The sequence below is a fragment of the Gymnoscopelus braueri genome (genome assembly GCF_963280865.1).
Source record: "Gymnoscopelus braueri genome assembly, chromosome: 20".
NCBI classification, from domain to species: domain Eukaryota; kingdom Metazoa; phylum Chordata; class Actinopteri; order Myctophiformes; family Myctophidae; genus Gymnoscopelus; species Gymnoscopelus braueri.
The window spans coordinates 15,123,948-15,196,036 of record NC_137622.1 but is presented as its reverse complement, the minus strand read 5'-3'; the positions used below and the strand labels follow the sequence as shown (position 1 = coordinate 15,196,036).

General features: G+C 42.0%; 2 protein-coding genes across 4 annotated transcripts; both read right to left on the bottom strand.

Moving 5' to 3' along the window:
- Positions 1-22,635: 22,635 nt before the first annotated feature.
- On the bottom strand, positions 22,636-40,899 carry reep2 (receptor accessory protein 2). The gene is made up of 8 exons (XM_080416754.1): positions 40,716-40,899; positions 37,135-37,207; positions 34,990-35,066; positions 34,775-34,895; positions 31,475-31,588; positions 28,733-28,910; positions 26,634-26,809; positions 22,636-22,839 (listed from the first exon to the last, which is right to left on the bottom strand). The coding sequence occupies exons 1-8, from the start codon at positions 40,745-40,747 to the stop codon at positions 22,774-22,776; spliced, it is 837 nt and encodes a 278-aa protein (XP_080272880.1). The 5' UTR covers positions 40,748-40,899; the 3' UTR covers positions 22,636-22,773.
- Positions 40,900-41,925: 1,026 nt separating this feature from the next.
- On the bottom strand, positions 41,926-71,222 carry kdm3b (lysine (K)-specific demethylase 3B). 3 transcript variants are annotated; one of them, XM_080416689.1, is made up of 26 exons: positions 70,879-71,222; positions 70,515-70,789; positions 64,028-64,183; positions 60,339-60,452; positions 60,140-60,245; positions 59,855-59,982; positions 59,703-59,762; positions 58,928-59,611; positions 56,956-58,138; positions 56,367-56,577; positions 55,989-56,203; positions 55,311-55,463; positions 55,064-55,171; positions 54,639-54,766; positions 54,240-54,534; positions 53,803-54,050; positions 52,437-52,709; positions 51,973-52,144; positions 51,791-51,881; positions 50,080-50,210; positions 49,821-49,940; positions 49,424-49,447; positions 46,155-46,294; positions 44,554-44,730; positions 43,221-43,355; positions 41,926-43,085 (listed from the first exon to the last, which is right to left on the bottom strand). In XM_080416689.1, exons 2-26 carry the CDS (start codon positions 70,758-70,760, stop codon positions 43,011-43,013), a joined length of 5,373 nt encoding a protein of 1,790 aa, XP_080272815.1. In that variant the 5' UTR covers positions 70,761-70,789; positions 70,879-71,222; the 3' UTR covers positions 41,926-43,010. The 3 variants fall into 3 exon arrangements, with proteins under 3 accessions (XP_080272815.1, XP_080272814.1, XP_080272816.1); XM_080416688.1 differs by having other exon boundaries at positions 70,515-71,222; XM_080416690.1 differs by having other exon boundaries at positions 54,240-54,531; positions 70,515-71,222.
- Between the last annotated feature and the right edge of the window lie 867 nt (positions 71,223-72,089).

The window sequence follows — 72,089 nt, the reverse complement described above, 5'->3', positions numbered from 1 at the left end:
GGATCTAAACTCTGCATGCTGCGTCGTGCACATTAACAAGGCAGTTCTGAATCAAGTTTCTGCCTATTTTCAGAAACATATTTTAGTGTACTGTTTAACTTTAAAAACTCTGACAGGCTCGCACATGGAGGTAGTTCATGATGTTGGATGCATGATGCGCGTGTGTGTTATGGGCTCAGACCCGGAAGGAGGGTGACGTCATATCGGCATATGTGCTGGGTGAAAAGGTTTCTTTCAAATGAATGGGCACAGATTTTTTACGCCTTCTCCAGTTCTCTTATATATCTCCATGGGCAGTACCCTCTGCAGAATCCGTTATCAGAGTACTTGGAGGCCAGTCTGGAGCCGTGTGAAACTCCATACTTGGGATGGCTTACCCCAGGTGACGACATCAATGTGACGTAGTTATCTCTATATTTGCCATCCCAGTGGGCAAAAGAGCAGCAGAGTACTGATGCAATATGGTATTCACGAGGCACCCAAAGACTGAGGATGATAATGATGAGATTGATTATACAAGGAGCGAATATCTCTGTGAATACACTGACGAGTTTTACTGCGACTATGACTCAACTTGGGAGATGTCGAGACGCCATCCCCAGTGGGCTATTCGTCCAAGGACATTTAATCCTCACAAAATAAATGCTCTTAATGCATTTAAGAATGCATCAAGAGACATGCAGAAATACCGGCGCGATTACCCTGGAAAGGTCAGGGAGTGGCAGTGGAAAATAAAAATGCCTAGTTTGGATTTCTACCTTGGAAAGAAGCCTTCCCCAGACGGCATCTACATACATGAGTATCACTGTAAATGGTTTCAGGACTATTACAAATTGGAGAGTGGAGATTCTTTTATACGGTGGTTGTTCCCAATCCAAGAGCCAGGAGTTAGGGAAAGCTGTGAAGACAGGGAACTGACAAAAGAAGAAATTGAGGCTTTCCTTGAAGATAATTGTGTAAAGGCCAAACTACTGGAGTCTTATAAGCTCATGTTGGATTTCTATGGTATTGAGCTAGCCAATGTGGAAACAGGAGAGGTCCAGAGATCACCCAACTGGAAGGAAAGATTTGCTTACGTTAGTAGAAACGGTCAAAATGACCAGCACATCACCCGCATCCTGAAGTGCCTGGGAACCCTGGGGTTCAGCCACTACCAAGCCCCCCTGGTACGCTTCCTCCTGAAGGAGACTCTTGTCAATGAAGAACTTAAATCTATCAAGGACAGTGTGCTCAACTACTTCATATTCACGGTGCTTGATAAGCGAAGACGCAGGAATCTCATCAAATATGCCTATCATAACTATCAGCCTAGAGGACTATTTGTGTGGTGCCCAAGGAAAATCCAGACGGCATGGAATGTATTATTTACCCTATGGAACAATGGTTAACTAAACATTGGGTTTAAAAGCACTGGGTTGCTTGGATCTTGTTACGCCACACACTCTCCTACCCACTCTCGTGGGACTTCATACCAAGGTAGAATCTCCCATCAAAATGTTAGTAAATCTCCCTTCTTTTTTAGGAAATTGCCGAAGAGATTGTTGACAAAACGCATACCCACATAGCATACTAACATGAATCAGTGCACACTGGTAGTAGTTTAACTTGAGCAAACAAAGTGTGCAGCATGCCCTATTTTAAGAGCCATATCAACGAACAGCGAGAACCCTTTTGAAGATACCCGGTTAGTACCAATACCTAAGATGTCAGGTAAGAAAATGAAACATGTGCAGGTTTCAGTACTTTCAGTACCTGAAGTTTCAAAATGAAACACAGGTATAACTCATAATCATAGGAAAGTGCAACACATTTCTTTTACTCTTTTATTTGGTAAATCACAGATAAGTGAAATAACTTTTCGTTTTTTGTAGGTGTTCATGGGCCCCTGAAGGCGATTCTCCATTCCAAGGAAGGAGTGAAATATGGCTTCAGACATCCTGCCAAATTCTGGATGGGGGGGTAAGACTGCCACCATCAACTCCCAGAAGAATAACACTTTTAATAGCACAATGGGAACTTTTGATTTATTTTATGCAACTGCGGATTGTGTCCTAGGTATATTATTTTTTCTCTTTTTATGTTTTCCTACAGTTGAGTTGACTTTAATTAGATTTTATTGTAATCTATATTGGCCTATTATACTTCATGTCACTGCTGTGTAATATTTTCTGTTTCATTCAAATTGTTTATGTAGGCTGTGGTAGCCTCCCTCTAAAATTATTATTATTAGGCTATTATATAAATGTAGATCTGGCTTAACTGGCATACACCATACGCTGGTATCTGATTGTGAGCTCATTATTCATCCCTTTTTTGCAGCCAATAGTTGTTTTTATTTTATGCTTAGGCTATCCATTGTATTGGGTCTGCCTCTTTGCTGTTTTCATTTGATCTAGATTGTATAATGACTGATGGTAGTTGAATTTTTTGTTCATCATATTGTGGCCTAAACGTATAATTTATAAGCTGTTTAGTTTTAGGATTTTTTTCTCCCTCCCAGCCTTAGTGCCATAACTATACAATAATTTAAGAATAATGGCTGGCGTCAGTTGCCTCTTTCTGTTATATTGTGGCTTGGATTTGAATGGCCACAATGAGGTCTTACCTGGGATATTTGTTATAGAACATGTGTAGGTTATCTGCTTTTCTTAGTTTATTGCCACAATATATATATATTTTTTGAATTAACACTGTATAATGGCTGATGGCCTTTGCTTTTTCAGTTTTTTCTGTAGCCTAGACTTGTACATCTGCATGGCCACAACAAGTGGTCGCTGTTTACCAACTTTTGGGCATCTTTACCCATTTCACTTGGATGCTGCACTTATCCTCAGAAGGAAATTAATGCTGAGGTTGTTACGGTTGAAATAGTTTATTTGACTAGTGAAGCTAGTAGACCTAGACTTTTTAGCTTCAATGTTTGTTTATTTACTTATTTGTTTGTTTGTTTAGTCATTTATTTTGGGGGTATGTGTTTTGATATTATTGTGGGTGGGAAGTACCTGAGAGACAGATACAGAGATCTACATACATGTATATGGGCACAAATGGGTTGTTCGATTCATCCCAAAAATGAATGTGTCCCCTGGGTGCCTCTGATACGCCCGTGTGACTCTAGTTCTAATACAGGTGCAAGCACTGCATGACGTTATGGTGACATCATCATGAAGTCACCACAACAACATTAAGAGATATATAATCAGATTCATGTCTGCAGATAAGTGACAACGGCGCCTGCTCTTTTCCGTTTTCAATCAATACTGCCATTTATGATGTTTGATAGGATGTCCACATTGGTTGGTTACCTCCATTATCTTTACACAGTGTTCGTAGAACTTGTATCCGAACTTATGGGTTGGTTTGGGTTGAACCCGCAGGAGCTGTCAGGAGAAAGCAATGATAACATTGATAACATTGTTAAAAGCAATGATAACATTGTTAAAGTCTCATCCAAAGTGACCGAGGAAGATACCAGTGTGATTCAATGTAATGCCACCCCACAAACAACGGAGGAAGATGAAGGACAAAGAGACAATGACAATAACTTTGTTACAGTCTCTTCTGAACTGACTACTGAGGTTACAGTCTCTTCTGAACTGACTACTGAGGGAGAAACCAGTGTAATCACTCGTGTTGTCACCCCAGTGGGTAAAAGAGCAGAAGATCTTTCTCAAGATATGGAATCCATGAAGCGGCCAGGACCTGAGGATGTTGAAAGCAGCGAATATCTTGTTGAATACAATGATGAGTTTTACTGCGAGTATGACTCAACCTGGGAGATGTCAAAAAGCCATTCCCAGAGGACTGATAATTCGAGGTCATTTAATCACAAATTTGGTAGATTTAAGAATGCAGCAAGAGACATGCAGAACTACCGACATAATTACCCTGAAAAAGCAAGGTACAAGCAGCGTAAACAAGGCGTGGACCACATGCCTAATTTGGATTTCTACCTTGGAATGAAGCCTTCTTCTCCCGATGGCATCTACATAGATGAGTATCACAGTGAATGGTTTCAGGACTATTACAAATTGGAGAGTGTGCATACATTTATTCAGTGGTTGTTCCCACTCCAAGAGCCAGGACTCAACCATGAAGCCAAGGAACTGACGAAAAAAGAAATTGAGACTTTCCTTGAAGATGGTGCTGCAAAGGCTAACCTGTTGAAGTCCTACAAGCTCATGTTGGACTTCTATGGTATTGAGCTGGCCAATGCAGACACAGGAGTGGTCCAGAGATCACCCAACTGGGAGAAAAGATTTGCTAACCTTAACAGAAACTCTCACAACAACCAGCGCATCACCCGCATCCTGAAGTGCCTGGGAACCCTGGGGTTCAGCCACTACCAAGCCCCCCTGGTACACTTTTTCCTGCAGGAGACTCTTGTAAATGGAGAACTTTCATCTGTCAAGGAGAGTGTGCTTAATTACTGCATATTTGCTGTGCTTGATAAGAAAAGACGCAGGAGTCTGATCAAATTTGCCTATCAGAACTATAAGCCTAGAGGAGAATTTGTGTGGTGCCCGAGGAAGATACAGACGGTATGGTCAAGGGACGCACATTTCCCACATTCCTGACACACCTGCTGTCTGTGTTGACGAGACGATGAAAAAAGAAACAGATAAGATCCTGACCACAAAGATTCAATTTCACTTCGTACCACGAAGAGGCCCCTGATTCATTCAATTTGACTTCGTATATCTTTGTTCCTTCCTCCAAAGTTCCTCCAGATCATCAAAGAATTCCTGCTCATTTCCCCACTGCGATAGTAGATTAAGCAAGATTTTGGGTAACAAGCAGTGTTTCCTATCCAGAGAACCTCTGGAAAGAAATGCCAATATGAAGAAAGAACCTACCAGCCGATCACCCGCTGAGTGCAGCCTGCCAGGCCAAGACGTCATGCCTGCTGAATTGAATGAACCAGAGAATATGCCAATGCAAGTTTGGCCAGACAAAGTTGAACCTATAAAGGAAATGGTACTACTACATATTGTGTCATGTTTTCATGACCAGAGCTACATTTCCCATTAACCTGACAGAAGCAATGTTCAGATGGAGGAGACATGGCCAAACAATGGTGCAGAGGCCATGGAAATCTCCAACAAGTTAATGCTGAAGAGGTATGAAGTAGTAAAGAGGGTGACAGTGACGATACTTGACACAGAATGAGAACCCAGCCACTCCACCTCCGGAGCCACTGCAGCCCCAGATAACAGACTGACATACAGACAGGACGGACAGACAGACAGGAGAACTTAAGGTGGCATAGTAGTAGCACTGCGGTAGGCATAAAAAAAGATAAACAGTAAGATGTAAAGATTTTTTTTAAATGTCAGCCATCTACACTTAGACCGACTGAGTTAGCATAATGTATGCTATCACTAATAAAGTACAATGTACAAACTATCACCATTAATATGAACATAGTTATCGTTAAAGAATGGATATGTCTTTCTGTGAAAAAAGAAAAAGTAAATAAAAAGTTATTACAAAAACAAACAAAAAAATGGATATGTACAGAGACTATCAACAGTGATTATGAGACTGATTTACAGTATGTTGGCAGTGACAGCCAGCCTACACAGTCGGTATCCCTATGGATAATATTAGGCTATATACTGTCAGAGTATACAGTTGTGAGTATAGTGTCAAAGATGTAAAAAATACGTTTTCCCATCTGCTTCCAAACAAAGATTGTCTAGGATAAGACCTGAGTTTTTTTTTCTTCTAAATTCTTATAACATTACAGTGATAGAAAACATGTGTTTTGCTTGTAATAGCTTAAAATTCCATATCCTACATTAGTTTATGCCGTGGATTCTTTTGTGTGGCTCTGTGGGAGGGGAGCCGTCTGGAAGACGGTCTGTGTGTGTGTGTGTGTGTGTGTGTGTGTGTGTGTGTGTGTGTGTGTGTGTGTGTGTGTGTGTGTGTGTGTGTCTGTCTGTGGCAAATCTCGCACACTGTTGGAGCAATCTGCGCCAAATTTGTTGTGCATGCATGCTTTTCCCCAACGCAAATGTTTTATATATATTACAAATATTTAACTTTGAATTTATAATGGAGTCATAAGTCCTATGTCATAGATCAGTGATTCTCAACCTGTGGGCCAGGGCCCAGTGATGGTGGGCCGTGAGGATAATTAATTTAAGGCTCCCTCTGCCAGCCTAGGCTCTCCTAGGCTGGCAGAGGGAGAGTAGCGCCCATGATTACATAGGCAAATGGCACTGGGTGAAAAAAAATGGGTTACAAAATCGTGTGATAAAAATTATGAATGAAAAAGATTGATTGATCATTAACATACTCTGAAAATGCACGTGGCCCACCCATCTGACCACTTAACAAAACCTCTAATCTTTCACTGAATAGCATGCCAGAATGAGAATATAGACAAAACACATTCAATTGTGGTTGATTTTTTGATTGAAAATGAAAGCTTTTGGATGTCTTTCTGACGTCCATGCGGTGTTGTGTTGTGGATGTGTTAGAGTTTTTTAAACACAAAGTTTGTGGTTCACTGTTGGGAACATTTACACTGTATCTAAATTCCAAAAAGTTAAGTAGGCTATTTCCAATTCTTACACTTCTATGCCAGAGTGGTGTAAGCAAAATGTCAGGGATTCATAAACAGAAGGTTCTAGATTCAACACTCAAGCGACTCAGAAAATAAAAATAAAACAACCTTCAAATCAGACTCAAATACCTCCATACAAAACTAAAACAGTCATCAAACTAATGAAATGAATTAAAAAGAACACAATTAAAAATCTAATTCCACAACAAGAATATGAACTTAAAGATGTGAAGCATTAATTAATGAATAAGACTACAAATATATATATTTTTTAAATTACTTTGTATAATATGTAAACATTAAATAAATAATTGGTGGCTTTAGGGTTTTCAACTATTTTCTGTAACAGTGTGGTATTATGACCACAGCGTCTCTTTGATTAGCTATTAAAATCTTTAGAAAGAATAAAGCTCACAACCCGTCGCATCGTGACATATCACTCTCTTATGTCGACAAAAGATTTAAGGACTCATACAAAAAATATTGTAGATTTTTTTATTGAAAGTGCATGATTTAGGGTGCTCTTAGTTCACCTCGTAGAGTACATACAATGTCAAGGTTTTTTTTTCTGCAGCCGGCCGGGGTTTGAATCCGACCCGAGGCCCTTTGCTGCATGACAGCAAGACTCATTCCCAAACTCTCTCCTAGTCCTACCATTCCTTTCTCTACTCACTGTAACTGTCAGATAAAGCAGAAAATGCCCCAAGAAAAATATTTTAAAAAATCGAATGAATCTTTTCCGACGTTGTCCCTCATCCTTAAATCAAAAGCATGTAAGACGAGTGGTCTCCCAGTGGTAAAATATGTGCATCTTACAGCAGAGGTTGAGTTCAAAACCTTAGCCTTGCACATTTTGACAAAGTTTGCACCGGCTCTAATACTTCACTGAAGAGCATGTGATGAAGGACTTTATTATATTATATATATTTGTATACTTGGGTGTTATGTTTATTATGTCACTTAATTGATCATTTGAGTTAATCCAATCAGAGATGGACTGCCAGCTGATTAGGGCCTGTGTGTTAGATTTAGTCTAGAGCTATTCTTAGTTTGATGTGCTATTTTCTTTGTGTTTTATAATTGAAGCCACATTGTACTTTTTTTTGGTAAGTATTAATAGTAGGCTAAGTTGTGTACCAGTTTTTGTAAATAAACACCATGGAAGAGAAGACCCTCACTGCATTCTTACCGAATGATGCACCACAGTGGTCAGTCCTTTACATCCAGTTAAACCTAAGTTAAGTTACTTTAGTTAACCCATTAATACCGGGAAAGAATCTGTGTCTTTTTTAGATTTCTTTGGCTAATCAAAAATAGCAGATATACAAGCTCATAGCGTGGCACTCGGTGCTGCGCTATGAGCTTGTATATCTGCTATTTTTGAATAGCCCAAAGAAATCTTAAAATGACACAGATGGGTTCTCGGTCTGAAAAGGTTAAGTTAAAGCATATAAGACTAAATAACTTCCACAAAATACAGTAGTGGTGCAGTGGTAAAACATGTGCTTCTTCAAGCAGAGGTTCAGGGTTCAAAACTCAACTCCACATGTTTCGTCTAAGTTTGCACTGGCTCTAATACTTCATGGAAGAGCGTGCCAGAATAAAAATGGTTGATTTTTGATTGAAAATTAAAGCTTTTAGATGTCTTCTTCCGATGCCCAAGCGATGTGGTGGATACAGTTCCTCTGTAAGTTGCAACTACAGACCAAATCAATCAATCACAATCATCACCATCCAACATTTTCATAACTATAATATATCCCACCAGGTCGAGTATTGAATTGTCACTGATAGTTTCAATACCTCTGTAGCACACGGGATGTAGGCCACTGTTGGGAACATTTGCACTCACTCACTCTCTATCTAAACTCTAAAAGGTCAAGTATATCCTGCTCACTTCCATCTTGTATGCCAGCATGGCTCAAGAGAAAAAATCATGGGTGTAATAGCAGAAGGTTGTAGGTTCAAACCTCTGAAAGGACACTTGTAAAATACTTATACATGGTCAAAAGATCAAACTTGCAGCACAGAGATTCCAAGTTCAAATCCCAGTCCTATTGTAGTGAGTGGCTGAGAGATGGTGTGGTGGTCTAAAGGTTGGACTCTCAGCACAGTATGTCCATGATCGAATCCCAGTCGTCCCATGCTTCAGAGTTGTAGTACTTTGACATTTTCAAGGCCAAAATACAAAAAAGCAAGTCAAAATCACAAAGAGACATATGAAGGGAGTGGCTGAGAGATGGTGTGATGGTCTGAAGGTCGGACTCTTAGCACAGAGGTTCCATGTTCAAATCCCAGTCGTCCCATACTTCAGAGTTGTAGTACTTTGAAATTTTCAAGGCCAAAATACAAAAAAGCAAGTCAAAAACTCAAAGAGACATGTGAAGGGAGTGGCTGAGAGATAGTGTGGTGGTCTAAAGGTCTGACTCTCAGCACATAGGTTCAATGTTCAAATCCCAGTCGTCCCATACCTCAAAGTTGTAGTACTTTGACATTTTCAAGGCCAAAATACAAAAAAGCAAGTCAAAACCACGAAGAGACACCTGCTGAGGGCCCAAAGGTGCATTGGCGCAGTGGTGTGGTGCGCTTGATCGGTTGCCTCTGCTACAGACAGTTCGCAGGTTCAAGTCCCATGCCATCAATGTACTCGGAGGACCATCGGTGGGACTGCGTCCCTCCCCTGTTTCCTGATAGTTAAAGGTGGGGGGTTATGTCTGAAAGAACAGAGCTAAGCTTTTACAGAGAGACAGTTCAAGTTTTGTGAACCATCCACTACCCTGGCATCTGGACATCACACACGCCTCTTTTTCGAGTGTTTCCACATGGAATAGAATATTACTCATAGAAATACTGCGATCGTCCATTCCATATATATGGGCAGCTGAATGAGGAGTGGTTCTCCCACACAACAGCAGAGAGCAGAGAAAAGGGTGTTTTCTTAACGGGAAGTCAATGTGGTGTCTTTTTTTGTGATCATGTGGTTCCAGTGCCTCCGAGGGACTCGGATGGTGGTTGCTGGTTTGCAAACAGCACATCTGGTGGGACACATAAGATGTAGATGCTGAATGAGTTGAGGTGTCTCTCTGTAAAAGCTTAGCTGGGCAGAGTTCTTTCAGCCATAACCCCCCACCTTTAACTATCAGGAAACAGGGGAGGGACACAGTCCCACCGATGGTCCTCCAGTACGTTGATGGCATGGGACTTGAACCTGCGAACTGTCTGTAGCAGAGGCAACCGATCAAGCGCACCACACCACTGCGCCAACGCACCTTTGGGCCCTCAGCAGGTATCTCTTTGTGGTTTTGACTTGCTTTTTTGTATTTTGGCCTTGAAAATGTCAAAGTACTACAACTTTGAAGTATGGGACGACTGGGATTTGAACATGGAACCTCGGTGCTGAGAGTCAGACCTTTAGACCATCACACCATCTCTCAGCCACTCCCTTCACATGTCTCTTAGTGTTTTTGACTTTCCTTTTTGTATTTTGGCCTTGAAAATGTCAAAGTACTACAACTCTGAAGCATGGGACGACTGGGATTTGAACATGAAACCTCTGTGCTTAGAGTCCTACCTTTAGACCACCACACCATCTCTCAGCCACTCCCTTCGTATGTCTCTTTGTACTCTTGAAGCGTTATTTTGTGTTAGCCTTCAGTTAGTAAAGTTGAAAAGTAATGATCAATAGGACTGGGACTTGAACATGGAATGTCTGTGCTGGGAGTCTGATCAATAGACCACTACACCATCACTCAGTCACTCTCAGCAGATGTCTCTTAGTACTGTTGAAGCGTTCTTTTGTATATTAGCCTTCAGTTAGGTAAAGTTGAAAAGCAATGAACTATAGGAGAACTGGGATTTGAACTTGTAATGTCTGTGCTCGGAGTCTGATCAATAGACCTAAAGCATCACTCACTCACTCTCAACCGAAGTCTCTTAGTACTGTTGAAGCGTTCTTTTGTATATTAGCCTTCAGTTAGGTAAAGTTGAATGTTCCATGTTCAAATCCCAGTCCCAGTTCTATGTTGTAGTACTTAGAAATTTTGAAGGCCAAAATACAAAAAAGCAAGTCAAAAACACAAAGAGACATATGAAGGGAGTGGCAGAGAGATGGTGTGGCGGTCTAAAGGTCGGACTCTCAGCACAGAGGTTCCACGTTCAAATCCCAGTCGTCCCATACTTCAAAGTTGTAGTACTTTGACATTTTCAAGGCCAAAATACAAAAAAGCAAGTCAAAACCACAAAGAGACACGTGACGGGAGTGGCTGAGAGATGGTGTGGTGGTCTAAAGGTCGTACTCTCAGCACAGATGTTCCATGTTCAAATCCCGGTCGTCCCATACTTCAGAGTCGTAGTACTTTGACATTTTCAAGGCCAAAATAAAGAAAAAGAAAGACAAAAACACAAAGAGACATTTGAAGGGAGTGGCTGAGAGCTGTTGTGGTGGTCTAAAGGTCGGACTCTTAGCACAGAGGTTCCATGTTGAAATCCCAGTCGTCCCATACTTCAAAGTTGTAGTACTTTAAACTTTTCAAGGCCAAAATGCAAAAAAGCGAGTCAAAAACACGAAGAGCCATGTGAAGGGAGTGGCTGAGAGATGGTGTGATGGTCTAAAGGTCTGACTCAGCACAGAGGTTCCGTGTTCAAATCCCAGTCGTCCCATACTTCGAAGTTGTAGTACTTTGAAATTTTCAAGGCCAAAATACAAAAAAGCAAGTCAAAACCACAAAGTGACACCTGCTGAGGGCCCAAAGGTGCATTGGCGCAGTGGTGTGGTGCGCTTGATCGGTTGCCTCTGCTACAGACAGTTCGCAGGTTCAAGTCCCATGCCATCAATGTACTCGGAGGACCATCGGTGGGACTGCGTCCCTCCCCTGTTTCCTGATAGTTAAAGGTGGGGGGTTATGTCTGAAAGAACTCTGCCCAGCTAAGCTTTTACAGAGAGACAGTTCAAGTTTTGTGAACCATCCACTACCCTGGCATCTGGACATCACACACGCCTCTTTTTCGAGTGTTTCCACATGGAATAGAATATTATTCATAGAAATACCGCGATCGTCCATTCCATATATATGGGCAGCTGAATGAGGAGTGGTTCTCCCACACGACAGCAGAGAGCAGAGAAAAGGGTGTTTTCTTAACGGGAAGTCAATGTGGTGTCTTTTTTGTGATCGTGTGGTTCTGCCCCCGTGCTTCTGCTCGAATGGTGGTTGCTGGTTTGCAAAGCACCATCTGGGGGACACATAAGACACGTAGATGGCGCTGAATGAGTAGAGGTGTCTCTCTGTAAAAGCTTAGCTGGCTAGAGTTCTTTCAGACATAACCCCCCACCTTTAACTATCAGGAAACAGGGGAGGGACGCAGTCCCACCGATGGTCCTCCAGTACGTTGATGGCATGGGACTTGAACCTGCGAACTGTCTGTAGCAGAGGCAACCGATCAAGCGCACCACACCACTGCGCCAACGCACCTTTGGGCCCTCAGCAGGTGTCTCTTCGTGGTTTTGACTTGCTTTTTTGTATTTTGGCCTTGAAAATGTCAAAGTACTACAACTCCGAAGTATGGGACAACTGAGATTTGAACATGGAACCTCTGTGCTGAGAGTCCTACCTTTAGACCACCACACCATCTCTCAGCCACTCCCATGCTATGTCTCTTTGTACTCTTGAAGCGTTATTTTGTGTTAGCCTTCAGTTAGTAAAGTTGAAAAGTAATGAACAATAGGACTGGGATTTGAACATGGATCCTCTCTGCTGAGAGTCTGAGCTTTAGACCACCACACCATCTCTCAGCCACTCCCTTCACATGGCTCTTCGTACTGTTAAAGCGTTAGTTTGTGTTAGGCTTCAGTTAGTAAAGTTGAAAAGTAATGATCAATAGGACTAGGACTTGAACATGGAATGTCTGTGCTGGGAGTCTGATCAATAGACCACTACACCATCACTCAGTCACTCTCAGCAGATGTCTCTTAGTACTGTTGAAGCGTTCTTTTGTATATAATTATTAGCCTTCAGTTAGGTAAAGTTGAATGTTCCATGTTCAAATCCCAGTCCCAGTTCTATGATGTAGTACTTAGAAATTTTGAAGGCCAAAATACAAAAAAACATTTCACAAAGAGACATGTGAAGGGAGTGGCAGAGAGATGGTGTGGCGGTCTAAAGGTCGGACTCTCAGCACAGAGGTTCCACGTTCAAATCCCAGTCGTCCCATACTTCAAAGTTGTAATACTTTGACATTTTCAAGGTCAAAATACAAAAGAGCAAGTCAAAACCACGAAGAGACACATGCTGAGGGCCCAAAACAGCGTTGGCAGTGCGCTTGATCGGTTGCCTCTGCTACAGACAGTTCGCAGGTTGAAAAGTAATGAACAATAGGACTGGGATTTGAACATGGAATCTCTGTGCCTGTGCTGAGAGTCTGATCAATAGACCACTACACCGTCACTCTCAGCAGATGTCTCTTTTGTTGAAGCGTTCTTTTGTATATTATCCTTCAGTTAGGTAAAGTTGAAAAGCAAGACCTCGGAGCACAGGTCTCCGCCAGGTTAGGTAGGTTATTGTGGCCTCCTGGTAGCGCTATAATAGGCCAATGTGAAAAGGGTGCCATTTCTTCCTGGCCTTTCACGGCAATCGGACCTTGCATTCATGATTTGAGGCATTTTGTTCCAAAAGTGTCCAAATGTGTTTTGCTAAATTATACCTGCTGGTGGCACTATAACAGGCCAATGTGAAAAGGGTGGCATTTCTTCCTCGGCCTAGTGGGAATGTGCGTGTGAAATTGCACGGAAAGCGCAAGCTGCATTCATGATTTGAGGTATTTTGTTCAAAACAGACCAATCCTGCAAATTTTGGAAGCCAACCTTAGCCAATGAGGATGGAATATGGAAAATCGGACAGATCTGCGTTGATCACATGACTATAGAGATACTGACGTTTGGATAAAATCTGTAGGAGTAAATGGGTTTTGCACAAATAGGCCTCCTGGTGGCGCTATAACAGGCCCATGTGAAAAATATGGGGCAGAGGTTCTGAATTGGCATCCAGGGAGTGTGTGTGGCTGTGTGTGCACAGTTTCGCAGCGACCGGGCCAACAGTGCCTGAGATTAGCTGCTCACAGACAGATGGACGGACGGACACACGGACACACACACGGACAGACGGACAGGGGGTAAAACATACAGTACTCTCTCGCCATGCCTTTCAGCCTGGCGGAGACAATGAACTATAGGAAAACTGGGATTTGAACTTGTAATTTATGTGCTTGGAGTCTGATCAATAGACCACTAAAGCATCACTCAGTCACTCTCAACCAAAGTCTCTTAGTACTGTTGAAGCGTTCTTTTGTATATTAGCCTTCAGTTAGGTAAAGTTGAACGTTCCATTCCAGAAATTTTGAAGGCCAAAATACAAAAGCACTAGAAGACACCTGCTGAGGGCCCAAAGGTGCTTTGGCGCATTGGTGTGGTGTGCTTGGTGAGCCTCTGCTACAGACAGTTCGCAGGTTCAAGTCACATGCCATCAATGTGCACGGACAGTGTTGGGCAAGTTATATATTAATATAGTAATATATTACTATTACTTATTACCTTCCTTTTAAAGTAATACATTTCGTTACATATTACTGTCTGAGCAACAGTAATATATTAATATTACATATTACTTTTTAGTTACTTTAAAAAAAAAGTTAAAATTGAACAATTAAATAATCTAGATTTTGTATTATTATTATTAGCCCACAAATTATTTTTGGGACACAGAGATGGGCAAACATTTAAATTATAAAATAGGATTATAAATTACATTAATGAATCAATTTATTTACTTAAATTAATCAATTCATAAATACATATACCTTCTATAATGTAGCCTATAATGACATGACAAGACACAAGCCTCTTTCTATACCTTTTTTTGTATTAAAGTCCACAGAACAAGGACTGCATGCTGCATGAGCAGCATAGAATGCAAATGAAAGTGCTTGTAGATCTGCTATTTTCAAATGGCTGAAATGTAGGGCTAAAGTGGTTAATGTATGTTCTGTTATAATAATCCAAATTTACAAACTAACTTGTAACCAGGCCTGGAATTTCGTCATTTTAGGAGCAAGGCCACTTGGCCTTTGGTGTTGCCATTTTTTTAGTGCACAAAGGCCAAATGCCAGGGCAGGAAGTAGGGTTTAACATTTTCCGGGAAATAGCTAATTTTAATTCCCGGGAATTTTCAGACCTTTTCCCGGGCTTCCCGGGAATTCCCGTTAAAGGGTAAAAAAATAAAAAAGTACCCACTAAAATGCATTTATATGTAGATACTTAAATAGCCAATTTTATATTGAGGTGCCCAAATGTCCCTATTGTGTCCACCTATGAACTTGCACTAATAATGACTTAAGTTGATTTTTTTAATCATATAAATATAATATAAAATATAATATAGTGCCCTGGCGGAGATCTGCCCATGTTGCGCAGCAGCGGGTGAAGACAATTAACTTAAACGAGGAGCTGCGCTGTGCACCCAACAGCACTCAAACAATGTCAAACTCTAGCTGCTGAAATAAACGTTCCATTTGTATCATTATTGACAAGAGAATTTGCAAAAGGATTATTTATTTATTGTCCATCAGAGCGCCGGTGAGGTCACAGCTTATCTCTACTTTTGTAGGATATTGATTTGATAGCCTAAACTTGTAATTTGTTTGCAGTTATTAATTTATATTAGGCTACTTGCTGGATATTAAGACTCCATTTTGGGATGTTGGCTGTATGTTGTCAAATGTATCAATCTATATTTTGTTGTTGATCAAATGTCGGGTTTTGTAGTGTGATTTTGATGTGCACGATGCGCTGCCACTGACAATCAATGAGACAGACAGCTGTTGTGCAGTTCACTTGTTCTACTGGGTAGTTCTAGTATGGTAGTTTGAACGTTCTAAAATGCAAGTGTAGGTAGGGTAGGCTACATTAATGATGATAAAAAAATCGGACCACCGACCACATCGGTCTAATTCTCTCTCTCTCGCACGGGCTCTCTCTTGCTCTCTCTCTCTCTCTCCAGTCTCTCCTCTCTCTCTATCAAAAGCATTGCTTGGCTTGCGCGCATTTTAAGCTGGAATATAGGCTCGAAATCAAACCTACCCACTGTTTATGCAGCGTTTCACTTGATGTTGAATCTCAACTAGTCAACTGGTGTCTACTGTTTGACAGCAGAGGAAATCAGCGTGCGCAGGGCAGGCAGGGGGGCATCACGGCCACTTCGGTCCCATATTGGTTCTCACAAAGGGACGATGGGACCCTGCCCTGGTCGGCAACGCGGCAAGTAACTTGGCTAATTATAATAGTAATTCCTCCGCGCTGTAGATAGGCCTTTCTACTAATTAGTATTCATTTCTAACAAGAAAAAAAAAAAAACGGGATCCCGGGAACCGAAGTCAGTTCCCGGGACGGTAAATAACCTCGGGATTCCCGGGATTCCCGCATCCCGGGATTCCCGGTGTTAAACCCTAGCAGGAAGGCCATAAAAAAAATTAAGTCCACGGAAAGAATTGAACTTGAAGGTTAAGGATGATTTTATTTTAATATAGTACAAGAATAACTATCTGTGAAATATAACCCATTTATTTCACAAAATAATGTGTTGGCAAATTACCAATATTTGTACAAAGTTATACTGGTCTCAATATATGTCACTTTCAGCCCTGGTCTTCACTGACTGAAGTAGGGTCACATGAATCACATTAGATTCACAGATCAGATTAGAGATTTTATGTATTTTCCCCACAAGTTATTTTCATTCAAATGAAATGTGATTGAACTTGCACTAATAATGACTTTAGTTGATTTTTCACTATTTAAAATATAATATTTCTTAATTATTAATAATTATAGTTTGCAGATTGGCTATTTTCACAATTTTAAATTGTTTTAAAATAATAATAATAAAAAGAACATACAAGGTTTCCATCCGACAGCGACAATTTATAGCCTGTATAAGGTTCTGTATCAGTATATGAGTCAGTTTTAGCAGATTTCATTCTAATTGGCTAATATGACTGCCTATGAATTTCATGGCCTGGGTAGGTAAACCTGGCCTGCCGAGATATGCCCTGTTGCGCACAGTAGAACAAAGGGTGAAAGCAATGAACTTAAACAAGGACTGGCCTGCGCAGCAAAAACGGCTCAAACTATGTCAAACTGTTACATTCTAGCTGCTGAAATAAACTTTCCATTTAGATCATTGTTGACAAACGAACAGAACATGGATGTTGTTTGCAAAAGGATTATTTCTTGTCCATTTGTTTGTGAGGTGAGTGAGATCACAGCTTCTCTCTACTTTTGTGTGATATTGATAGCATATAACTTTGAATTTGTTTGCAGTTAGCCTCGATCTCCAGGCTTTTATTGTTTAGTGTTGCTAAAAAATAAAAGCCTGGCCCAGCCCGTCGGTGTACTCGGTATGAGGAAGTGTTTCACTTCCCAACCAACCAGAGTGCAGTGGGCGTCGCTCGTAATGTTGTGTTAACGGGGCGGGGGTTGACGGACAGATCGGTGAACCAATGGGATCAGCCGCAATCTCTCGCCGGCTCTTTACACCCGCCCCTCTATACACGAAATCAGGAGCGTTGGGGCAGTCTAGTTTGCAGTTAATTTCTATTGCTTACTGTACTGGATATTAAGAATTTGGGGATTTCGCTGTATTTTGTCAAATGTATTGCTGTTGATCAAGACAAAATAAGCGTCGGGTTTTTGCGATTAGATGTGCACACTGTGCTGCCAGCCACTGACAATCAATTTAATACCTTACTAGGCTAGACTGCAGCTTTGTGGGTGGATAAAAAAAACACCTTCACTTTGGTGGGTAACGCTTACGTAGTATTAACGTAGTGTCATTTTAATAATATATTACAGCTTCTCCTTGTAGTATTGCATTTTATTACCCATTACCGCAATTCGGTAATATATTATGTAATGGCGTTATGTTACTTACGCACGTTACCCAACACTGTACACGGAGGACCATCGGGGGTCCCTGCGTCCCTCTCCTGTTTCCTGATAGTTAAAGGTGGGGGATTATGTCTGAAAGAACTCTGCCCAGCTAACATTTTACAGAAAGACACCTCAACTCATTCAGTGGCATTGACGTGTCTTATGTGTCCCACCAGATGGTGCTGTTTGCAAACCAGCAATCAGCACCATCATTCATCGTTCATTCATTCTTAATCCAGCCTAGACCAGCAAAATCATCATAAATACCAGCTACCAGCTTAAACCAGCTACCAGCTTAAACCAGCCTAGACCATAAAAACCTACCAGCATAAGCTGGTCACCAGCTAAGACCAGCTAAAACAGCTGGTCTAAGCCGTTTTTTTCAGCAGGGCTATTCTATGCTGGATTTGTCTTTTAGTGTGGTGTAGTACTCCAGCAATAAACTATAGGAGGACTGGGACTTGAACATGGACTCTGTGTTGAGAGTCAGACCATTAGACCACCACACCATCACTCAGTTGACTATTCTCAACATGTGTCCGTTAGCACTGTTGAAATGTTCCTTTGCACGTTAGCATTGTTTGTAAAGTTGAAATACTTCAGCATTTAAAGCTTCATTATGTAACTTTCCTGTTCAACCCCGGATTTGTCTTTTAGTGCTTTTGAGTTATTCTTTTGTAGTTTAGCTGGCAAAACTTTAAAGTACTCTAGCATTTGGTTCAACTACGGACGGCCTGGGACTTAACAATGGAAACTCTCTGCTGAAAGACTGAGGGCCCAGTCTTGCATGGCAACTTATCCCTTACGCCTAATCTTATCAGGCATTTTTTTAAATGGTAGCCAATCTACATCTACTCGTTATGAGCTTGTAGATCGGCTATTTTTACTATTTTTAAATGTTTTTAAAAATACAAAAGAAATCCTAATAAGATTAGGCATAAGGGATAAGGCGCCGCGCAAGATAGGGCCCTGAGCATACTACACCAGTTATTCCCTTAGTCTTAGGCCCGTATGGACGAGTAAGGGCCATGGATGTCAGGCCCTGTCACATCAGGGATGTCAGGCGCCGTCACAGTGAGTCACTCTCTCACAATTTCTTATGTTTTCATCTTGATTAATTGTTGTCAGGTGGAATTAAATAAAACACCAAGTTAATTTGACCTCATGCTTTATTTTTGTCTCACTTTCTTCAGCAACAAGTAGAATCTGACTGTAGAAGCAACAAGTTTCAAGTGGTAAATTCTGGTTACACACAACTTGTGTCAATTGGTAACCGGTGTTATTCATAAGATTAGGATAATATACAGGAAAGCTGTGGAATAATGAAATGTTGAATACAAAAATTATAAAACAATCCTTTTTTTTTCATTGTTTACATAATTGTCTGTCTTGAACATGAGCTCCTAAATGTAGTATGCATGCTAGCTAGTATGTAGTATTACTTGTATGTAGTATCATGCATACTACATTCAGGTAATTAAGATGGTCTGAATGTAGTATGCATACTATAATATAGTAAGCATACTACGTTCAGGCAATTGAAATGACATGAATGTAGTACTAGTATGTAATATGCATCTCACATACTATTTAGCTACTAACCTTTCGGACATACTAAAAAGTTATTTGGCATACTAAATAGTACGTTAGCAACCATCCTCTGAATGGGCGTTGCCATAGAGGGAGTCTTTGGCGATTGGTTCATCCCCTAACCAATCACAATTATATCATGGTCAGTATCATGTAAGTATTATGTCAATATCATGGTTAGTCATGGTCAGTCGTCATCATCGTCAATATTTAATAACAATCCATGGCCTCTTCTCCATTTTAATTTTAAAATACTTTATTTAAAAATGTCACAATGGGAGGCAAATTACTGTTTTATTTGTCTTTATTAATATTAAGTATTTGTCACTGGTACATGACCATGTTAGATGTCATTATCCCAGCACACAAACATTGTATTATTTATTACAGTGGAGTATAGACAATTGGCACAAACAATATAATGTTGAATAATCTCACATGAAAGTCCCCTGTACACAATAATACTGACTCTAAAACATAGAAAATAAACAATAAATATGCTCAAGGGAAATTAATATAAATCAATTGGTGTCAGAACAGCAAAATAGCAGATTCAAGTTCCACACCAGTTGTACCAAGTTTTCCTTTCTCAGTGCAACATTTGGCAAAATATAACATGTCTGGAAAAGTTCCTTTGATTCTTCATAGAATGTACAACCAACCTTGGTTAACCAGGAAAAACTAAAAAGTCAAAGCCAGGCTGAACTTGAGTTTAACCCATTGACTGTTTTAGAGACAGGGTTTAACCTCAACCAAGTATTCTCCAGCTCTTACTTGAATGTTTGTCATACATGAAAACTGTTTAAGTTTGAGGTGAAGAGAGGCAATTTAAAATATAGACATGAGGTGATTCAATTAAAAGCAAATACAGCTTCTCACATCTGAAGTCCCCAGCTTCCTCCCATTTGAGATGAAAGTGGTTTGTCAAGAATTTCAGATAAGAGTCAAAACAAATACGAACAAAAGTTAAATGTAAGTCTTCCAAGTGTGTGACTAAGGCAAGTAAGCTCATTTATACAGTCATGTTTACTATTTACATACCGTCTACATTTGGTGAGTAACTTTGCAAACAGTTGTGGGGTATGTCTCCCCCTACTGGTTAAAACTACCGTTGCACAGCAGTAACAGTGCTGTAGTGTCATTCTTCCAAACACCACACTCAAAAGAAACCCTGTCGAATAAAATAGCATGGCCCCAAGAGAACCAAACCGCCACCAAAAGAAGATTCAATCTGTTCTGAAATCCACTCATCCTAGCCAAACTCCTAAAATCACTTCAACAGAATGGTATATGCAAATGTCTGCTTTAAGTATCCTGACACACGCTTTGGTCAAGCCATTTCCATATTGTTTGCTTTAAGCCTATCCCGACTTCCAAGATCTGTGTGTAAGGAGGCATTGTATTAAAGCAGTAGTTCTTAAATTGGGATCCCCAGCTGTCCCTGAGGGAGTCCCCAACTAAATTCTTGATATTCAGGCTTTGACTCTGAGGGTTATGGGAGCCCATGACCGTAATGCATACCTAACTGGGGGTCCTAGAAATGTAAGTTTGAGAACCACTGTACAGTGTTTTCCAAGTCATTACAGAGCATTGGATACATTGTCCAACATGTCTCTACTGTGACACAAACTACACACCATTAATGTAGTGAGAGGATTGACAGGATATTGCTCGCTGTCAGGCAGAACACTTCATATTTCATCTTGTTTCCATAAATGAAATGAATATAAAATCAAATGATTTCTTTTGTAATACTTTGACATAATGACAATGTTGTGCAATGGTAGTGAAAATAGCCAATTGTGAGCTTGTAGATGTGTTTTCACAATTTTTGAAAGATTTTGAACATGTTTTGAAACCCATAATGATAAGCTCAGAATATGGACACCAGGTTGATAGGGGTTGGGCTGTCTGTTGGTTCTATAAATATTTAAATCAATGAAAAGGATCCATTGGAACACAGGCTCCTTTTTCCATTTCCTGAAAAGTAACGCTTTTGGACATACAAGGTTTCAACCTGACAGCGAGGATACGATGATATGCTACTGTGACGCAATCATTTTCATCATTTATAGGCTATGTGACATAATCTGATCAGCTCGAGAATTGAGTTCAAACAGTGGAACTTAAACACGGATATTGCAACCTATGACAGCTGTCTAGAGGACGGATAGCTAAACTCCCATTGTACTGTGACTTGATAGGAAAAAGGTCTGTCAGAGAGAGATCACCTAAAGATGAGATTTGATCCGAGAAGCCAGGGTCTTCAGAGGTTCTTAAAGCCTAGTTCACACCAAAGATTTGCGGCGAGAGGAAAACCGCTTTAAGCCGGACGGCGTAGCGTGCTGAAAATAGCAGACCCGCAACGCATCGCGAACACGTCATGAGCTTGTAGGTCTGCTATTTTCAGCGCGTGACACTGTTGTATGACAGAGCATCAGGACGTAGCAGAGAAAAGTCTGAATTACCCTTAAAACAAGACTCTATGCTAGCATCCCTCCAACATGACAGGGAAACAGTAGACCAACATTACTGAACCGCTGTCCATGTCCAGTGTCAGTCAGTTTAAAAGTAAAGCACTGAAAACAAGTGATTCGACCATTAGGCCGATATATACACGACAGTGTAAGACCCAGTGGTTGCTGATCGTGGTAGGAGTTGAGTGTGCGCACAGTCACGCGCACACAAACACACACACACACACACACACACACACACACACACAAACGCATGCCTGTGCAGTACTGTTGTAAGGGCGTGGGCTTGGAGAGGAAACAAACAGGTCTCTGTCAGCTCGTGACTAAATGTTTGAGTCTGCAGCCCACCTCTAGTCCAGGAATAGAGAATTCACCATAATACACTTCTAGCTAATTGCCTTGGTAATGACATTACAGATGAACATCTCCAGATGTCCATAGCTCCACTGCTCTTCAGAGAACCTAGATGAGGAGTTGCCAACCTCTGCTACCTGCTCAGTACGAAGAAGAAAGAGGCTTCTCTTCCCCCTTTCAGTTTAAATTTGGTTAAAATAGTCTGCCAAGGATTAAAGTAAAAACAAATCTTTGAAAGACTGGGAAGGTTAGCCAAGGTGATTTTTTTTAACAAAGCCCACAGATGATTACTGACGTGTGTTTTCTATTTAAGAACGCAAATAAATAAATTCCCTACCATGATAGCACTAGCATCAGTGGATTGTGAGCTAATGAACGGGAGGCTGCATGATCCACTGAGCAGAACGTCATCGATGGTCTACAGAAAACATCAGCATGTCAGACTGAAGAGCTGAGCTATCAAAGAATCAGCTGATTCAATCACTGTCGTTGTCTTAAAGTAAAATAAAAAGTAAGAGAAAAATAAAATAACTGTTGATGCCATGAGGCCATACCTGCCTCCTCTCCGCACACAAAAAAGTGACAATCTCGACATGTGCTTAGTGTGTGTGCATGTCTATGTGTACGTTATTTGTTATTTTCTGTGGGCAACTTGGATAACCTTGTGTGTGTGTGTGTGTGTGTGTGTGTGTGTGTGTGTGTGTGTGTGTGTGTGTGTGTGTGTGTGTGTGTGTGTGTGTGTGTGTGTGTGTGTGTGTGTGTGTGTGTGTGTGTGTGTGTGATGAAGACAGTGTAGACCAGAGGATTCAAGGCGTCTCTGCGCTAGCTGTAGGTTTCTTCTTTGTCTGTTTCTTCACCGTCTTGGTTTGAGTCTGCAGGAGGAGAGAGGAAGAACAGGGTGATTGAGAGAGAGAAAAAAAGAAGAAAAAATCATCAGGACGCAGAATATTATTCTTAAGTATCTCTCAACAACATCCCCTATTTTCACTACTTTTGAATGACACACTTTTACAACAAGGCAGGGCATACTTTTTTGTTTAAACATTACAAGTTGAAATACGGGGATACCAAGGTTTCTGCCAAACGGTGACGACATGCAGTATGTTGCAGTTGTCCTTGAACAAGACGCTCAAACCTCTAACTGTGCCTTGCATGGTTCCCTCCGCCGTCAGTGTGTATATGGGTGAATGCACATTGCAAAGTGCACTGGAGAACAGCACTATAGAAAAGCACTATTGAAAAGCACCATTTGCCATATAGTGCAGCGGCTAAAAGCAATATTTTGGGAGAATCGTTCACTTGGTGATACAAGCGTGAAACTTGGTACAGATCATCTTTAGAGGTCATTTATCGATTTTTTTAATCGAGCCACTTGAAAATCAAAGATGGCGGCCATTTTTCAAGATGGCCGACATCTTAGTGGGCAGTTAAGTGATATGATGGTTTACTTGGTGATACAAGCATGAAAATTGGCATGAGCAGTCTCTGTGGGTCACTTGACAATAGGCCACCCACAGCTGCTTGAAATTTCAAGATGGCGGCCATTTTTCAAGATGGCCAACACTTTAGTGGAGCAATTAAGTTATATAATGGTTTATTTGGTGATACAAGCATGAACATTGGCATGAGCAGTCTCTGTGGGTCACTTGACAATAGGCCACCCACAGCTACTTGAAATTTCAAGATGGCGGCCATTTTTCAAGATGGCCAACACTTTAGTGGAGCAATTAAGTTATATAATGGTTTATTTGGTGATACAAGCATTAAATTTGGCATGAGCAGTCTCTAAGGCTTGCTTGACAAGAAAACACTCCCAGCCACTTTACATTTCTATTTTCAAGATGGCCGCCCCCTGGATCCTCAAAAGATACATTTTCTCATAGAAATGTATGTTTTTTTTTCATTAAGTACGATTATACGATTATTATTATTATGCTAAAGAACAACTTTTAACACATCACAATATAGTTGTGTTGATTTGTTGATCATAGATAGATTAGATAAGAGTGAATATCTGCACTACCAGGGCACACTGGTGATATATCACTGCTGTTAAACTCAGAGTGGGGTTCAATGTCAGCTAATTGAAAGTTGGTATCCCAAATGCTGTCTAATTTACCCCAAAACAGTTAGATAGCCGCACCTGAATTGACAGGTTGTGCCAGCACGGGAGAGCCGAGCCAAGGTTAATGGGGTTTTAGTTAACCGGATGGTGTACAGATCGCTCAGGATTTAAATGGCATTGGATGAACGATCGAACTAAGTGTAGGGTTAAGGCACGAACTTAGTTGTATCCCATACATCAAAGTGCTTGGTAAAAGGTGGTAAAAGGATAAACCCTCGGCCTCTGCCTATGCTGCAGACATGGCAGAAGCCATCATAACAGTTGTGAAAACTAACTGGGACAGATGTTTAATTTGTCAGCAGGTCACCAAGGAAAAACTAATTCAGCCGAGTTTATTCAACAGAGAGCACGATCGTACTGGTTATGATACCATTGCAAGAAATGTTCCATTATTTCATAAGATCAATGCTCTGCCTATCTTACTTAGTCCAACCCGACTAGATGAAGGTGATGGCATAGAAAGCACATCGACAAGAAACAGAGCAAAATATAATTCAAGCTGTAAACTTAGGTTCAACAACACAGAGCTGGAAAGGGCCCAAAAGAGAGCATCTACATCTGCTGAAGACACTGAAGATACCAAAGATATCCATGTCAAGAGGCCAAGAAGATCTAATGTATGACCGGTCCAGCGATGTCACAACTATGAACGAGGCCAGGCTTGATCTCTTTGCCAGAAAGCAAAGACAATATGACTTGATCCCACCAATTCAAGCAGCACTCAAAGAGCATGCCAAACATGCTTCTTATGAGGCTGGATACGTGTGGGGACAGGCATTGAAGCGACATCCACAAATGCCGAGCCCATCTGACTGGGGATGGGTGGAACAGGACGAGAAGTGGAAAGTCTTCTGGACTCCACTTCCACCTATTGCGGAGAGTTGTTGGGAGTTGACCAAATGTGAGTGCTCCAAGGCATGTACTGGAAGGTGTAACTGCTTCAGATATGGACTCAGTTTCACATGCCTATGTAGTTGCCCCTGCTAGAACCTATTTGCATGTTTATTTTACCAGAGTTATTCCCTGTTGTCCTCTGTGTTTTCAAGTGGAGGCCTATGGCTCGGCTTCCCCTCGTCACATCGACGCATCATGTTTTACTTTTTATCTAGTCTATTACTGTGTAATTTTCAGTTGTTACTTTGTAACATTGCTTCCACTGCCTTCCACTGCCATATCTAACAGTGAAGCACATTTTCAGTTTAGTTCCTTAGTATCGTTTGTCATGGTTCCGTGGCTATTGCCATTCAGTATTAGCCATTACTCATAATTTTGGAGCACTGTGCGTTCAGCACCACAACTGTGCTTATCAGCACCACAACTGTGCTAATTTATTCATCTTATTTTTTGTATCCCCACCCCTTAGTATTTATTTGACACATGTAATGGCTGTTAGTTTAAAAAAAACAATATATATATATATATATATATATATATCCTCCCTTGTGACTGTTACCTTGTCGTGGTAAGGGAGCTTGTTTAGGCCTACCTCAGTGAACCCTGAGAGCTATGCCGGTGGGAGGCAACTCCTGACAGGTCTTACCAAACTGGACAGGTCGTGGGCGAGGAGTCAGACAAAACACAGTCAAACAACCTCTCTTGACAGAGCTTTTTGAGGAACCCAATACATTTCTATGAGAAAAGGTATCATTTAAAGATTGACATCTTGAAATTTCAAGTGGCTGTGGGCGGTTTCTTGTCAAATGACCTTTTGAGACGGCTCATGGCAATTTTCATGCTTGTATCACCAACTAAATGATTTCTTAAGCTTAACTAGTCCACTAAGGTGGTGGCCATCTTGAAAAATGGCCGCCATCTTGACATTTCAAGTAGCTGTGGGTGGCTTATTGTCAAGTGACCCACAGAGACTGCTCATGCCAATTTTCATGCTTGTATCACCAAATGAACCATTATATAACTTAAATGCTCCACTAAAGTGTTGGCCATCTTGAAAAATGGCCGCCATCTTGAAATTTCAAGTAGCTGTGGGTGGCCTATTGTCAAGTGACCCACAGAGACTGCTCATGCCAATTTTCATGCTTGTATCACCAAATAAACCATCATATCACTTAACTGCCCACTAAGGTATCGGCCATCTTGAAAAATGGCCGCCATCTTGGATTTTTGAGTGGCTCGATTAAAAAAGTCAAAGAGTTGACCTAAAGGAATGTTCATGCCAATTTTCACGTTTGTATCACAAAGTGAACGATTGTTCCTACTATCTGCTCTAATATTACAAGCAACAGTGCAACAAAAGTTTAGTAATGTGTGTAGAGAAAACACGATACACACACACAGCCCTGACACACAGCTGCTACTGATGTTCTTAGCTATGGTGTGATGAACAGTACACAGCTCTGTGTTACATAACACTTTCATCATCATAGCATCTCTCCCACATGAGTATCCCTGATGGATATAGTAGTCAGGCACACTGCGCGTGTGTGTGTGTGTGTGTGTGTGTGTGTGTGTGTGTGTGTGTGTGTGTGTGTGTGTGTGTGTGTGTGTGTGTGTGTGTGTGTGTGTGTGTGTGTGTGTGTGTACCTCTGTCTTAGCAGCAACAGGTTTCTTGGTTGCCTTGACGCTGGCAGTGCGCTTAATGGGCACCTTCTCCACGACATCCTCGTCTGAGTGCTCAGTCCTGGCGTCTGATTGGTCGGAGCTGTGCTGGGATGATGCGTCATCGGCAGGCAGTGTCGATGCGGAGGAAACAGAGCGCGCTGTGGATTTTAGACCAACATGTTACTGGGCAGTCGTTAAAGAGTTCAGTCAGAGAAATATGCAGTGGCTCAGTGTCTGTGTGAGAGAGAATAATAATTATTATTTATTAATGTGTATTTTCAGACATTGAACCACTTAAATCGTCAATACTTATTAAACTTGACCTTTCACTCTGTACTTCACTCTGTAGCTTGTAGTTCGGTTATTTTCGGCTAAAGTTCTCCTCAGAATAGGGATGTGGTTAATGTTCAAGTGGTTAATGTAAAAAAAAACCTGTAGTAACTCTGAGGACCCCCTAAGGGTCCCGGACCCCCTGTTGAAGACCACTGCCTTACGTGATTTAAGATGTATTACCGAACAAAAAAACTAAGACAAAACATCACGATCAATTTATTTTTCACAACCATTCCAGTGGGCAAAGATGTCTGGAAAGTGGAAAACATCATTTTGACGTTGATATCCCATCACAACGTCAGTCAACCAACAAAAATGACATCTTCCAGATGTCCTGTGCCCACTGGGATGCGTGTGTATTTTCAAGTCTCTTTTAACCTATTAAGACCGGGAACGGGTCTGTGTCATTTTAAGATTTATTTGGCTATTAAAAAAATAGCAGATAAACAAATATTTTACAAATGTTCACTTAAAAAATATATATATTCAAAGATTTGTAAAAATGTTCAAGATTTTAAAAAAAATTGCAGATCTACAAGCCCGTAGTGTGGCACTCTGTGCCACACTATGAGCTTGTACCTATATCTGCTACTTTTGAATAGCCAAAAGTATAAAAATAATGGTTATACTGTAGCTATGGTTATAAAATGACACAGATGCGTTCCCGGATTGAATGGGTTAAGATACCCATTTAAAACATGGGATGAACCTCTCAGCCAGTCAAAGCTTTGCCTCAATATGCTGTGATCTCCCTCATTTCAGTCAACCGACATTTCTTTGAAACATCATGATTTGACACTCTTTCCTGCCAGCAAATGAACTGTCGCTCATGCTGTAACCACAACTCTCTCTCTCTGTCTCCTTTCCTTCTGAATTCCGTTCCGAGCTCACCCCGGGCCCACACAGCCAGACAGAAGTGTGCGTATCAGAGACAAAGAATCCTCCTCCACTGGGATCACATGCCATGCCCCACACACACCCCTCCCTGCCTCCCTCTCCTTTCACGACTTTCCTTCCTGGCATCCTGCAAAGCTGTAAATCACATGACTCCACCCAGCGCTAGCTGCTGCTGCAGCCGTTCTCTGATAAGAGCTGGGCAGACAATAGACAGGCTGCTGACTGATACTGCTCTCTGGTTGGATGAACACACCGTTCAGCCACTTTCAACCTGGCATGCCATTATAGGCAACATTTTTCAAAACATTCAAAAACTTTAAAGGAAGGGGTCATGAAGTTCACAATGTTGAATTTACAAGCAAGTTTCAAGTGATGTTCGTATCGTACTGAAATGAACGTAATCCAATGAAGCATAATCCTTGGAAAATCATACAAATGGTTATTCTTTGGAAAATGGTTGTCAGTATTGTGGCATTAAACATGCCAGCCAGACCACTGGTATGATGTTTAATTCACTTTTAATGAGGTGTACTATACACAGTGAGGAGTGTGGTCTGTGTGGAGTTGTAAAGTACATAGTGTCCCATTTTGTGTAATGCATCACTCTGCTCTTCTGTGTGTGTGTGTGTGTGTGTGTGTGTGTGTGTGTGTGTGTGTGTGTGTGTGTGTGTGTGTGTGTGTGTGTGTGTGTGTGTGTGTGTGTGTGTGTGTGTGTGTGTGTGTGTGTGTGTGTGTGTGTGTGTGTGTGTGTGTGTGTGTGTGTGTGTGTGTGTGTGTGTGTGTGTGTGTGTGTGTGTGTGTGTGTGCGTGCGTGTGTGTGTGTGTGTGTGCGTGTGCGCATATGGTCTTACTTTGCCGCGTGGGGGTCTTGGCACGGGGCAGAGTGCTGGACCCTGAGCCCATGTCCTCCATGGGGTCCCGCCTCATGCGAGGGTCCGAGGAGCGAAGGAGCAGCTCATCCTCAGCATTGATCAGAGTCAGGTCCTGCATGCTGAAGCTACGCAGCTTGTCTGACAGAACGCCTTGCCCCTGGACATCACACAAACACAGTCAACTCAACTCACTTAGGGACTTCACCATACAAATGGAGAGCCATCCATTCCTTGCTCTGGAGCAATTCACTGCTGTGGCCGTAATTAGGATGTCCTGAGCAGTGGTGGAAAGTAACTAATTACATTTACTCAAGTACTGTACTTAAGTACAATTTTGAGGTACTTTTACATTACTTGAGTATTTCCAATACTTTTACTTCTACTCCACTACATCTCAGAGGCAAAATTGAACTTTTACTCCACTCCAATTATTAGAAAACTTTAGCCGATCTACAAGCTAACAACGCGTGAAAATGTCATACAGACCACTTTTAACCAGGCGTTCCCATTGCTCTGTTCATGTCATTTGACAACACGGTAATAAACACAGATTTTCACTGATGGCCCACGGAAAGTGAAAAATCATGTTCCGTCATAATATTTTGGTTAGTGTGGACTTTACAACAGGGTAACTAAGATGAATCTTTCAAAGGAAGACCACCACATCTCTGTGGTGCAACCAAACAAAGGCTCAGCACTGGTACCAAACTAACTAGTATCAATGTATTGTTTAGTATATACTATGCACCCAAACGTAAGAGATAACTTGCACAGTTATATTAACTAATTATCTATTAGTTATTAGTCTATGGACCACTCAGTCTATTGACTAATAACTCAGGTGGGTTTTATTTTTGCTCCTGGTCTAATTTGGGGGTTGTCTGCATTTGTTGCTGCCCTAATGTCCATTCTGACGACAATACTGTACTGATACTGTATTTGTAATAATACAGTTTTTGATCTTGATCTTTGGGGGTTGTCTAGATTCATTGCTGTCCTAATGTCCATTCTGATGACAATACTGTACTGATACTGCATTTGTAATGATACTATATTGATACTGTTTTTGCCCTTGGTCTTTGGGGGTTGTCTGCATTCATTGCTGTCCTAATGTCTATTTACATGGCAATAATGTACCGATACTGTATTTTCACCCCACTATACAGAATGTTATTGATACTGTATTGATACTGCATCTTTTATCATTATACTATTAGTATCTTATTGCTACCCATAACTGTATCTATTTTTTTCTTCTGTATCTGCCCTGTGTAACTGAATCTTCCCTACGGGATCAAGGTCTATCGATCTATCTATCTACACAACTAGTGCTGCAGATGAAACGGCATTTTTAGACTATCTAACTGCCGTATCATGACGCATTTCTAAGTGAAACAGGATAGGCAGGCGGTACATAATGTGGGGAGGAATCCACCTATTGTCAGCCTTCTGATTGGTCCCTGATTGACCAACCAGCAGGATCTGTCTGCACAGCAGTGGTTATTTATACAGAGTTTGCTAAACATGAGAAATTATAACATTTTGGGAGAGCAACAAACAAACACGTTATGCCCACTCACTAAATTGCCCTCGAGATGCTCCTTTTTACTAAGAAGACCAAGTTTAAAATAATAATGTAATACATTAATTAATTAATCAATATGAGGCAACTGAAAAACGATCAATGATAGGGAATGGAGGAGAGGATTCTTGTCCAACCTTGCAACAGCAACAGATGGGCGAGGAACAGGGGTGAGACCACGGTTGGAACTTGACAAAGGGTGAATTTGAACGTTGAAAAGTGGGCATGTCATAACAAACATTGAAGATTAACTGATGGGTGAATGTCATATTATTGGTTGAAATTGGTTGGATCCAACCTACATAAGCACACATATTTTGTTTTACAGGAAGAAAACATGATTTGATTTAGATATAAGATGATTTTTATACTGTATATATTTAGTTGTTTAGTCATATATTGTTAAATAGGTGCACAATTTAAATAAAAGGGTTAAATTGACGTTTTATTTATTTATTCTCAACCTTAACACCTTTACCGCCGGGCCCGTAGTTCTACGGGCCGTTAAATCCAACGGTTAAGCGCCGAGCCCGTAGTCCTACGGGCTGCGGTCTTTTCGCGCATGCGCGGTCCGGGTGCACTTTCGGAATTTTTTTGATCCACTTCCGTTTCCGGTTTGATGACAGGAAATAGAATTATTTGGGATCCGGTTTCGACGATCACGCCCGCTCCCATTCTACAGACGAAACTGAAACTCAATTCTCTTCCTGTAGTTTTTTCTCCTCGCATTTCACTGTTTAACGTAATCCGCTCTAACTACAGTCATGGAAGTCCGTTTGACATGCGGTCTTCACTGGGAGATACAGGGAGATCTCGCGGACGTAAACAGACCGTTCACGGCTCAATCTTAAGGATTTTAACAAGATCTATGGCGACATGAAAAAAACAAAAAAACAACAAAAACACCTTGGCAGGTGAGTACATTATTATGAGATTAACCTCTGGCGGTGGATGTGTTAAGAACCATTACATTACAATTCTCACCCAACAAATTATCGGTAATAATTACAAAGTCTGCCATGTATTTTAATTTAATACATTTATAATCATGTTAAAACGTGAGATGTACCTAGGCAGCACAGATCTACAGAGTGGCTCATAGTAACTTCTTAGACACAACAAAAAAATCTTCTACATACCTTGGAGGCTGCAGTGACGGCAGCGGTGGCAGCCAGGTTGAGACCCCGCTTCCCAAATGTCATCATGGTCTCATAACTCCTGTCTTTGGCCTGCGTTATGTACTCATCGATCTCCTGCAGGCCGGAAGAACAACAGAATTAAAGGAGAATACCGGACAAATTAAGTGTTATCTTTCATGTCTCGTTACTCACCTACCGACGTAAAAAGTGGCGTTCTTTTTTCCATAGATTCCCCTGTCGTCATTTTTTAAACCCCCCCCCCCCACTTAATTTGTCCGGTATTCTCCTTTAAGTAAACAAAACAAAGATGGAGAAAACAGTACTGGGACAAATGGTGGAAGAGGAGGTAATTGTTAGATATGATTCAGACAGACAGACAGACAAACAAACAGAGGACAGGGAGATGTAGAGAGGGTGACATACAGGTTCCTGAACAAGATTAAAAACTATCTGGTTGTGGCCTGGAGGAGGAATGGTTAAATCCGTTTCCAAAGAATAAAGGAGTATAGCCGCACACTCGTAGCTGCCGATGCCAATAGTTTATTGTGGACAAAGAGACTGGAAACACACCAACGTTTTGGACAGACTAGGCTGCCTTCTTCACACATGCACTGCAACTTTGAAATTACCTAGATATTAACCAATGGGGCTGTACGAGAGAACACAAATGTCCAACTCAGTAGGACCCAACAACATGTCACAGACCTGACGCTTCCAGCTGCCTAGTACTAAGTCAGTGTAATGTCCGATTGAGCCTCATCAGCTCAATGTGTGAATGGACCGGGTCATTGTGCAGGGAATTCAAAGCGAGCACATGGGCATGTTGATGCCGTTTCTATTAATGAGAAGAGAGGAGCCTCCGTGAGGAACTTATTACAGATATTATTGGACATCTCTACTTGTAGTGGGTTGTTGTGCATGGGTGGGTTTACGGGAGACTGCATTCACATTTTATTTTCACATCTGTTCTGTGGAAGGAAATTAATTTAAAAAAATGCATTTCGTCGTCGCATCTCTCCCTCACGTTAAGTGGGAGGAGCGAAAGGGTGCCTCTACCCACGCACCACCACCCAAACAGAGCGTTTCCAGTATGTGAGAAAGGGCAACTCCAGACAATGTCCTGACCATATTATCTGGAGTTTATATGTGAAAATGGCTAGAGAGAGGATGGGGAGGCATAGAGAGGAGCGGTGACATGCATTACAGGCTCATGAACAAAATTAAAAACTAAAATGGTTGTGTCCTGGAGGAGAAATGGTCAAAGAAGGAATTGTCCTAGTTTTCCTTCCTACACAGAGTCAGCTTTTATATCTCTGCATGCAGTTTGAAGGTATATTGAATGGTGAGCTTAGCTCAGCTTAATTACATTTGTTTGCCCTCAAGTAGCAGCTCCTCTCAAAAGTAGGTTAACACATTGGGTGCCAGAGGTTTATTAAAATATTATACGTTGAGTGCCTGCATTTCTTCCATCCACTTGCGTTATACGTTTCGTGCTGTGAGAAGCCCCGACGCGGAAGTGCATGTAAACAAAGCGTGCGTGCGAGACGGCGGAGGGTCCCGACTAACGCCTGGAACAATAATATTTCCAACGCGACCCTCCATTGCAGCGTGATCGCCGATCGAAAACGGCTCGTTTCCACCACATTAAAAAGAAATGGAGATATTAAGCTTTTAGTCAAGGAGATAACATTGAAAACGCCGACCGGAAGGATTTTTGACATGGAGCCACATCCAGCCTCTTCTTCTCAGAAACTCCTTGGGTGATGTCAAAGTTTCGTTTTAGCGCCCCACGTGGGCCACTCGTATAAAAATAGAATTGGGTCAAAAACGGTCCGGACCGTTTTCGGCACTTCTCGTTTGGACCCTCAAAAACGGTCCGGACCGTTTTTGGCATTCAATGTGTTAATAGACCTTTTTTTCCACAAAGAAAGTTTAAAAAGAAAAGAATGAAATCTGAAATGGGACTGGAAGCATATGTACTTGTTCACCCTCATTGAGAATTTCTGGATCTAGGAATATTTAGATATGCTAATATCACAGACCTCACGCCTGTTAGACGAGTTAAAAATAAATGTTTTTGAGTGGTGGGTGGGGGACTTTAAAGATGTGTTAATGCTAGGCTAAAGAGTACACAGTATTAAACAGATGTTTTCAAGTACATAAAACAACAATTACATTATAGTTTGGAACTATATTTATCAAAATACACATTTGTATTCATGAGCCATGGCTATTTGATAGAATAACATGTCTATACCAGTATTGAAAATAGTGATATTATCTAACTATAAAATACACACATTTCTGTGTCTGTGTGTGTGTGTGTGTGTGTGTGCGCCCGTTGTGGGTGTGAGTGTATCTGTCCTTCAGGTATCTTGAGAACCGCCCGGCCGATCGACTTCAAACATGTGGTGCCCGGCATCAAGTCGATCGGATAGGTGGTTGTCCAGAACTGCCGGTCCAATATGTCCATATATTGTATGAGCATATATTGATGACATCAGTGTCCTCCATATATGGACATAAAGGGACAAGGACAGACAGATGGGTACAACGGGTAATTTGACTATGTACAACAGGTATTTTAGAACCAGGTGGAGCATGTAACTTTCTGTGTTCCCGACTTGCATCATTCAGTATAAATACATAAATTACAGTGCAGTTTTGTTACGTTAGGAGAATTTTTAACGTGTATTTGCCTACTTTTGAGAGTATCTGCAACTTGATCCCATAGTTGTCAATTGATCGAAGCTCAGCTCACTGTTCAACAAAGCTTCAAGCTGCACAGAGAGCATCCATGAATTTGGAGAGTCTTGTCAGGTAAAAAACAGAACTATCCTTTAATTTTATTTATTTATTTTGGAACCCTTTTTTTCACCCGTGCCAATTTTCTAAGTGATCCTGGGCGCTACACTCCCCCCCACCAGCCTAGGGAGCCCAGGGCCGAGCTCATGCCTCCTTCAATGCATGAGAGCCAACTGACCTTCTTGTCACCTGACGGGGGAGTTTCCCCCGGTAGGACGTAGCGCGTGGAAGGAACACGTTATTCCAACCAGTTCCCTTCCCCTCCATCAGGCACCCCGGCTGTCATGGGGGAGGCGGTATAGCGACCAGGATTACTACATGTTTTTGTGAGGGTATTAACTACCCTAGGAAACACGGGGAGAACATGCAAACTCCACACAGAGTAGAACTATCCTTTTAAGCAATACTTCCAATACATTCCCTTGTGGATGTACCGACCAGTTAAGAGGTTTGTAACGGGCGAAGGGAGCATATGGTTGGATGCAGGACTTTTACCTTCTCCTTGTTGGACAGGCAGGGATGGACAAACTTGCGGTAAAGGACACTGGAGCCTTTAGTGTATGGAGACAGCAGCCAGATGACAAAGGCGATCTTCAGCTCAAAGTAAAATGGAAACCTTGCATAATAAAGAAAAAGAGAAGAGTAAAAAGAAGAAGCCATGCAGGTACAATCATAGTGGACTTTATTATGGTGCTGTGATGAAGACTCACCATGAGAGGACCAGGTCTGTGACCGTCTCCGCTGTGGTGAACAAAGCAAACACTATCCAGTACATCATCCACTTCACCTGCACACACACACGTGACAAAACACAGGGGAGAGAGAATCACATTTATAGCACATCAAAACCACAGCCTCCAGTGTACACGTGCTTAGCCCAGAGGCCAGCCGCATGCATGTTCATACACACATTATGTTCCAGCCTTTTTAAATACTCAATCTCCCTGAAACAAAGGAAACAATTTATGAAACCTAATGTATGTATACACACTTAAATGTACTGTGTGTATATATATACACACACAGTGAAATCTTGTCTTTTTTTTCTTTCTTCTTTTTGAAGGACAGCAGTGCACATTGTATGACAGGGGGTGAATCACGCTGAATATCTGTGGCATTAACATACTGTTACATAAATATTCACTGTTGAATAACTTGACTCATTTCAAATGAGGAGGAAACAGAGGAGATGAGGCATGAAAGCAACACTTCTAAAAATGGCGTCTCTCTCTCTCTCTCTCTCTCTCTCTCTCTCTCTCTCTCTCTCTCTCTCTCTCTCTCTCTCTCTCTCTCTCTCTCTCTCTCTCTCTCTCTCTCTCTCTCTCTCTCTCTCTCTCTCTCTCTCTCTCTCTCTCTCTCTCTCTCTCTCTCTCTCTCTCTCTCTCTCTCTCTCTCTCTCTCTCTCTCTCTCTCTCTCTCTCTCTCTCTCTCTCTCTCTCTCTCTCTCTCTCTCTCTCTCAAGGGGTTGCTATGGTAACCCACTGGGAGGAGACCGTTAGCTAGGCCGAGGGCCAGAAATGCTGACTCTCACTCCTCCTGTGGCCCTTTCTCCCACTCTCTCCCAGCAGTGAGGTAAGCAGGGAGGACTCCATTTAAAATTCTGTGGGGAACATTAGCCAAAGATTAGCCGACCTACAAGCTCACAACGCAATGCGTTGTGAGGCTATGTTTGGTGAAGAGATCGGGAGCAGATGGAAAAAAAGTACAGAGCCAACTCAGGTCCAGTTTATTGGAATCCTTGGGGGGGGGGTCCCCAGCAAAAGTAGTTAACATAGCATCACAATAATTTTAACCACTTTAACCTTTTATACGTTGGCTATTCAAAAATAGCAGATATACAAGCTTGTAGATCGGCAATTTTTCTAAAATCTTGAACATTAGAGAACATTTTTAACACAAATCTTTGCTTCTGGGGGTCCCTGGCACAACATATTTTCAGATGGGGTTCCGCGGCCAAATATTTATCAATTTGGGGATACTTGATGTGAAAAAGTTTGAGAACCACTGGTTAAACAGACACTGAAAATCTGAGTTGATCTGTATCCTGGTTTCCACAGGAAAAAGTGCATGTCCCATCCGGAAACAAGTTAGCACTGCTTTTTCCTTTCGTGTTATATTTCCACTGACACTGGTATCACACTGGGAGCCAGGGCACCGCTAGAGTTCATGGGTGTTCATCTAAAGTTACGTCTGCAGACTAAATAATTTACAGCCCTTGATTTACCCTACTAGAAAAAATAAGCTAGAGGCTCCTGAACACTGGTTCCGGAACACTAGTTCCGGGGCCCACTGACTAGGGGTCCAAAAAGGACCCTTACGGGTCTTTAACTCTGAGCTAAATTAACAGTGAGGATTTTATAGTGTAGATTGGGGTCCCAAGACTTGGTGTAAAAAGAAACTGAGAAAAAAAAGGTTGAGAATCACTATGGTCGGATTCATACCCACAATGCATTGCGCGAACAGACGACAGACGACCTCAATTCGGTTTTAACGTTAAAATGTTTTGTTTGGCCAACGACATTGCATGAGTTAAGGATTCAAGTAAATAGAAGAGAGGCTCTGGCACATGGAGCCCAGCCCCTCCACGTGCCAGAGCCTCTCTTCTCCCCTGGACAGGCGAATTGAGTGGCACCGTCTTGCCCTAAGAGGACTGACCGTGGGTAGCTACCTGGGACGTAAGTCGGGGCATGATCAACCCCGGCTGGGTCACCTGGGCGAGGGTGTATGTTGCTAGACCCGAAACACCTGTTGACCCCAGGCTACAACACTGATGATACGTCCCAGGTGCATCCATGTGATGTTTTTTTCATGAAGAGCGTAACAAAAGGCAGTGCATTATGGAATGATGTACTCACATATTCCTTCACGTTCTTCGTTTTCACAGCCTTGTAGGACGAGTAGGCCGGGTAGAGAGTCCCGAAGGCGAGGCTGGAAAGACGAGAAGGGCTGGGTCAGAGGTGGAGGCTCTGAGATAAACCTCAGGGTTGAAACACTTCAAACTCGTTCCTGTATCAATACATTTCTACCCCCTATGCATGTGGATTTAGCCAAATTTAACTTTTTACATTTTCCTACATACAAAGAACTTTTTTTGTTTGTTTTGTTTGGATATGACAGACAAAACATTAGACTGGGACCTTTTCAATTTAGCAATCAATCATGTTATTTGGTTCAAGAAAAAACAAAAAGGTTAATAGTGGATGGGGAGGGGGGGGTATTTGCCAAAATTGTGAATACACATATTAGTTAGTCTCAATCAATAGTTTTGAGAACACATTTCTTTTGATAGCAATAGCCTATATACAGAATCAAAAGCTGATTCTTTAATCCATGAATCTTCAACTGGGGGTCCGGGACCCTTAGGGGGTCCTCAGAGTTACAACAGGGGGGCTGCCAAAAATATGTGTGATAGGATCTTTTTGTCACTGCTTCATCTCTCTCAGCCAAGGGGTGCTTGGCCTGAAAAACGTTGTAGACCCCTACTTTAAGCGATAGCTTGGCTGATCAGATAACAAGAATAGGTCAGTGTATTTATTATAACCAAAAAATTGTATAAAACACAGGAATGCCTAGCGTGATGCGTCATCATTCACTGAAACACAAAACCTTAAGTTTTAGAGCCCTGGTTTTTCAATTAGCCTGAACTGATGTGATAACTCCGTCCAGGAAAGAGGAAAATAATGGAAACAGAGGCGACAGAGTTTGACTGCACTCACTCAGATAAACTGGAAAAACACAACAGGCAGAAAGGTCACCATGTGCTGGTGCATGTGGCTCATGGAGATACCACACACACACACTAACAGGCACACACACACACACAGCTTTGTTGTGTTCATTTGGTCTTGTCCGCAGTCACTGTGTGGTGATTTGTGCTGATGTGACAGGAAGCTGAATGCTGAGAGAGAGCAGCTCTGCCACGATCACAGGGAGTTACCAGTGTGTGTGTCTCTCTGAACCTGCACCTAGACTAGGTCTTGTCCTAAAATGCATCAGGCCTACAAATAACAATGAAACTGTCTCCATGTCACCCTTTTCTCACATTTGTGTGTGTATGTGTGTCTATTCCATCCATTTTTCTGGGCATTTAGCTCCTGTGACCTACTATGCGTGTGAGCTGCCAAGTCAAGTGTGCAGAGCCCCTCAGCCCTGCGCTGTGAAGCGGAGGCTGTCGGAGGCCGCGTGGCAGTGCCAGGCCTCTGGGTAACTGTAGCAGACGCCTTGTGTCCCTTTGTGTTCCAATCTCAGGTTCACTCACCACCAGAACGCTCTATGCTCCCGCTGCGACATTAAGCACCATGATGCAGAGGACTGGGCAGGTTCAGGTTACACTGTTCAGTCACAGTAACTGAGAGCTAAGATGAGACTAAACAAGCTTTATAGGTTTGTCTACAAGCTCACGACACATTGTGATGCGTTTCTTCTGATTCTGGCCTATAATGAAATGGCCAAAATAGGGACACCAGATCGAAAACGGTTAAATATATGGCAACAAGCTTCACTTATAATTATCAATCATGGTGTAATACAAACCTAGCAATGTTAGGTACTACATGCTGAGTGGATTGGTTTGTACAAGTCTGCTGTGCAGCTGCATAAGGGTTTTGCCTGTGTTGCATGTTATACATAATGAGTTAGCTGGTAGGCTACAACATTTACAGCATCATGGTCTGCATGTAGAGACTCACTGTGGTGCAGCGAAGCATCTAGAGCCTGAATATAGTGCTAACAAATGTTACTCTCTGCTTATATAATCGCTACAGTACATCATGCACATTTGATTAGAGGAATGGCACAATAAACACAATTCTGCACCTGTGTCTTAAAAGGTAGATTTCCCCCCCCTTCTTTACATAACAATTAAGGCACCACCAACACCAAGCTGTGGTTTAACTCCCATTTAAAACCAATGCCAAGTTCACAGCATCACTAGACAGACCCAGACCAGACAACATAATAACCCTGTGAAGTGGTACTAACGTTAAAACACATCGATCCTCAACACAAGTCAGCTGCACAACAAGAGGAACACAGGATGATAGCATCTGGGAGCTGCCTTTAGTTGAGTCATCCACGCTGTCTAGATGCATTGTTGTCCATGGACGGTCGTCTGTCGCGACCGTCATGGATGAACTTCAACCTGGTGTTTGCACTTTCTCCCTTTTTGGCCCGTCCATCTACATAAACGTTCATATTTTAAATATAAAGTGCTTAGCCCATGGCCACGGATGTTAAAATTATGTACAGGCCCCTAGAAGTACCCGTATCTCCCGTATTGTTCAGTAAAAATCATTTTAATCTGGTCGGCGGCCAATTTCTCATAGAGTTATAACGTATCAGAATGCAATACATCTCCCAACCGATAGGGTCAAATAACTGAAACCATATGGCAAAAATACGGAGAAAATGGCCACCATTCAGATTAAAATGCTTTTTATTGAACAATACGGAACATACGGGTAATTCTGAGGGCCCGTACATAATTGTAACATCCGTGGCCATGGGGTAAGCACTTGATATTTGAAATCTGAACGTTTATGTAGATGTACGGGCCAAAAAGGGAGAAAGTGCAAACACCAGGTTGATGTTCATCCGTGACTGTCATGTATCAGGGCTAGATGCATGTGTATGTACAGGTGGAATCGCTCAGTATATCGTAAATGATCACAGCAAACATATTTTTCTATGGGAAATGTAGTGTCAGTCCATAACAACAGCAATTTTATTTATTTATATCTCTAGCTAGAACGATTAGAACACAGTGATGGAGGTTTGATGGTGCATGAATGGTGGTGGACTTGCATCAGCCATCATTATTACTCCCTGTAACATATGGCATTGATCAAGCTACATTTTGTCAGCCAGTTGAACTATATAATTAACTAGCTTTGGATCAAGACTATCATAGATCAGATGTATTTTATCAATTTTTACATTTGCATATCTATGATACGAAAGTATAAGTCAGACTCGATAAAATACATCCATGATAGTCTTGATCCAAGGCTAATAATTAACGTATTAACGGTTTTTCGTTGGTTAAAGTGTTATCATTTCCCACCATCTGTCAGGTGGCTGGTTAGTGAGAGGAAGCTAACATGGGCTAGCAGCAAGTGCCTTGCTACAAAATGTAAATTATTATTATAAAAGGCTGTAAAATAGAAAATGGGGCGAAATAGATCATTGCATTTTTTTTCCCGTCATATAAATCACTTTGCTACAGAGAGACCGTTGCCATATCGCACATGCTTTACTGATGGTCATTTGTTGATCCATGGTTTCTGGCTAAAGCCTTATTTATATTCGGCGGTACGACGGTGTCGCTTGCCGAAACGAAGCTGCTCTACAAGCCAACGCGGTTTTTAGCTTGTAGATCGGCTCTTTTTTTTCGGCAAGCGACAGTGGCTGGCATCAATCAATCCATATTATTACTCACACAACCATCCTCGAAATCATCCAGGACACCATCTTTGACCGTTATCCGTTTGCCTGCTTCTTTCTCTTGGGGATCTAGTCGGTTAATAAGCTGGCCGTTAGGTGCCCCCCCATTCCTCCGTGACACGGTTTGTTGTGATGTGAATGATGTTGTCACAGGTACTGTGGTTGCCGTCTGTCTGTGTGGGTTGTGATTCTGCTGCAGTGGACCCTGGACCAGCGTTGCCAGATTTTCCAAGAGGAATAAGCAACCAAGTCTATGAAAACGAGCCCAAAAGAAGCGATTGGCTACATGAAAACCTATTATGCATGCATGATGCATCGGATATTTGAAAATAGCCGATCTACAAGCTCACAACGTGTTACGACGCGGCGCGTTGCGAGCTTGCCTTGTAGATCCATTTTCAAAAACAAACATTTTGAATATTTTTTTGAAACATTTTAACACAAATCTGACTATTTTCAGATGGGGTCCATGCATGGACAAATAGGCTGCTACATATACATGTTTGAGAACCAGTGGTTTAAGCAGTATTAGGAAACAAGCCCAAATAAGCAACTACACTTTAGAAACGAGCTAAACAAAAACACAACCACCAGTATTTACAAGCAACTTTACAGAAAAACAAGCCCAAGGTCGCTTATAATAAACAGACTTGGCAACACTGCCCTGGACCGGCTGCAAAGTGAGCAGTGTGCTACTGCTACACTTCCCCTTTAAAGAAACAGTGCAGCTTTTTTGTTGTGACTCATATTGGGTCCTCCCATCCATGCCAGTGATGATGACTGCAGATTACTCAATTAACTCCCAATTAGTGAAAGCAATGAAAGTCACCCAAAAACTCCCTTTAGATGTTCAGATTCGTACACACTGACGGATTATGCGATGTATTGCACAAAACAATGTAATATTGTCTTCTATTTTTCCTATCCACACGATTGGACATTTGGTGCCAGTGTGACTGCCCCATTTTTGTGATCCACTTACTAATTCAGACACCAGGAGCTGATTCTGTGAAAGCTGGGTCAAAATAGACTAGATAGACATGCATAGGCTACTGCATCAGCAACTCACACACCTAATTTAAAGCACTTACCAGTCAGATAAGATATCTCAGATCAAACCACCAAGCAAACATCAGTCACTCAAAACAGCCTTTCAGTGAACCCAACTCCATCTCTCATATTATGGAATAATGAACCAGCATACATTTATTTTTGGAAACTTTATTTTGGAAAACAAAATCAAAACAGACTGCTAAGATCAATATATATTGATACAATGTTAATGGCCAGTAGTTCTGTTCGGCTGGAGTCGTGATACTTTTACAATGTTGTTGGGAGTCTGCAGTGGGACAACAATGAGGTGACCCAACCAATGAAGACACCTCTCCAGACCGGTCCTCTCGGATGCATTCAATCAAAACAAGCTTCTTTATTACCTTTATTATCTTGATTTTTATACAAAACAAAGTAGATAACATACTTCTGAAAGTTTGAATTCTAAAAGTGAAAATAAGACAACTGAAAATAGAAAACTTTGGTCTGTTTCCCTTCACTGGCTGTATCACAAACCCATTTTCAGCCATAGTGCAAAAGGAATCAGCTGGTGAAAACTTTTAACAACAAAAACAAAATTAAATCTCTACATAAGAAAAGAAAAAAAAAAAACAGCCAACCGCTCTTCTACTGAAGAAAAATAATATTGACGTTGTCAAAAAAGGAAGTTAGCCAGTGCTCACATTTTAGATGCTCACGCAGCAGCTGAACGTCTCTGCTCTGAAGGCACATCAACATTCTGCCTCACAGTCTCCCTCCCTTCGTCAACTCAATTTATTATAACAACAATAAAACAATAGAGCAACAAACACGCTGACCTTAAATACAGGGTTAATCAAAAGTGAATTGGAAAACAACTAGACGTGTTTTTTGAGCATATCGTGTAACAGTGATGAAGAACTTCCTTCATCAAAGCGCTGACTAACTAACTACCCCTAACCCGCCCTACCCCCCTCCCCGTCCCGTAAGACCACATCCCACCTCAAATTAATTGTGTGAGCAGCATCATCTTCTCACATTTCCCTCGCCCCCATAAAACCTAGGCCTTCACTGCCCTGCGGAAACCCCTATTATTTATCACTGCAGCGTGTGTGTGTGTGTGTGTGTGTGTGTGTGTGTGTGTGTGTGTGTGTGTGTGTGTGTGTGTGCGCAAAGGTATGCAACTTGTACATGTGTGCACATAGTCAGAGTGGTCTTGGGTGCCTGGAGGTCTTGGACAGTGGTTAAGCCAGGGGAACTAAGGGCGCTTCGGCTCATGGGCTTTTAGAGTCCCAACGGCGTCCTTCACTGCGTGATAAATGATGTTCTTCACCTGAAGAACACAAAACATGCATTTACAACACTGACACACATGTAAATGTGGCAAACTCTTAAATGCATTATTTCTAACAATTTAAACGCAAGATTGTGATTAGTAAAAGTAAAGAGAGAATGAGGAAACGCCAACCTGTAGCTTATCCTCATGGTTGGAGTGAGTGGTGGAGAGATGTCTGAACTCCTGGGTCAGTCTGAAACAGTGCCTCACATGCTCTGGAGATACAAAGTCCTCTGCCGCTTTGATACAGCTGTACAGGTTGTGCACCTATAGGCACAATGCAAAAACAAAATGAACAAATCACAGATCAACTGACTGACTCAGATTCTGGAGGAATGCTATGGTTAACAATAAAGATCACAAGTTCATTATGATGCCGTTTCTCAGGGCCTAATTATACCCGTCATTGTAACCTAAATATTTTATCCAGATAATAAGCAATTTGATCACATACTACGCATTTACACCTGGTATTTATATGCATTATTCTTTCTGCATGGCAACCAGCTCTCATTTTTCACATGCACTGTATGCACTTGTACTTAGTACATAGTTACAGATGTCTTTGGGCCAACAGTTAAAGCAGCACTATGTAGTTTGGGGTATCAGTGGCCACTTTGGACACAAATAACATGGCAGCCAACGTCTTTGACTTCATTACCCAAGAGTCTCTCTGCGAGGACACGCTGTAATTGGCCAGTCTTCGCTTTGACTGGCAGTTCTACCTCGGTGCCGTGGCAAATGCCAGGATGAAACTCATTGTCTCCCGTATACATAGGAATACAGTAAAGCCCCTCGCAGGGACCCCCTGAGTCTATACATTTATGGAAGGATGTTTGTTATTGCTTAAACATGTAACTTTATAATTTTGTGGGATATAATATGCTATATAGTTGTTAAAAAGTTACATAGTGCTGCTTTAATAGTTCACTGTGGATGAGGGACAGAAAAGACAGCTGTTGTGACTGGATAATGTTGGTCTCCTAGCACTCCTAGGGTTTATGTCAACACGGTTAACCCACCATAGCCGGTGACACAATGTGTCCCCAGTTTTTACTTATCCAGATCCACATATTACAACACTGACCAGAATATAAACGACTGATTATAAGATGAACCCCAGCCCCAATTTCAACTTGACAAAAATGTATAGATATATTTACATTTAAATACAATAAAAAAAAAGTATCCTTGCCTACTCGTATTTCTAATACAATTTATCCCCTTGATAGAGAAGTAACAGTGCATTAACCTAGGGTTGCATCAGTCTCAGGTTTTAATGGTCTGGTTGTCTCCACATCTGTCAGTATCAGATTGCCTTGAAAAACAATTCTTATATTATAGTCCTAAATGCAGGCCAATGCAGTAATACTACATGTAAATTGGGCCTTAATGGGCAGTTACCAGTTTTCAACCTGAATCCTAACATTCTATTCATGTTAAAAGTAAAGCAAAAAGGTCTCACCTGGTGTGGAGCACCAGCAGGGATAAAGACAGCATCTCCTAAGAACTGTACAATAGCCCAGCCCTGGACTCCATATTCCTCATAAAGTCTACGGCGGAGGACTTGGTCCAGATACCAGCTCTGGTCGTGGATGGGGTCATGGTCTGGAGGGTTCTCTTGACCCTGTTCCTCTCCCACCTGACACAAATGGGGAGAAAGTACAGGACATTACATTTCAATATCAACGTCAAACACACAGACTGCATTTAAATATACAGTGCAAACACCCTGATTACCGTGGATATTTGGGTTAAAGTAAGTATTTGGTTTACATGGCATTTCATTAGAAATTCCCAGTACAGTTTTTACAGAACTATTACTGTACATGTGGATTATTGTTGGCCAACAAGCAATCAACATTTCTATGTGGAAAAACAATTTCTTTGGGCGATCTTGACTGTACAAATCTGAAACATTCCTTAAGGATCGTAATAAATGGCAACTGGACAAATAAAGTACAGTTAGTGGATCCATCATCATCGTTTTTGTCTGCTGTATGGGAGCATTACAAAACAATATACTGAAAAAAGTGGTGGAAAAACCTGTGACTGTGTGGAAGCACTGGGAAACATGTACAGCTAAGTGGTAGTACTTCCAATATAATGACCCATTTATGAAGTGTGTCCATTGACAACACAAGAAGGGTCTCAAGTAGGAAAGAGCAACTCCTTCTCCCCACAGCATTTAAAGAGGCTTCATGCAGCTTCAGGGAAAACTCTGTAACTAAAGGTACATTGACATTACCTTCGTCAAGGTTCCAAGCGAGCTGAGGCAATACTAAAGGTGACGTGAAAACACTGCAGACAACTGATTGGCCTCTAGCATCACTGCGACACAACGGACCCCTATATTGCACACAAACCTAGTGCTTTTTTTGATCAGATAGTGCTACATCAGAATCTTAAATGTCGAAAGTTGTATGCTCAAGCAAACACTGTTGCTTCTAAATCCAGTCAATGTTCTACTCAAGTGAAAGTGTCATTGTTTAAGGGATATTGCACACCGCTCTATACTGCTCACATGTGGTCCTGTTATAAAAGAATCTAGTATGCAAAGGTTGCATATAATGATGCAATGAGAATTCTCCTTAAAAACCCAGGGGCAGTGCTAGTCAGATGTTTGTCACTGCAGGAGTGAGGACTTTAAAGCACTTCTAGGAAATCTACTGTTCAAGTTCATGCAACGGTTTGGTCAGTCGTGCACATCCCCGGTATGAATCATTCATTTGATCTAGCAAGAGTGTTTCTCAGGACCAACCAAAGCCGGTGCACAGAAAGAGAAAAAAAGGCACATCTGCAGTCTTTAAATTAGGTTTTCCTGCATACAAGATGTTATATTCATTCAAATATGCTCTAAAATGTGATGCATTGGAATGGTTCAAATATGTTTCTTTTCTTTTTTTGTAAGGAATATAAAATAAAAAAAAGTCAATTCTGACAGACATGCAGATCATATTTTCTTTTTTCAGAAAATTCTAAAACATGTTTTTTTTAAGTCGGCAGATCATACTGCAGCCTGAGGGATAACATTTTATCTGAGATGTAGAACTATTAATAGCTGACCTTGCGAAGCAGCTCTCGGATCTTCTCAGCGTCCTTGGCGGCATAGATGTGCCAAAGTGCTCCAGGTTTCTCCTTTGCTTCGTACACTCTTCTCTTTGTCATCTCGTCCACATCACCCTCCTCAATGGTGGTCATAACCTCTAAAGCACCAGATACACACACACAAAGGGTATAGCAGGGTCACTACACACAGTCACTTCTAATATGGACATTCTGGACAACTACATTTGAGCTATATCTACTGTATTTGAGCTATGGCTACTGTATCTGCTGCTGCATTTGTGACACAAATTACTAACGCCCAAGTGTCTTTGCCTTCCGAACAGATTCTGAAAACACTGACAACCTGTAACCCACTTAAAAGTACATGTCTTAGATTACAGAGTAACCAATCCATAAACAAATACACAATGCACTGTACATTCAGTATAAGGTTTGGGAAGAGTGAAACATCTACTGTCACAATGTACACAGTCTGGGATGGCAGGTAAACAGATGATCAACACTATGGATCTAACACTAGTCCAAGTACCAATTCATTCAGAAATAACAGACGTCCACATCCAGGTTCTAGCGACTATCATATAATCCAATAAAAGTGCAGCTAGAGAGAGGCTGAGCATACGTAGGCTCTTAACTAATCAATTCCGATTAGTCTTGAGTTTTATACTGTTTAATAAACTTCAATATTGACTGAAAATTGTTCCGCTGGAAAATCCAAATGAATATGAAATGGTCAACAGAAAATTTCAGAGCCTGACACACCCTCTTTGTATCAAATCTGACAAACAATTCGAAAAAGGGCTCCTCGGAGGTCTCTGCCAGGTCAGGTAAGTTATTGTGGACCAGCAATGTTCGAATTCGAAATTTGCCAATCAGGATGGAATTTGAAAAATTGGACAGATCCCGTCTTGACTAGAGAGATAATGTGTACCGATTTGAGTGATGTTTGGACACAATTTGTAGGAATACTACAAATTGTGCCTGTTGACGCTATAACAGGACCATGTGAAAATGGTGGCATTTCTTCCTTGGCCTAGAGGGAATTTGTGTGCAAAGTTTCACTGCAATTGGACGCTGCGTTTATGATTTGAGGCTATAAAAGGCCGATGTGAAAAATGCAGTGTAGAGGTTTTTCCTTGGCCTCTAGGGAGTGTGTGTGCACAGTTTCGCTTCGATCGGGCCAACAGTGTCGGTGCCGGAGATTAGCTGCTCGCAAACGGGTGGACGGACGGACGGGGTGCAAAACATAGTCTCGACCACGCCTTCGGCCTGGCGGAGACAATGAACAAATGAAGTAAAAAGGACAAACCACACTAATGTGCCAATTACTAAAAATATACATATTTTGGGAAGTTCGCTGCCAAAAACTCAAAGCTATTTAGACCCATCGTCTCACCAATACCTAGTCAAATACCTAGTCCTCTACGGGGCAGTTAACTAGTTGGTCAAGTAACTTAAGTGCATGTCTAAATCTTGAAGGCGTTGCGTGTGTGTTGACATTGGTGCCTTCTACCATTTATCCTTCTAGAGACAGAGCAAGAAATAGAAAAGTATGACAAGGTGCCTGCAACATGTAAAGGCCCTGACACACCAAACTGACTTGGAAGAAGTAACCGCGACCAGATCAATTTGCATTGCCTCATGTCTCTGGTAGAAGTTCCACTCGAACACATTAAAAAGACTGCAACTGACGATCAGCTGATGGCAGACTTTGTTCCAGGAGATGGCAGTAGTTTGTATCACAGTATATCTAGCTCTGCTAGATATGATGAGGGCTGTTTCACAATACCAGAATGCAGAACTGACTTGGGAAGTTCTTGGGAAGATTGTTCTCGTCAAGCTAACGGGGAGAGCTGTCACAACTACTGTTAATATAATTGGCCGATTTTCTGATGTCAGGGAGAATATGTGAATGAATATACTTGATCATACTTGATCACATGATTCCATGTTACTCGAGATTCTAACAATGATTGCCATCAGATATAGAGCTTTAACTTTAACTTAAAAAATATAACAGCACCTTTAAACGTGTTCAGTCGGGTGAACGGCCACTGGCTGACTATCGCTAAAAAACACAGCGAAAACTACAGTTGATTGCGAACCACAGACGCTGAAGGAAGGCTTTTCTGCCTGTGTTGGCATGTTGTGTAGAGCCCTAAGTGAGAGGGACTCTGAATGCTAATAAAATATGTGCCCTTCATTCACAGTAAGGGCCCCTACACACTGCCCGACATTTGAAATGGTCGGCGAGTTAACAGATCGTTAAGCATTTCACATTGCAGGAGTTTCTCTCTTGAAATCGGGCTAAATATATCGTTGTGATTCTCGCACGATTGATTGGTCGGCGACAGGGGTTCACTGATTGCAAGATATTTCACCACGATGTGATCCCGACCCAATACACATTTATTTTTATTCCAAATATCTCACGAAAACGTAAAAGGCTCCTGTATATATGCGCGAGACCGAGACAGGACGCTAATGATTGACATTAAATAATTCTCAATTTCTCTGTATCTCTCCCCTCTCTCTGGACAGTAATATTGCGGTTCTATGCGGGAGGACTAGCCACGGTACGTGGCTGTAATGTGCTCTCATTGGCTGTAGTGTGCACTAGAGCGGGGCCGATAGCCCCAAATATCCAACAAGTTTGAAATCTAAAAGTCAGGAACCCCTCGCCGACCATACTTTATCGGGGCGTTTCTTCTCAGAGTACCTTACACACTGCGCGATCAACACCTCGCCGAGGAACGCCCGATCTTAACTGAGATCGGTGGTTTTGTCGGCGAACACCAAAAAATATCCCTGACAGTGAAATCGGGTCAAATATCGTACAGTGTGTAGGGGACCAGATAACTGCTCTTCTAGGGGTGAAATCAATTCTTGTTCAATTAAATTCTATTATTTCTAGATTTATTTCAAAGTTCACTACATAGACATGAAAAGATAAGTTACACATTTTCTAACCCATCTAATTGACATCTAGAGTTTATTAAGATACGAGTATTAGAAAAAGATGTGAAAAGAAATTGACACCATTGGCCGTTCATTCAAGGGGTTAATACATGTTGTTTTACAGCCACCTTATAACCGTAAAACATGGATGAAACGCTGTGTTCTGACCCCTTACTACACAGACTGGATCAGCGGGATGGAGTGGGGGGTGGGGGGGTGGGGGGAGTGGGGGCGGGGCGGCGGAGAAAGGGGGAGTTAGTCAAAGAAGGGCATGCTACAGCATTGATGCAATTTAAAAGTCTACAGACCTTTGCGTCCAGCGACACCTGCCTCTGTGAATGAGAAATTTGGCCACAATCAAAAAGTGAGAACCACTGCCAGGTCTTTTATGGGGTCTGATTGACGCCAGAAGGACTTAGGACATGAACGGACAATGTCCAACTGAGCTGCACCGATTCTCTTAGCAATTATTCTATCGATTACTTTTTTGATTAATCTAATAATCGAGATGTGCAGATTTGTTCAAATAAAAGAAATGTATACATCAACAAATAAATTAACCACTTAAGCGTTGTTTTATACTTTGTCGCACAACAGTGTGCAAAAATAGATGACATACAAGCTCTCAAAGTGTCGCAATGAAGGCTTGTAGAACAGCTATTTTTTTATGTTCACCAACTTCTGTGTGTGTCACAGTACACTCACCCTGCCCATCATCTCCAGTTCCTTGAGGGATACCAACATAGACCATAACGTTGACCGCGTCGGACACATCCAGGTGGAGGTTGGTGGTGCCAACCTTCCTGTCTTCTGTGGAGGCCAGGCCTGAGGTAAGAGAGGGGTGTGTGTGTGTTGGGAGGGTGAAAGGTAAACACACAAAAAGATGAGGAGCAATAAAAAAAAAATAGCAATAGGCAAATATCCTTTATGAGAGGAGTGAATGTGGGTCAGTCTTCCCTCTCACCATAAGCGTTGTACATCTTAGGTCCCAGATCAGGACGCACAAAGAAGTTGGGCAGCCGCGCAGCCAGGTTGAGACGACCATCTCTCTTTGTGTACTCGGGCAAGGGGAGGTTGTCCATCAGATCATCAAACCTGGGGCAGGAGAACATTAAGTTGTGGCTAAATACTAAACAATAGTCTATCAGCCTGACAGAATGGACTACATCTAGGTTCTCAAACATTTTAATGTCAAGGGCTCCGCAACTCACCAGGTGACAAGTTGTGAGCTTGTAGATCAGCTATTTTTAATTAACTCTAAAACATGGGCTAAATGGTTAAACTGTTCCTCATTTTGCTGGGGAGTCTCTAGAACGCCCGCAAGGAGCTCTAGTGGTCCCTGGACCCCACTTTGAGAACCACTGATCTTGTGGAACAGTGTTAAGTGGTGGGGATAGTTTAAGTGGTTTGCTGGGTAGTCCAAGCCGGTAGAGATGCGCGGATCGCAGTTTTAGCCGTGGATAACCGCAGTTTGGGTGGATTTGGGTCAATCAAATATAATTATTCATTAATATTGGATAAGCCGCAGGTGAAATAATGCAGGAAATAAATTAATGACATCTATCAATAGGCCTATTATAGCTTTTAAAAAGCACGAAATCTCGGCGTCCGTGCGTTTGAAGTATTTTATTATGAGGTCATTTTCCATCAGGCACAAATTAGCCTCCTACTACACGTGCTTTGCCAGCAAGGGGTAGTTCCATTTCCAAACAACAACACAGTGGACGTAAAGGATGCTAAAGTGAGAGAGAAACGTAACAGAGGATTTAAAACACAATGAAAAAATCACACCCTGTGTGAAGTGGGCGGTGTCTTGCTAGCTAATCACAATACTGAATGGAGTCAACCAATCATGTACAAAAAATAAATACATTTATTGAAACACTCTTTATGATGGAAGAAACCATAACTTAAAAAAAACAAATGTATGGTTTTTTTTAAAGTTATGGTTTCTTATATAGGGCTATGCACATGTGTCATGTGACACTGGCCAATCACAGTCCTGAATAGACTGTGATTGGCCAATCACGGTGCAGGGTTAGGCGGGGTTCATTTTTGGCCAATCACAGCGCAGGATTTGTTGTACAAATATCCAAACCTCACTTATAGGGGCGGTTTCACCGCCCAAAAAGGGAGGAATAAAAGGTTTGGCGTGGGAGTGATTTAGTGAAATTGTTTACGCTGCAGACGACGAGTCAAGTGCTGGATATGTCTTAGCAAAAGTTGTAATGTGAGAAAGTGATGAAGACAGAGGGCTTGCTGTTACCATGGATATGTATACAGTCACTACATTGGTGATCGCGACAGCGGTGAGTGACGTTGTATGTACAAGTACGTATCCATATAGAATTCCATTGCCTACAGTACAGTTAGAGCGACCTCTGTATGTAAGCGTTGCAAGAAAAAGAAGAAAAAAAGACTGAGGGACGACCCAATCATTCGTTAAACAATGCATTTCTGTGATCTCACAACTAAGAAAACTAACGTCTGGGAAATTATAATTATTTGACATCGGTCAGTGCGTATCTATAAATAGGATAATATAATGAATGCGGTTGGATGACGGATGGATAATGAATGTGTACACACGGATTAGGTTGACGAAAAAGGCCATCCGTGCATCTCTACAAGCCGGTGTGAGTCATAGCATAAATCACAACATTCTCATTTCTCACCGTGTCAGCATCATATCTCTGAAGTCTTCTCCAGGAGGCCAATCCTTCAGTTTCAACACCATGGGCTGTTCATCGGTACCCTTTAGACGCTCTGCAGACACACAAATACAGACCCATCAAAATATTATATGAACAGAAACCAGCGGAGTGAATTAAAAAGCAGTACATGAAGGGTTACTCACTGGAGATGATCTCGAAACCGTCGAAGAAGTCTCTGACCTTGACATCGGAGATGATGGCACAGTTTCTACAGTTGACCAGATCTACATCCTGATCTCCAAACTCCAGGCTGAATGCTCCAGGGTTCCATAAGGCGCCATTCAGACGCTTATGTATCCCTGACACCAACACAGGCTGGAGGCGAACACGAGAGACGAGAGAACTAAACTTCAACATAAAATGTCTAAGAACTAAACTTAAGACATCAAATGCCCAACATCAAATATCCTCATTCTACTAGCATTCTAGTATGCTTGATCTATACTTATTTGACAAACTACAAGATCACATGTTTCCATGTGACCCGTTGTGAGCGTGTAGATAGTACTCATTTGATTGTAACCCCTAACCTGTCCTCATTCTATTGTACCCCGTCATCTAATTCGACATGTTTGGCTTGCAGTTCTATGTGATGCTGATCTCTTACCTGCCCTTGTTTCCAACACTCTCTGAAGATCTTCCAGTTGTTGGCATTGCCGGGATCCTGAAGGCAAAGGAGTCGACCATCACAGAGCCAGGTGTGGGAGGTGTGTGGATCCAGCACACTGAGACCCATCACCCCATCCCTACGGGGCCCTAACACACCTAGCTCCCCACCCTCTGAGCCACCGGGACGCCGACCCTCCGCCTTCTTGGTCTCCACCACAGAGGCGATGATGTGATCCAGGAAGTTGGGCAGGCTGCCCTTCAGTTTGTCACCCTGACAGACAACAGAAAACATTTGGGTCAATGAGGACTTCTGGAATACGATCACCTCATTTTTGTCAAATGTTAACATATTTTCACCTGACAACTCATTACTAGGCCCTCCAAATAGTCTTCTATCAGACAGATGTCAAGTGACATTTTTTGTTTGGTAAAATGTGCTTAATATTGAAGAAACGGTTTTGTTTCATTTTCACACTGTGTTAGTTAATGCCTGTACTGTCGCTTTAAGACTCATCAAGAGGTTGAGGTTGTAGATTTGATTACAGGGTTCCCACACATTTTTACCAATGATTTTCCAAAACTTCTCCAAAACTTTTCCAGAATATTTAACCAAATTTCCAGGCCTAAATAACAATCATTCAGCGCAATAAAGGAGTCTCTTACTCCTATGTGCAATGCCTAAAGACAGGCTGTGTAGCAAAAAAAAAGCATAGAATATAGAATGGTATAATTCCATTCCAAATTTCGTACCAAATTTACTAACTAACTACACAACACTCTGCAGCATGTTGTAAGCTTGTAGATCTGTTCTTTTTTGTCACGTCCGGTATACATTAGGCTGCAATCACGCAGCCCGTTCGGAGAACATTTTTACATATTTTGTGTTATATACATGTTTTGGAAAACGTTTTTTATAAACAAAATCAATAGCCAAAAACAATGCATAGCCAAATATTTTTCCAGGATATTCCAGGACCCTTGATGAATTCCAAACCTTTTCCAGGACTGGAAAGGTTTTTTATAATTTCAAAATATTTCCAGAAATGTCATGACCGTAGGGACCCTGGATATAAGTAGATGTAGTTTTGGCACGCAAAACTCTACTCTACACAGTATAAAAAAACAAACCCTAGTGCTTTCACCAGATGAAATGGAGCAAACACGCATGTGAGGTAATTAAATACCTCTTCCATTTTTTAACAGAGGTGGCCAGGCAATGCAAATGAATTCAAATAGCTCTCAGCACATGACGTCACGCTAGGACCCCCTAGTTTCGATACGAGTATTGATAAGCTCAGAAATTTAGAACAGGCCGGGTTTCGATCCCCATCCCACTAGTCACAATGCTTTTTAGGCATGCTTACCCCTCCTGAGGTAAATACGGAAGGGAAAGGCACCCCGCTGTCTCCAGGGCCCTGGGTGAGTCGGCCAGGACCGGAGTTGAGCAGGTCCCGGAGACTGGATCCCTCAGGCTTAGGCTGGGCTGTACTGGACCCAAGTAACAAGCTGTTGAAGAGCTTAGGGCTGGCAGAAGAAGGCTTGGATATGAGCGAGTCCAAGCCAAAGGGTGGCCGAGAGTCTCTGCCCATCATGGAGCGGAAAGACCCTGTTTCTGGAAGAAAATAATTAGAGTGCAACTCAAAACCTGTTAATTACATTATTATACAGTAAATATGGAAATAGCATAAAATAGCTGATCTACAAGCTAACTTTCTTTTTGTTTCGTTTTTTATTGTGGAAAAACATCTTCCAGGGATGCCAGGCTGAAAGTGGTTAAACTGACTGGGAATTTCTAAAGTACCTTTAGTGTCATCCTTGGCTTTTTGTGTGGCCAAGTCTGCCAGCCAATGCAGGGCAGTGCCGCCCTCTCCCGTAGAAGAGCGAGACTCCTTGGCAGAGGTCTGAGTGAGGTTAGTGGGAGCACTGGTACTACATGTTGAGGCACTGGTACTCCCCACAGTCTCCCCGCCCGCACCCCCTCCGTCTGATGCTGTGGCTTCTGTTTTAACCACTGGCGTCTCTCCCTCTGGTTTGCTGGTAGAGCCAATACTCGAGGTCGCAGCACTGACGCCAACACTGTTACTCCCTGTGGACTGCTGACACAGTAACAAGATAACATGGCGTTGATCAAGAAGAAATTAGAGCCTGACAGTCAAATGCATTTCATAGTACAGGTAATGATAGAACGGCTTTGCAATACCTGCGAAATCCCATTGGGGGCGCTGGGGCGCACTAGAGGCTTTGTCTGTCGACTGGTGCAGGGACAGTTGGCCTTAATACCCCACTTGCCCCTGGCTGAATGGACCATGTCCCCAATGTTGTAGAGAGCTAAACAAGAGGGTGGGGGCACTTTCAGTCAATACAACAGGAAGGACACAGACTACAAAAGCTAAACATTAAGCTTAATTGATAAGCCATCGCACGAAGGTGTCACTTGGCAAAAAGAACAGATCCACAAACTGACAATGCGTTGAATTTGTTCTTTTCAGCAAGCAGCACCGTTGTACTATGGAGTATGAATTAGGCATGAGGAAGAAGGATTTCGCATTCGAAGTATTTTGATGTACATGTCAGATTTGTATGTGTGTGTGTGTGTGTGCGCGCATATAAAGTTAGAGGTCTTACCTGCTCCTGGTATGATCTGTGTAGGCATGAGGTTCTGTGGTTCATGAGGCTGACCTTTGGCACACTTCAGCCAAGAGAAGACCTCATCCTCTGGAACCTCATCTACATCTGAGGGAAAGAACATATTTACAGTACATACTGGACATTTCAGACACACACATCAAGATAATAAAAATAAAATAAAATAAAATTATATGGACCAATATAATATTGTAAATGAAGCCAAAACGTCTCCAGTAAGCCTCACCTTCCCGGGGTCTGTTCCTGCGGAGTCGATAGCAGTCCAGACAAACTCCAAAGCCACACTTGCGACACACCCAGTGGATGTTGAACAGGGTGGTCTCACACACGTCACACATCTCCCTGATGCCCCGCACCGCCCGCTTCCATGCTACTTTCTCTGCAGGACAGGCCAGAAGACAAGACACCATTACAAACTAGACGGTACAGCGTAGGGGTGCATCCAAGCCCCCAGGAACCACAGAGGATTGTTGAAGCCACAGAAATCTGGTATTGCAAGACTTCCACATTTAGGATGCTACTGCGCATGCTCTATTGGCTCCAACATTGGAGTGGGGACGGGCCGGACGTTCTCTAGATATATTAGAACTCTATGGGTGCAACAGTTAACAACAATTATGGGTGCGAACTAATTTTTCCATTCTAAAAACACAGTAGCATAAATCACTTTTAACCTGGCATCCCTAGTACTTTGGGCATGTCATTATAAGCGAGCATTTTGAAACAATTTCAAAATGTGACGCATTGAGAGCTCGTAGATTGGCTATTTTCAGAAGATTGTTAAAGATTTTTGAAAATGTATTTTTTTATTTTGCAAAATTGGGAATATTTTTGGCTGTAATGTCATGCTCAGATAGGGATGCCTGGGTTAATGTGGCTAACTGGAATTTCTCTTGTTACTTACGGTGGGGCTCCACCATCATCATGGCTTCCTTCTCAGACATGACCAGCTGACAGAACTGATCTCCCACGTTGGCGAGAATGTACTTGGAGGTGTCCAGGTCCAGGCCCTCCTGGATGGCCGGAGCGGGTAGCCACAGCCCCATGGCCATGGCATCGCTCTGCTGGGGACTCAGGAAGCCCTCCACGCGCAGCACACCTTTACGAGTGAACGCCAGCCTGGACAGCAAAGACAACGGTTAAATACATTACTAGTAAGTTACAGTTTGGAGGACGGTGTTATGATTGTTGCGAGTTCTTTTGGCTCACAGTGATGGAATGACAAGAACTCAATGAAGACGTGATGTGACAGACAGTAGTGCACTGGTGTTCAGGTACATACTTGCGGAAGTGGAAGAAGCGACAGGCCACATTAGGATCGTCGTCATCATCGGTGTCATCATCCCGGTATTTGCGGTAACGCTCCAGACGGCACTCCCGGCACTTGTGCAGGTGAGGAGCGACGTTGATGCAGGAGCCATCCTGGAGGAACGACTCACCCGACTGCTTCAGGCGACGGACCTTAGACAGGTCTTTTAACACTGACTGGCCCACTGGAAGGACACAACACATTGACACAGCCTTCATAGGAAATATAGTACGTTTCTGTCCAAAATCAAGCGGCCATTTTACTTGAGGTTTACTCCAACAGAACAATGACCAACACAATGGAGATGGGGTTGTTTGACATTATTTGGTGATTGCTATAGTCTGTGTCTGCCTAATAGTCTTATTTAAAGTTAATAGAGGCCTTTCATATAAGCTGCACAAAGATCAGTAGAATACATGTTGTACATGTTTGTTATGACTGGCTGCACATTTCATAAACCCTTTAGCTTTTATGAAGGACCTATTTATATTGTGGAACACCCTGCGCACTTATGAACATACATTATACGATTATGGGCTTGCCAATACTGTTCAAAGCTTACCTTTGAAGGGTTTGTTGCGTGGACGGCTCTTTGCAGCCACAGAGATCTTAGGTTTCTGAAGCGCGGCACCGTCCTTGGCAAGGCCTGATGTTCCTCCTGGGCCCTGGCCTCTGTCTGTGCTCTCGTCATTGTCACTCAGGTCTGAGAGGTCGCTGTTTGTGCTGGAGTCAGAGTCACGCTTGGACGCCTGGCCCCTTTCCTGGTTCTGGTCAAAGGACACAGGTGCCTCTTCAATTCCACCTCCACTTCCAAACACAGGGATGGCGGAGGTGGAGGTGGGCCTCTGCTCCTCTTCTTCCTCCTCAGGTTTGGGTCCTTCACTCTGTGACCTCTGAGAGAAAGCAGGGCCTGGAGAAGAAGAGGAACTAGTGGAAGTCGCTGCTGAGAGAGCAGCAAAGGGGGAAGAAAGCATACCTTTAGGCGGCTCTGCCATAGTAAACAGGTTTGGCTTACTGTCCAAGCCAGGGCCCAGATTCTCTGCCTCGGACCCAGAAAGGCCAGCAAAGGAAGTGTGTGGTGTCTTGTCTCCATACGTCAGGAACGGGTTAGAGGGCTCTTTGGAGCCCTGCAGGAACAGGTTCTGGTGGCTGTCTGCAGACTTGGAACAGTTACTGCCACTCCTTTTAGCAGAGCCTTGGGCTGTAGTTGCAGGAGCCACGGTACCCATGTTCAGACCAGTACCTCTCATCGCTCCAGCCCCACTCATGCCTGCGAATGACGATGTTTTGTCTCCTCCAAAAGGCTTGTTGAGCACTCCATTTCCAGTCGGATGGGCCTCAGGCACTTTGGAGGCTTGTGCCGACCCAAAGAGCCCCGCTGATGTCGGGGCCATGGCAGACTTCTTCAGCCCATCGGTGGGAGCAGCAGGCTTGATCAGACTCGGAGGTGCTTTACTCAGGCTCTCTGACACGGCTGTGAAGTAATTAGTGTCCTTGGATTGTGACTGACCAGAAACTGGAGTCTGGTTGGAACCAGGGCTCTTGGTCATGCACTGTAAAAACAAGTTCTGGTCTTGCTGTGTTTGGGACCCATTCTTGGCCCCTCCGAAGCCAAAGCCGAAGGGTCTGGAGGAGTCCTTGGCGGCGGCTGAGGCTCCATTGGCCTGGGAGCTGACTTCTCCAAATACAGGAGCAGCTCCAGGCAGGGTCTGGGGTGCACCAAAACTTGATGTGGTCTTAGAGCCCTGGAGCACAAAACAATGCAACAATATATTATTACATCAGTTACAATAACACGGTCATGTCTGATAAAAAATAGACATTAGACATGAGGCCTCCTCAGCAAAACAGTTTACTATCGCAGTAATTTAACTCACTAGACTATCCCACTTAAGAGACTTCACCTGCCCGACCTGCACTTATGCAACAATGCATACCTGCCAACCAACTATACAATTTCTTAGGTAACCGATTAAATATGTATTAATGAATCTTACTGTCTTTATACTTGCATTATAAAGTTGAAGTAACCGAATAGAATACACTTTCAGGCTATTCATTATTAACCCACGATGTATATAACTTTGTACTGTTTTTATATTTGTATAATGAGGATATTTGATATTGTAGTCCTGAAAGTGAGAACTACTATTAGACTGGGCAAAACCTATAACAATTCGCTAAAAGGTTGTACCAAACTTTTCCCTGTTATTTTCGCCCATGTGGCAAATAATTTGCCACATGGGTGAAAATAACAGGGAAAACCCTATAACAATTCGATAAAAGGGTTTACCAAACTTCTCAGTTGATACTTATGCATATTTGCGTCATATTTGTGAATATGCTAATTATCTAATTAATTATGCACAATACAAAAATGTACATGGCAGAAATGGATTCTACAGGAAAAAACACACACATAAGAATCAACTGAGAAAAGTTTGGTACACCCTTTTATCGAATTGTAATAGGTTTTGCCCAGTCTATATAAAGACATTCACTGTACCATGGTTGACAGACATTACACGGCTCACCTCTGTTGGGTTCCCCCAAGTTGACGCTTTGGGGCCGATTCCCTGTGGGGCTGAAAGCGCCACGCTGGGACCACCACCATGAGAAGATGAAGAAATGGTCACAGGGCCCGGGGACACAAGAGCAGCCGTTTTAGGGTATGATGACTGGGATGGCTCCTCTCTGTCTGACTGAGGAGCTGGGGCCTTGGGGCCGGGTGCTCCAGGGACCAGGCATGGCATCTGGCCTAGTGAGGGGAAAGACACGTTGGAGAAGGGAGAGGGGGCCGGTTTCAGGGGCGGAGGGGTGGGGGTATGAGTCATGTGGGTGGTGGAGTCCGCCGCCCCTTGCGTGGGCAGCGCGCGGCCGTTTTCCTTGATGTAGGCATGGTGGCGAGGGGGAGCGTTTGATTGGTCCATTTGGGGTGAAGTCGTGGTGCTGGGGCTGGACACTGCTTCCGGAGAGGTGCCGTTTTTGGTGGCGCTGTTGGTTCTGGCTCCTCCTCCACCTGCATCTCCCCACACCAAACCCTCCACTGAAGCTTTGGCGGAATCACCACAACCTTGTCCATCGGCCACTGCCTCCCCTGCGCCTTTAAATCGTTTCATGTTCACGTCATCCTCACCCTCGGAGGTGGTTCTACGCCGGCGGCCACTGTCGCCCTTGGCGGTTTCACCCTCCTTCCTGCGTCGACCATTCTTGCCGAGCTGAGGAGAAAGGAGAAAAAAAGTCTGAAAAAGGAAACTGTGTGACCCAAATTACAACATCCTACAATGATTTCCATGCGTTAAGACTTACCTCATTCTCTGCCAGCATTACATGTATCACACGAGGATCTACCGTCTGATTCTCATCTCCCTATTAACAGAAATGTGAGACCAATAAATAATCCCTTTACGCATCCATACTATAAGCAAATTAAGTTACAACAGAATTTGTTTATGGTTTACCTTGTCCATGGTGATCTCCATAATGTGTGAAACAGGGTCATGCTGGGATACCAGTCCAAGGGCCCAGCACTCTTCAAACTCTTCTGGCTGGTACACCCGAACCCTGCGGCCCTGTATGGTGTAGGAACCTAAGTGAAGCAGGAAATGCAATGATTAAACTCTGGCGTAGAACGCGGACACAGTAGAGTAGAAGTGAGGACTTACAGCTTAACTGCAAACAGAGACATGACATAGTCTTTACTCCAACTCCAGTGATAATGTCCTAACAGAAAGACCCTGGCTCACCCTTCCTGAAGATCTCCTGTAGCTCAAAATCCTTCCACCACTTGGAGATGGCATTCTGAATAGTGGGCTGCTCCAACAGCAACGTGTGCCTGATGTCTTTATCCACCTGCACACACAGACACAAACCACAGTTTAACAAAATGGGGTACCGAGATGAACGTTGCAGTTGTGATGGATTTAATTAATTGTATGTACACACCTCAAACCTCTGGACGGATTTGTTGTCGGGGAGGAATTCAAAAGACTTGTTTCCAAAGAACTCCACTGGAACCAGAGATCCCAACCCCACTCTGTCCACTAGACAACGGAAGGCCTGATGAGGAAGACAAGGTGTTGTTATAACATGATGACATGCTATGACTCCTAGGTAAGCAAGGGTGTCAAGCTGACAGCCCACAGGCCAGATGCAGCACGCGAAGGCGTCCAAGCCGGCGTGTAAGATGTTTTGGGGAACAAAAGAAAACACACAGTCCACAACCATTAAAGGGTTGTGGAATGTCGATGTTTTTCTATAATAAATTGTATTGTGTATCTGCTGTATGCCATCCATTCCTCTCCATCACTGTCCCTACTGCTGCTGCCTCTTGCACCAGCAGCTTGTCTCATCAGATAGCCTACTTAGAAAAACAATAGAAGGTGATTGACAGTAGTTAAGTTAACGACTCTGCTGTGCCCGACTCCACTCAACATTACCGTCCCAGAGCGACGCAGCTCATTTCCCCTCTTTGCATACAGTGCATGTCGCTCAAGGGAATAATTTACGTCATGGACAAGTAGGCTACAGGACGATATCTAGTTTCAAATTTTTGTTTTATCGTGTAAATTTTCCTTCAACGAGCGAGCAATATAGGCCGCTTCTCCAAATAAAAAGCGCATGCTAAAGTTCTGTAATGAACTCAGCTGTTGTCAAAAAGATCATTTCTAAGGTTACAAAACTTACTTCATAACATAATTTCACTCACTCGTTCTCTACTCCTTTTCTCCTCTCTCCCTGCAAAACACACACACACACACACACACACACACACACACACACACACAGCTGCACTGCTGCCACCTGCTTTCAACTTACTCAGCGAGTCTGTGTTAGCACACAATGCGTTGATAGGATATACATTAATAATAGCCTATGCATCCATTTCACAAACTGACTCAAAATATGTATATCGTTTTAAATTAGTTGTTACCAGTGGTGTCGTGGAGGCCACACTGAGTAGGACGGCGTGTGGCCAGTAATTTTTTTCACGCGCAAGGTACGGCACGGTACAGTGCACGCGCACTGTACCGTATGGTAAAAAAAAATCGTTGTCAGTGGGCAAACAGCGCCAGAAATTAGTCTGGCAGTGACGGAGTTAAGGCCACCCAAAAATTTATTTTCATGTTGTGGGCAAAGTCATTACTTTGTGAACGATGGTTTGGTCGGTGTACTGGATAATTTCCGAAACTTCTCCTGATGCTTTGATTATAATTCCAGATGCTGGCTTCAATTCAAGGATGCAAGCCCAAGGTAGAGAGAGCATAGGGGTAGACATTAAGGGAAAATGTGCGTGCATTGTGAGCTTGTAGATCGACGTTTTCGAGCATAACCATAGCGAGTATAGGCTACGTTATCTTTTATTCAACTTAATTATCTTCATGTTAGCATTGATCTGCAGATTTAATAAAATACCTCATTTGCAATCTCATCAAGCCAATTGTGGTTGAAACTTTTCTCATACTGCCTTTCACTTTCCCTCAAATCTTCTGGCGACTTTTTTCATTTTTTACCCGGCGTTTGGCCAGATACTGGTGGTTTTTAAAAAGAATTAAGATGAATGAAAACGTCTTTGCGTAAACATGAGCATGCGCGCATCGCGGGAGAGAGCAAGCTGTGAACTGCTTGCAGGTGTGCTGAGGTGTGTCTTTGAATCAATATGACATCAGGCTCTCGTAATGCTATGTTTTACGGTAATTACCAAGACGATTTCATAGAAATCATTACAAAACATAGTACCACAGGGGAAATAATGTGAAATAGATGTTAATGTCAGGGTCCCCACACATTTTTAGCAATGAATTTCCAAAACTTTTCCAAAACTTTTCCAGAATATTTAGCCCAATTTCCAGGCCTATATAACAATCATTCAGCGCAATAATGTGTCTCTTACTCCTATGTAGAATGCCCAAAGATAGGCAGTGTAGCAAAAATAAAGCATAGAATATAGAATAGTACAATTTCATTCAAAATTTCGTGCAAAATTAGGGCATAGCTCACTGGAAGACTCATTATGGCATCCATAATGAGTCTTCCATCCTGGAAGACTCATTATGACTTATTTTATTTAAATAATATATGCCATCACACAGCCCGTTCGGCGAAAAACTACTTATGTTACATATTTCGTGTAATGTTATACATGTTTATGAAAATGTTTTGTATTAACAAAATCAATAGCCAAAAACAATGCATAGCCAAATATTTTTCCAGGACCCTTGATAAATTCCAGGACCTTTGATCAATTCCCAAACTTTTCCAGTACTGGATAATTTTCTTTTCAATTTCAAAATATTTCCAGGAATTTCATGACCGTGGGGACCCTGTAATGTATTTTACTTATTTTATTTTCATGGCATTATTTTCACTGGCCCCAACGGGCAAGTGCCTTGTGCGTTCTGCTGGCCCAGACGCCGATGGTTTAAAAAGTACATTCGGGCAACATTTATATTGTCGATCACATTACCACTTATGGGTTTGGTTGTCAGATGATCACTAGAGCCAGCTATGGAAATTTGCATTCCCCAGATACATCAGTTGAAAACCATATGAATAACGAATTAAATAATAATAATGAATTGCATTTTTATAACGCTTTTCCAAGTGCTTTACAAAGCGGTTTCAATCATTCATACAATGAGAGGTGAAGCGGCGAGCAGTTGATGCCAGCGTCCTCACTTTTCCCACACCAATGGTGGCAAGCTAGCGCAGACAGACTCATTGGAGGCAATGTAGAGTTCAGTGTCTTGCCCAAGGACACTTCGACACCAACTTTGGGGGAGCCCGGGATCGAACTGGGAACCTCGCAGTTCCCATCTGGCTTATGCCGGACGACAAAACGGAGGAGCAATGGATTTTATGTGTACCATTACTCCATTTTGTACAATACTACACACACAGATTACAAACTACAGCATAAACACCAAGCAGCCTGGTTCACAGACAGCTGCAAGACAGGAATAGATGGTATATACATTTACAGCATATAGACAAATATATGTTTTTTCCTCAAAGACAACACTGCTGCTACACTGAAATGCTCTGCACTGTAGAGGTGTAGAAAATAATCGATTCCACTATATCGCGATTCAGGCGTTGACGATTCTTGATGCACTATTGATGCAGTAATATGACAAAATCGATTATAGTCTATTAACGTTTATTGTTGATTTTCCAGCCTTGTTTGGACAATAATGTTGTGAAGATACAATTACTTCCATGAGCAGCATCCTATTGACATGTGCAAGCACTACTAGGCTGCTAGGCTCACTGCTATCACAAAGAGACTGTCATGATAAATGTGGCTGAGAGAGGTAGAGAAATGCAAGGGCTTAAAAACTCACTCAGTAGTCAAACGACGATGTACAATGATAGATCATTGGTGATAGATCAAGTATTACGTTTCTGGAAACTGTTTGGACACCAAGATGTGTTGCTTAACAGTCGAGATCCAAACTTAAGATGGCACACTCACTTAAACTGAAGTTAGAAATGATCACTACAATACCAAAAGTATTTATGTCGTATTAGAATTGCACCAAGCTTATCCTTTTAGTTAAACCAGTGCAACATTTAAAATGTTCCAAGACTCTAGTCTTGCTCTAGTAGTACTCTCAAGTCCTGCATGCACTTACCAGAGCAGGCCAAGCAGCGGTTGAACCTCCTCCACTCGCAGCACCATCACTGCGGGTAGCCCAGATAATGGAGTCTTCCACCAGCACGGCTCGCACCCCATCCCCGTAAACCTGCACCCAAGACCGCTGTGAAGTGTTCTCAATCTCCAAAAACACCTGCAATGGGAGAAACAGGGAGCATGAAAGAAATTAGAATGACTGAAGTAACTGTGTAACCAAGTAGTCATATTGTTTGTCATATAAAGGCCATTTGTCCCTGCGGATTCCTTTTATCTCGGTGGCTGCCTGCACCCATGACTGGCGTCAGGGCAACCACACTTTTGAAATTTCTCGAAATTGTCAAATTATCACTTTCCTAGACTCACTGATCAGCTGGTTGCCGCGATTGGCGGCCTGCTCTACCTATTAACTACTACCTAAGCCAAGTTTCAGTTTGTCTTCCTTTCATCGAATGCCTCCTAACTGCCTGTTACTTTGAGTCAATGTGCGCTGTGCAGTGTGCTTACATGAGCACGGCTTACAATGATAAACATGATCGCATCCATTGGACAAAATGATGACCGCACAAACCCGGGAACGTGTACAACATTTTTTTTGTCCTATATATTGTGATAAAATCACTCAAGATAATTATATTGTGGTTCATATTATATAACTATATCCATTAGAAATAAAGCACAAAATGCCCCAAATAAATCCTTAGGGGGGGGGGAATGGGAAATGCATCATACACCTAAAACTCAACAGCATTGGAAGGCTGTGTTTCCCCCTAGAATGTTTCAATGACAAGGCAGTAGGCCGGGTTGGGGTGGGGGTGGGTGCTGCCACGCCCAACATCCAATGTGTAAGTCCGCCACAACGATCCCCATCCTCCCACCCCTTCTTTATAAACCTATGACCCTGTTAGGCAAGTTTTCTCCAGCCTTAGGGCTGTACGGTTTTACTCACATTTGCTATTAAAGTTTTGTGCAAAAGTAAACAGACTAGTTAATGCAGGACGTATCTTTTAACTGAGCGAGAGAGAGTGTGTGTGTGTGTGTGTGTGTGTGTGTGTGTGTGTGTTTCTATTATCTCAACCCAGCCCAAAGTGTTTTGCTCTGTGAGAATTTGGCCGTATGTCAAACCTTTTGTATGAACCCTGTCCTACTCTTTTACTCTCCATTCTACACTAGAAGTAAGAGTTCTGGTCAGATAACAAAGGGATCATAATTGCACCGTTTTGCGTAGGAGGAAACTATAATTACACTGTTTGTATTCATATCAGCACTACCATCAAAATAAAGGGAAATACGCATGAAGTCATCATTTTGTTATTTGTTTTCTATCATATTGGTGAACTTGACTTACTGTACAGTACATAAATATACTGCAATGTACAATACCAGTGGCCATGACATTAACAATTACATTTATTTTGGGGTATTAATAAGGGATATTAGTTTTGTTTAAAATATATCCTGGTATATCTGTAGAACAAAGTAAAAAAGTTGAGTATTAAGGAGTATATTGTTTGGGATTATGAAAATAAAGATCTGGCTGCAACGGTTAAGGTCCTTACACACCGGGGCGATTTTTTTCATGCGAATAATACGTTTTTTTTTTAAACCTTATAAAGTCAATGCAAGCTTCCACACCAGTATTCGGAACGAGTCCGAATTTTGCGTATATTCGCATATTCGCCGGTGTGTAACCGCCTTCACACTAAATTCTCTGAACATATCTTGTCTACTTACCAAGCATGCTACCTCATAGCTAAATATAATTGTGTTTTTGTCCTAGTTAGACAATTGTTGTTACTTTAGGAGGGGTGAGGGTAAATGTTCTTACTATGAACAAGACTGTGCCCTGTGCTGGCAAGACACATTTTGGACATCTCATCTGACTCAGCAGAGGACAAGGATCTGACTGAACAACAGACTAGGCTTTTTTTATGGCTCAGCAGTGATCCATCTGGCTAGTTCCCTGAAAGAGCCGTCTGTCAATCATTAAAGACCTCTCACTGACCCACTCCTATGTATGTCACCAATAACAAATATATACTATCAAGTCTTTTGAATTACAGAGAGAATTACTACACAAATGTAAAAAGAAAATTGGTCAACCATTCAACTCTAAGAATAACAAACAAGGATGACAACAATATACTGTACTTGCATTGCATTCAATTCTAAAGTATATTATGGTAGTGTAAGTGTTGTCACAATAATACTGGCATTTCTAAAGTCAACACAATAAATACCTTGAAAAATATTAACATTCAATATAATTTTCGATACCACAGGAAATTTGACAAGACTGAGGTCATAAAACTATATTTGTATTAAATGTTGTGAGTGTGTTTTTGTTACAGAAAGATTTACCTGAGCCTTTCTCTGGTACCATAAGAAATATCACGTTATTCTTTTTAACATTTATTTTTTAAATTAACTTTAGATCAGGCCTTTAAAAGTAACTAAATTACCTAATTAACTTATCTTTAAATTAAGTGAAGTTAATTAAGAGACGAGAGAGCATGGTATCCATACTGTCGATACTGTGGGAGATTGATTCAAATATTCATTATCGATACATATGGAAACGGTGGGTCTATATATTTTATACCATGGTATGATTTTTAAGGAATCCTTTAGATTCTTCTCAGTCCTGCTTGCACTGCAGCAACTTAAGTTGGTATTAAATACAAACAAAAGTCAATTCTAAGGCTTCATTGATTGCCAATTAACTTTTAAGCCTAATTTTACTAATCTAGTCTCTAGGCTTACGGTGAAGGGGACCCATTGAAATGACCCCCTGTGGTTCCCGGGACCCACTACAATTGAAAACCCAACAACAGGCTTCTACTTTAGAAACAAATCCAGCTTCTCCTTAATTAGAGCTAGGAAATGCCATTGTCTGCAACCTTTTTGCCACTGCTAGATTGTGGCGACTTGTATACCTGAGTGCTTCTTCTGCCCAAAGTTTGTAGTTGCTAGACACTATCACTGAGTCTTGCGATTTTTCACTGCTGCTAAAACATCTTACCCATCAATGTCCCTAATGAGCTAAATCTGATTGTATGTAAGCATGCAATACCCATTGGTTGAGTTGTATCTACTAAACTATCCTTGGTAAGGGCCCTAGTTGTGTATGTATCTCCTTAGAAGCCAAGGGATTTGTAGCCCAGTGTGACCACTGTATGGCAAATTGATTACAATAGCCTATCATGCCTTAAAGTTGCGATGAAAAACGTTGTAAGCTTGTAGATATATTATTTTTGAAGAGTGACACCATTTTACCATAGAGTGCATACCTCTTGTTGTTGATCACCGCCAACACAGCTTTTCCGACGCATTCCTTTTATGATGCTGAATGGTAAATTAAACAAGTATACACCTAAACTGCGTAATTAATCCTTACCCGATTATATTTGACATCACCAAGTTATTGACTGCTGACTGGACAAGAGAGTAAGTCACAGGCTGCTTGGTCAAATTATTTCTCCAATGTAATAAAGATAAAGGCTAAATCAGGCAAAGGGACACAATTGGACTGAGAAAATTACCTATGGATGCTTTATGCCTCCAAACAAAGTAGTTCAATTTATTAATTTAGCGAATGCAAAGACCTTAAGCCAAGAAGTTGCCTCCTTATCTGCTGTATGGAGGGTGACCAATCCTCCTTTCAGTCTTTGGAGAAAACAAACTTCAATGATGTGCTCCATTGTTTGCTCCTCTTCACAAGCACACAGTGGGCTTGGGCTACTGCCCCATTTGTGAACTTGAAGGCAATTGAGGGTTGGTAGGGCAATATCCATGCAACAAATCAACATCAATCCATCCATAACTTGACAGTAAAGGGACTAGAACCACTTTGCACCTACAAGAACAAATTCCACCCCAGGAATTCGTTTTGAAGACAAGAGTGAAATAATGGCTGCTCCTCAAAAAATAATCTGGAATTGGGTCACCATGACCTTCTGCATTTTTTTTTTATTTGACAAATATTCAGTAATAATATCTTGTGATTGGCACACTGCATTTCTGATATACTAGACTGGCATTTGATTAATATACACAGTATGTCCATTGTATGCATGGAAGTTCAACAAATTTCCAAAACCAGGTCAAATAAATGTATTTTACATGCGTTTAAATGGTGTCACAGGGGAAATAAAAACTAAACTAAAACCAGGTTCTGTTTAATTTAATTCTTTGATTGAAATTTTTATTGGGCAAAAAAAATTAAGACATCACAATTACATTTATAATACTTTGTCTAAAAGGTCCGTCCAAAAAGGTCCTTGCGGTCTTGGTGATGTATTGTTGATGTTAACCTCTTGTTTCATCATCACTACCTCATTCTGCAGAATGTTGTTTTATTCACAACACAAGTGCTTTTATTTGTGTTGAAAATGCCATAACTACAAAGCAGTCTTTGGGAGACTCCACCCATTTGAGTTTGTTCATAGTTTATAATCCTAAAAATCAGCTAATCAAGCAATCTGCAGGTTTTAGTCAAAACATAATGGTAATTTCAGCTCAAACAACATGCATGCTTTCCTCATAAGTAAGAGAATTGATTCATTTCACCCTTGGTTGAACTTGCAAGGCCTTTACTATAAACAAACCATCACCTAAATGCTAACGTTAGCCCTCTCCACGGGTTTGTTTATATGGCAACCTAACAAACTACCTAAACCTAAATCACTCTTTAAAAACACAAATGCCGCCATGTTTTGCCCTGTTACTGCAGCGATACTGCGACTAATATCCGAAGTTAATGACGTTAAACGAGCTAACAAAGCAGAGGGCCGAAAAATAATCCCCGGTCTTGAGTTCCGTCTAATTTATACTTCATCTTCAGTGTTGCCATGTCCGCTTACTATAAGCGACTTGGGCTTCTTTTTCTGTTAAAGGAGGAGTTCACCCAAGAAATTACTTATTTTCTATCAATTACACACCCCATGAAGCCTTGATATCATGGATTTATTTTTGTTTTTGTGGCATTCCTAAGACAATAATTTGATGACCGTGTGTATTTCCGGTAGGAGACACAAATAATCTACTTTGTGTCTCCTACCGGATACATTAGTCGGTAGGAGACGGGAATCAAATTATTAGCTTAGGAATGCGACAAAAACAAAAAAAAAATCCATGGATTCAAGGCTTCATAGGGTGTGCAATTGATAGAAAATAAGTCATTTTTTGGGTGAACTCCTCCTTTAAGTTGTTAGTAAAAATGGTAATTAGTTTTTTGGGGCGTGTTTGTAAAGAATAGTTACTTATTGCGGCTTGTTTCCTGTATGTTGTTTTAACCAGTGTTTCTCATTTTCAAGTCAAGGACCCCCAAATAAACATGCATTTATTTTGTCCACGGACCCCCCATCTGAAAACACTTTATGCCAGGGAGGGTGCCCCATACAAGAGTTGAGTTGTTAAAATGTCTTTAAAAAATTCAAGTTTTTTCTCTTTAAAAAAAAAGCTGATCTACAAGCTCACAGCGAGCCGCATTGCAACGCGCTGTGAGCTTGACGATCGGCTATTTTCAAATAGCCAAAGTATACGTTTAAAGGGCGAAGAAGGGCTCGCTTCTTTTGGGATTATTTTTCGTAGACCTGGTTGCTTGTTTCTCTCGCGAAACCTGGCAACACTGTTCATCTTAACGAATGTGTGGCTCGACTCAAGAGGACAAAGAAATGACGTGAAACAAAGTAGTCGAAAATACGTCATTTTTATCGAGCCACGCGCTCATCAAGACCACGTAACATTCTTACTTTAACGCGTCATCGTATCTCTGACCGTTAAAACGGCCGACGTTAAATGGAATGGAGAGAGAAACGGTAACCAAAATATCTGGGGAAACACGAGCGACCAGTCCAGTACGTGAATGTGGACGGCGCTCCAATCAGGGTTGCCATGTCCACGTATTATAAGGCTTGTTTTTCTGTAAAGTTGCTTGTAAATATCGGTGGTTGCAGTTTTTGGGGCTAGTTTCAAGTATAGTTTCTCATTTGGGATAGTTTCTAAAGTGTAATTGCTCATTTGGGCTCGTTTCTAAAGTGTAGTTGCTCATTTTGGGCTCGTTTCTAAAGTATAGTGGCTTATTTGGGCGTGTTTCCAAATGTTGTATTTATGATTTAAATCAGTAGTTCTAAAATATTTTCATGTCATGGACCCCCACACAATCATGAATAGAATGTTTTAAAAAAAAATACTCCATTTCATTTTAAGATTTATTCATTTTTAAAACGCAGATCCACACGCTCACAACGGGTCGCATGAGGTGGTAGATCGGCTATTTTCCAAATAGCCATTATGGGTTTAAAGTGTAGTTGGTTCTTTTGGGCTTGTTTTCCTAGACCTGGCTGCTTATTTCTCTCGCAAAAAAAATGGCACCACTGGTTAAATGGATGGAGAAAAGAAACGGAACCAAAATATCATGGGGAAACATTCACGGCCACTCGGCCCAGTACGTGACTGGACTGTGTTTTAAATGTAAACACACTGACCGTGAGACCCGAGCCTGTTGCGGCTCCTGCTGCTGTTGTCGTCGTCTCTGCTGCTGCTCCTCCTCCGGGAGCCTCCGGGACGGCCAGGCCGATGACACTGACCGCCCTCACCGTCCCCCGGAGCCAGCCGTCCGTCCGGCCCGGGGGAGTGACACGCTCCGGTTCGGTAGTAGCCGCGGAAGTGGAACTGCTGGCCGCGTCGTCGAGGAGCAACAGCAGCCTCTTCCCTATGAGCTCCAGCTCCATCTTTCTGCTGTTTGGCTAGCACCGTTAGCCTAGTTAGCTTCAAGTAGCCACCATGTAAAAAAAGCACCGTTAGCCTAGTTAGCTTCAAGTAGCCACCATGTAAAAAAGCACCGTTAGCCTAGTTAGCTTCAAGTAGCCACCATGTAAAAAGCACCGTTAGCCTAGTTAGCTTCAAGTAGCCACCATGTAAAAACACCGTTAGCCTAGTTAGCTTCAAGTAGCCACCATGTAAAAAAAAAAAAAGCGCAACGGCGTCGCCCCCCGTAAGATGAGAACTCACTATCTACCGCAAAACGTCGGCCTTAAATATGCGCGAGGGTTGTCGTCGTGCACGCCCCGGGGTAATTGCTCGGTGGCGGCTCTAGTCACGCCGAAATTCCCACTGAGTTGAAGGTGTTATTGTTGTCCTCCTCTCGGTGCAAACAACACTACCATCCCGCTCTGTCCGCCATTGAGCGCTGCAACAATCGAACGCACTCCTCGTAGACACACCACTGCAGAGACACTACTGAGGGACGTACGGGAAACAGCGACCCCCAGTGAAAGCACCGCGTACTGTCTGTGCATAGAATGTAGCAGCAGTGGAGCATTATCACCAGTGGTGTAAAGTAACTAAGTACATTTACTCAAGTACTATTGTACAATTTTGAGGTATTTTTTACTTTCCTGGAGTATTTCCAATTTTCAGTATGTTTACTTCTACTCCACTACATCTCATAGGCAAATGTTTTTATATGTTTACTCCACAACAATTATTTGAAAACTTTAGTTACTTTTTAGATTTTGATTACAAAAACGTACATTAACCACTTCAGCCCTATATTATATATATATATATATATATTTAAAACTTGTGAAATGGGACATTCTGCATAATCAGTACTTTCTACTTTTGGTACTTTTAAGTTCATTTTGAATTCCGGACTTTTACTTGTAACCGAGTATTTCTACATTGCAGTATTGATACTTTTACTAAAGTAAAACATTTGAGTACTTTTTCCTCCACTGATTATCACCCAATTATGAATATATTTTCATGAGAATAACATCTAACATTCAATATTTGTATCATTACATCCCACAAACAGGTAGCCTATACGAGAGTATAAAAATTTGAATAGCAAGAGAAAAAGTTAACAATTGTTGTAAAAGCAAATAACTAAAATATAATCCAATGAATGGCACACTGGGAGGTACTGTAGCACTGGCTGTGATATTACATACGTTTCAGGTATTCCAAATAATACATGAAATGTCACAGCCATTCTAGGGTGTTGTGACTGGGTCCTACCTCTAAATATTATATAAAGTAGAATATGTTTGTATGTA

Excerpts from the sequence above, each read along its gene's own strand:
- kdm3b (XM_080416688.1), bottom strand. The coding sequence starts at position 70,760 with ATGGAGCTGGAGCTCATAGGGAAGAGGCTGCTGTTGCTCCTCGACGAC. Across the intron at positions 54,767-55,063 it reads ACAGATCATACCAGGAGCAG|CTCTCTACAACATTGGGGAC; the intron begins GTAAGACCTCTA and ends CCTCTTGTTTAG. Across the intron at positions 52,710-53,802 it reads CCGTATTTACCTCAGGAGGG|GGTGACAAACTGAAGGGCAG; the intron begins GTAAGCATGCCT and ends GTTGTCTGTCAG.
- reep2 (XM_080416754.1), bottom strand. The coding sequence starts at position 40,747 with ATGGTGTCCTGGATGATTTCGAGGATGGTTGT. Across the intron at positions 34,896-34,989 it reads ACAGACCTGGTCCTCTCATG|GTTTCCATTTTACTTTGAGC; the intron begins GTGAGTCTTCAT and ends TTATTATGCAAG. Across the intron at positions 28,911-31,474 it reads CCGTCACTGCAGCCTCCAAG|GGGCAAGGCGTTCTGTCAGA; the intron begins GTATGTAGAAGA and ends TGTGATGTCCAG.